This window comes from Gossypium arboreum, chromosome 10, assembly GCF_025698485.1.
Source record: "Gossypium arboreum isolate Shixiya-1 chromosome 10, ASM2569848v2, whole genome shotgun sequence".
NCBI classification, from domain to species: domain Eukaryota; kingdom Viridiplantae; phylum Streptophyta; class Magnoliopsida; order Malvales; family Malvaceae; genus Gossypium; species Gossypium arboreum.
In genome coordinates this window covers 94,587,981-94,660,069 of record NC_069079.1, presented here as the reverse complement: position 1 = coordinate 94,660,069, position 72,089 = coordinate 94,587,981, and positions in this window count along the sequence as shown.

The following is a 72,089-nucleotide window of genomic DNA, read 5'->3' as shown; positions in this document are numbered from 1 at the left end:
ATTCAAGGAAGAGAATGACTTAGATGCTCTCACTCGCCACATACATTTCTCTCCCTCGAAGTGCTGGCACACTTTGGCCCCTGGCATAGCCTCCTACAATCCTAGCCGCTCAAAGCCATCAGTTCTCCCACCATCCCTGAGGTACCTATATGCCATTTTGGCTCACACGATTACAGGGAGGCGAGAGAGCATTGGCGTTGTCAACACTCACGACGCCTACTTTTTATGGTGCATTTCACACGGGCACGTCATCGACCTTGCCTATTTCATTGCCCTCACGATTCAGCACCAGTCGGAGCAGCATAGGAAGGGGGTCATCTCCATTGGCCCGTACGTGACTCGACTGGTGCGACACTTCAGGCTCCTCAACACCGCGACCCAAGAATCATCCCTCACCCTCATCGGCCAGATGTCTCCACAAGGCATCTCGAGCATGCTTAGTATGAGGATGATCGAGAGGCGCCGAGGAACCTACCCTCCCCAATATTGTCTCGCCCAATCTACCGAGGAGGAGGCCTACGAGGACATTCCTGATGATGTCCCCCCACAGCACAAGGACCCATCGACTCAGCCACCACCACCTTCTCGTCCAGTTCATACGGCGGCTTCATATGCTGACATCTCTGAGTGCCTCACTCAATTTGAGCAGCAATGTTTTCAATGATTTGACAACATTGATGCTACTCTACAGTAGATTTGTCAGCACCTCCACATCTCATCGCCAGTCCCATCTCGCGAACCATCTAGCGATGAAGATGTTTAAAAACATTTATTTATTATTTTATGTTTTTAATTTTTATTAAAACTACTTTTTATTTTTATTAGATTTTAGAAATTTTATTTTTAATTATTAATTTCGATTATTTCTTATTGAGTAATTGCTCTTCCTAATATCCCCTAAAAAGTTCCTGATTTTATCACAGTTATATAGAGCTCTTAAGCTCATCATCACATAGGAGCTAAAACTCCACCGGGAAAGGTTCTCCATGACTGCCATGTCTTGCTCGCCCACGATCATAGCTACCACTAGAGATAATATCCTTTTGGTGCAGGACTTATGGCCTAATGAACCTCTACAACCGCCGGAGTATCCTCCTCCACTCTAGAACATATTACTCTTTAGAACTCCAGTTCAAGGAATTCATCATACAGGAAGTTTCACTTCTCTCCCTATCTTATTTTTATACTCTAATATCTATCTTTGTACATTGAGGGCAATATACATCTTAAGTGTGGGGGGTTATTTATTCCATTATCAGAAAAATCCCTGAATGATTGCCTTGTTCTCTTGAAAATCTTTCACATCATATTTAGGATAAATTTTTATTGATTTATGATTTTGATTGATATATCTTGAATTAAAACATAGGCAATTATACATTGATTGTTTAAACTTTAAGAAATTAGAGAATCAAGCATGATAAGTTAATTTTTAAGAATTTAAATCTTAGGTTGTTTCCCAAAAATTTAGGTATTACTTTGAGTTGGGATTCAAAAGTTTTAAACATCAAAAAGCCATAATTTTTGTGATATTTTTGAGCCTTTTGAGCATCTATTAATTCTTTCATGCTCACTTTTATTATTGTTTTGAGTGCGTCAGTAGTGAATTGTTATTCTAGAACTTGCTTGATTATTCATGTTGAGACCGTACCATTTGATTTGATATGTCAAAATAATTATGGCATTTAGGATTATTCCACTCATGCCATGAAAAGGCTACCTCCACAATTAACCCCTAGTGAACCCCCATGAGCCTAACAAGTCATTTCTTGTATTACCCTTAATATTAACCTTTAACCTATTATTGTTGAAATCCCCTAAATTAATTTAAGCCCCATTTTTGTCAAGATTTGAATTGAAATAGTACTTAGCTATGTTTTATTCTACTCTGTAATTTGACTTGTTCTTAAAAAAAAAAACATGTATACATATTAGTAGTGATCTTCTGTTTGTAAGCTTCAGAAGTTAAATTCCTTAGTCTGAGAAGAAGCTCTGTTGTATGCAGGTGATGATGAACTCTTTTTCTAGTTAGGTAATTTTTCAATTCGATCTCGATTCTAACCCTTTCTTTCAGCTTGTGACCACACCCCCTAACCAAACCTCATTACAACCCTCTAAAGACCTTTTGATTGATGTATCATCTTAAATTATAGTGGTGGAGATTTGATTTTCACGCAAGCCTATGGTAATGACTTTTCATTATTGACTATTGAGTGCTTCATTTATTGTCATTAAACACCTAGAGTGATTTGAGTGAATCTGTAGTGAGGATGTGAAACTCTATGGTATTCTGAATCAAAGGTAATTACTTAAATGAGGAGAGACACCTATGTTTGCATGATTAAATACTCAACTTGGAATGTTTGAAACTTTTATGTTCTTTTAGTTGAATTCTCAATGTATGATTACCTATGGATTATTCTGAGATATTATCGATAGAGCTTATAAGTTGAGAAGAATTTATTTTGATTATGAGTTGAGAATTTTGCTTGAGGACAAGCAAATGCTTAAGTGTGGGGATAAACCGTAATTTATACATATTTTTCCCCCATGTTTAACGCATTTTATGAATGATTTTTCATTAGAATTGGTGAATTCGATGCTCTTAATGCTTTAATTTCATGTTTTACACTTAGGAGAGCATAAGAGAGCGAAATGAATGAGAAACGGGCCAAAAATGGAAAAAAATGGGCCAAAGTACGAAATCAACATGGCCTGGACCTCTTCACACGGGCAGACCACACGGTCGTGTCAATTTGGCAGGCTTGAGCACGGCCTGAAGTAATCGCACACGAGCGTGTCACACTGGCGTGTCCCTACCGAGCCCAAGTTGAGTCCAATTCGAAAAAGGCTAATTTTGAGGGCTTTTAGGCATTCCTAAGCCTATAAATACACCCTAGAGAAGGAATAAAAGGAGGAGAGGAGGGGAGTAAGGAATTACTCCAAGGAAGCCGATTGATCCATCTTAGAAGCAGAATTCATCATCAAGACTGAAGATCTCTCCTCAATTTCCTTTCAGGAGTTTTGGGTTTTCTTTATGTTTTGTATTTTATATCATTCTGAGATGTTTTAGTGCCACAATTGGTACTACTTGGTGTGTAGGGATGGGTGGGTCGATTTTATCCCCACATGGTGTGTAGGGTTGGTACGGATATAGTGTGTAGAGGATGGATTGGGTAGGACTCTTTGTTTGCATACTGTACTGATATGTTAATGGGCTTCGGCCCAGACTACTACTGTTACTGAAACGGGCTCAGGCCCAGACTGCTACTATTACTAAAATGGGCTAAGGCCCTAACTGTTACTGAAAGGGCTTAGTTCCAATTGTGCTTACCCTGATTAATTGCTTTTATAGGATTTCACAAACTGAGTTTTTGAAACTCACCCATCTGTTAACTATGCAGGAAATCTCCAGGCGTAGATGGATCAAGGCGGCAGAGGACTCAATGGCGGCCATTCGACTTAGTTAATATTTAATTTTATAAATAAGGATTACTTTTAGGTTTTCATTGTGTAATAAGGCCTCTTTAAGTTTCATTTTAATATTGGGGATTTATTTACCTTGATATTTGACTACTAGTAGTAGGATAGGGATTTTCAAGAAAATATAAACAAGTGTTTTTCTAAAACATCACGATTATGCAACATATTTTGAGAGCTTCTGCAGCAAACACTGTTTTAAAGGGTAATAACAATTAATATGATCAATATTTTGCTAGAATAACTTGAGTTTTCATAATGAACATACACCTTAAATTTTTGTTAAGAACTCAAAGAAGTTTTTAGGTGGAACGAATTTTCCTAGAAATTATATTATGAAAAATACTTCAAAGTGACATCACAGATTTGGCCATAATGTCTAGGCCAGATTTGGGGTGTTACATTTAGTAGTATCAGAGCTAGGTTGAAAAATTTGCTTGTGGATTTGGGTTTTTCAAAAATGTGGAAATTTTAATAGAATTGTTTTAAATAGTTTAAAGTGATTAGTTGGAAATGTTTTATTGAATGAGTGGTACACCGAGTTTTCGCGCCGATCCTATAAGTCTTCTGATTGTTATACTGAAAGTATAATACTGAAATAGTATTACTGAGACTACTTTAGGTAGTAAAACTGTACTGAAACTCCCTAGTTAGAGTAAAGCTACGAACCGTAGTAAGACTGCAAACTGCGAAAACAAACTCTGGGATAATATTGTTCATAAGATATGTGTAATAAACACTAAAACAATGAAATGACTGGCATAAAACTTTTAATACAGATAAAAGCGCAATTGGAAAATGAGAACTAGAGGTACTCGTGGTAGAGGCCGCGACAGAGGCCTTGGACGTGCTCGGGCTAGGTCTTCGTTAGTTGGACACCAGCCTAATGAGGAAGCTAGAGAGGCACCAGATTCACCTATGACTGAGACAGGGTCTCAAAATCAAGTAGTGGGGACGACACACTGTCCCAAGCAATGTTGAGGATTTTGGAAAAGGTAGCTGGGCCTAGTACTAGCATTGTTGGCCGTGAGTCGGTTATGGAACGGCTCAGGTCTAATGGGGCAGATATATTTAGGGGTATTGCTGGAGTTGCCCCTAATGTGGCTGAATATTGGATTGAGGCCACAAAAAGGATCATGGATGACCTTGATTGCACCTCTAATCAGAAGCAAAATATGCAATATCTCTACTGAGAGACGAGGCTTACCAGTGGTGGCTTATCGTCAAAGAGGGCACTCAAGCCGATCGATTGACCTGGGAGTTCTTCAAGACTACTTTCCAGGCTAAGTATGTGGGTGCCAGCTATGTGGATGCCCGTAGGAGGGAATTTCTGAATTTAACTCAAGGAGACAGGTCAGTGGCTGAATATGAGGCTGAATTTTTACGATTGAGCCACTATGCATATGGAATGGTGGCAACAAAATACGAGCGGTGTGTCTGGTTTGAGGATGGCCTTGGAGATGGTCTAAAGGTTTTGATAGCTTTTCAGAAAAAGTGGGATTTTGCAGCACTGATGGACAAGGCAAAAATTGTCGAGGATGTGAGAGAGGTAGGGGTAAGAGGGATGCTGAGCCCTCAAATTATTTTCAGAGGTTTAAGAAAAAGCCTAGAGCTGATGGGCCAATCAGAGTTAGGGCCCCTACTGCTGTCACTACTGGATCGCAGTTTTGTACTAATTGTAGAAAACGCCACTAGGGCGAATGTTGGATAAAGATGGGTGCATTTCGGAGATGCGGATCATTAGAGCACCGTATCAAGGACTGTCCACAGAGGCCTGACCAGATGCAAGCTACTAGTTTGGGTAATGTACAGCGGGGTAGTTAGCAGCCACCGAAAGGCTGAGGTCAGGCCAGGGTTAGAAATGGTTTGGACTGGTCGTGGAGCACCAGACAAAGGTGTTGGTCATACTGAGACGAGGCAACCGATACTAGTTTATGCTGCATGTTATCGAGAAGACGGAGATGCCCAGATGTCATTACAAGTATGTTCTTTATCCATAATTTACCTTATACTACATTAATTGATGTTGGGTCTACACATTCGTACATAGCATCTAAGATATTGGGTTTTACGGCTAAAAACACTATGAGTGAGATTACTGTTCTAAGTCCTCTAGGGTAGTCCGTTCGAATAAATAAGATGTTTACAGATGTTCCCTTAGAGATACAAGGAGTTATCTTTCTGGCCAATCTTATAGAGCTGCCTTTCGAAGAATTCGACCTAATACTAGGCATGGATTGGTTAGTTAAACATTGGGTAAGCTTGGATTGTGCCACTAAAGGGGTTGTACTGAGAACTGAGGTAGATGAGGAGGTAGTGGTAATTGGGGAACGACAAAACTATTCGAGTAATGTAATTTTTGCGCTAAGGGCCGAGAAGTTGGATCGCAAGGGTTGTGAGGCATTCTTGGCTTATGTCTGTGTTTCAAATGTTAGGGACTCTTCGATAAAGGATATCAGGATTGTTAAGGATTTTTCAAACGTCTTTCCTGAAGAGCTACCGGGGTTACCTCCAGAACGTGAAGTGGAGCTTGGGATTGAGCTCCATCTTAGGATAGCTCCGGTGTCCATCGCCTTTTACAGAATGGCATCGAAGGAACTGGTGGAGCTTAAGGCCCAGATTCAAGAATTACTAGACCATGGGTTTATCTGACCTAGTGTGTCTTTGTAGAGAGCACCAGTCTTGTTTGTGAAAAAGAATGATGGATCCATGCGTATGTGCATCAACTACAGACAACTGAATAAGTTGACCATTAAGAACAAATACCCTCTGCCAAGGATTGATGATATGTTCGACCAACTGCAGGGAGTGTCAATTTTCTCTAAAATAGACCTCCGGTTAGGGTATCACTAATTGAGAGTTAAAGAGGCCGATGTGCACAAGACAACATTTAGGACTCGTTATGGTCATTATGAGTTCCTGGTAATGCCTTTTGGACTGACAAATGCACCGGCAGCTTTTATGGATATAATGAACAGAGTGTTTCAACCCCATCTAGATCGGTTTGCTGTAGTATTAATCAACAACATACTGGTGTATTCGAGGACTGAAGATGAACATGATGAACATCTACGAGTAGTTCTACAAAATTTGAGGGAGAAACAATTGTATGCCAAATTTAGCAAGTGTGAATTCTGGTTATGTGAGATAACGTTTCTTGGTCATGTGGTATCTACTGAGGGGATTAGGGTTGATCTTTGGAAGGTTGAGGCTGTTTTGGATTGGAAGCATCCTAAGGCTATATCTAAAACTCGTAGTTTTCTGGGACTAGCTAGGTACTATTGAAGATTTGTAGAGGGGTTCTCACTGATTGTCGCACCCTTAACTAAGCTGTTACGCAAGGGCGTACCATTTTGCTGGACTGATGTGCAATAAAAGAGCTTTGAGAAGCTCAAGAAAGTTCTGACTGAGGCCCCTGTCTTAATTCAGCCGGAGTCTGGGAAAGAATTTACTGTCTACAACAATACATTAGACGTTGGTTTGGGTTATGTGTTGATGCAAGGGGGTAAGGTGGAAGCTTATGCATCTCGCTAGCTTAAAATGCATGAGATGAATTATCCAAAGCATGACTTGGAGTTGGTCACAGCGGTATTTGCATTGAAAATTTGGAGGCATTACCCATATGGTGAGAAGGGTATCATTTACACGGATCACAAGAGCCTCAAGTATCCCCTCACTCAGAAGGAGTTCAATCCTACGAGCGTAGATGGATTGAGCTGCTTAAGGATTATGACTGTTTGATTGAATACCATCTTGGTAAGGCCAATGTGGTGGCAGACGCGCTGAGCTGTAGGGCTATGGTTGATCTGAGAGTAATGTTTGCTTGTCTTAGCTTATTTGATGATGGTAGCTTGTTGGAAAAACTCTAAGTTAAACCAGTGTGGATTGAGAAGATTAAGATTAAACAGATGGAAGATGAGTCATTGGGTCTTCGATTCCGTCAGATCAAAAATGGTAATACAATGGATTTTGGGCTGAACAGTGAAGGGTATCAGTAACACCCGTGCACTTTAGACCGTCAGCCGGGTCGGACACGAGGGGTTAACAGACTTCGTTCACTTAATTTCACCATTCATAAAAAAAAATTTTCCAGACAGCTGGCTAACTGTGTCACTATCACCTTAAAAATCATATCTTGAGTTCTACAACTAGAAAATCAGTTTCGTGATTTTTCACTTAAACTAGACTCATATATCCATCTACAAATTTTTTTTCTAGAATTTTTGGTTGGGCAAATTAGTACAGTTTATTAGTTAAAGTCTCCCCTGTTCCAGGGTGCAACTACACTGACCTTCATGCATTACGACCTCAATATCTCCCTGTACAAGGCTTCAATACTGATGCCGTTTGTTTCTATAGAAACTAGACTAAAAAAGGAATCTATGTATATATGGCATGACTTCTAAATGTCTCGGGTTAATTTATAATGAATTTCCAAAGTTGGAACATGGAATCCATAAACTGTTCTGGCCCTGTTTCACGAAAACCTAAATATATCTTAACATACAACTCATATGACCGTTTCGTTTCTTCCATATGAAAGTAGATTCATCAAGGTTCATTTAAATAATTTATTCACTATTTAATTAAATTCCTACTGTTTTTAGTGATTTTTCACATCCACATCGCTGCTGTCAGCATCTGCCTTTAAGGTAGACTTTACCTATTTCATAGTTTCCATGATTCAATTAGCCCTTTTTGCATACATAGCACAAAGTATAATCATGATTAACCATTCCAATGGCTAATCGTTTCCAAACATTTCCATACCTCTTAGTGATCAACTTACAAACGATTATAGTACTATGCTAAAAACGTATATAAGCCATTTTCGCATGGCTATCCAAAGTTTTACATACCAAAGTTCAAACAAACATAATAGCCTATACATGCCGAGATGTTCTCTTAGACCAACTAAGAAGAAGATACCAAAAAGTTGCAAGCTGGTGTGATGACTTCAATGACGGTCTCGAATACGCAAAAAGTCGAGTCCATGAAACCTAAAATGGGTGACAAGCAAACACCGAATGAGTATATAACTCAGTAAGTCATAAGCATTACACTACCATCCATTAATAAAATTTTCACAAGAGGAAACAACGAAATGAGGCTAAGTACTCCATCCATACCGAACTATGCCATAGTTTCTTAGACCTTACGATTCAATCTCATTCCAAGTCCTACATTGACATTTCATACGCTATTCAATAGGATAATTGAGGCATTTCCATACATCATTTTATTTTCGTTACAATCATACAACTAAACGAACTTTCACCTATTCCACGATGAACCTTATGTACGTGACTTCAATTATAATCATCACATAGGTTCAAAACTTACCATGCTCAACTCCATATATAAACATAGCACCTATTAGCCATGAACTCAAGGTACTTACCCTTTCCGCTGTTCGAAATTGATTCGGTAAGGTCGCACCCTTAATATAAATAATTGATAGAAAAAATATATATATATATATATTTATATAGTGGGTTCGCACACATAGTGCTTAATAATCAACCACGCACAGTTAGTGCCATGTATTTTAAACTCGCACACTTAGTGCCATGCATTTCAAGCCCGCACACTTAGTGCCATTCTCTCAACCGTGAACACTTATTGTCCGCACACTTAGTGCCGAAAACCAGCCACTATATACGCTTCACTTCCTTTTTACATTCGACAATTTCATCTCTACATACATATACATTTGTATACATTTCATCTCATTAAACACAATTGCATAGGTATTACGATCATTTAAATCAATACCAACTATATGCTTAATGACTTACCTTGTGTTGGGTAAAATAATTCCAAGTCAGCTACTCGATGACCTTCGATTTCCCCTTGTTGGACGCCTCTCCATTAGGATCTTGAGCTTAAACAAATAAATTAACTCATTCAACCGCTTTGCTACATATATTGGTATTCACATTTTAATGATTTTATGACATACTGAACGGCATGGTAAAATTTTTATCTTGCTACCTTATGCTCTTAGCTATTCTATTAATAACCATATGCTATCGCCTACTATCAATAATCCAATCACACATGCATATATATATATATGGCCAATGTACAAAGCTTAGACTCATCATCACCTATGCTCTTAATTTGATGGCGAATATGCATACATATATATATATAATATCAACTATACTATCATCTTTAATTCACCTAAACACAAAATTTCATCTCATGAACACTTGACTGAATTTTTCCTAATCTAGCATGGCTTCACATATATTTGTAACATCCTATAAATCCACATATATCACATTTCTACATAAATTTTCTTTTACTTTTCCTCTACTTCCATTCACAACATCAAAAGCACCATACACATGTATCATTACAAAGCTTCACACTTAGCATGCAAATGACATCAACACAAATCCACCTTAGCCAAACTTAACTCATCTTCATGCCTCATCACCACAACATCAAACATCAAACATCAACCAAGAAGACAACACCCATGGCGAATATCATCCCCATCTCATAGCAAAGATTTAAACTATGGGCTAGGTAGAACTCAAACTAACAACTAAAAACATGCATGGATCTCATGGACAACATCAAACATACCTTAGTCTAGCAACCTCCCATGGCTGATTTTCTCAAGCTCTTCCCCCCCTTCTTCTTAGAACATTCAGCCAAGCCAACAAAATGTGAAAGGATGGACACTTTTTTTTCCTTTTCTTTGTTTTCATCATATTCCTTTTTCATTATTTATTCTTTCTAACATAACCACTAACTAAACATGTTTGCAACATGTTTCCATTCATAGCATGGCCGGCCACTATGCTTAAATTTTGGGTAAATTGACATGCAAACCCAAAGATTTTCACAACATGCATTTATAGGCCACCTTACATTTGCCTAGCACATTTGTAAATTTTCTCACATAAGTCCTATTTGATAAAATTCACTTACAATTAACAAAATCCAAACATGAAATTTTCACACATGCATATGTACATATAATGAGCATCAACTATGACAGTTAATTATTTTTATGACTCGGTTTAGTGGTCCCAAACCACTTTCCGACTAGGGTCAATTTAGGGTGTCACAACTCTCCCCACTTAAGAAATTTTCGTCCCCGAAAATCTTACCGGTAAATAGGTTTGCGTATCGTTCTTTCATAGAGTTCTCAGGTTCCCAAGTAGCTTCTTCGATTCCGTGTTTGAGCCATAACATTTTCACTAACGGAACCCTTTTGTTTCGCAACTCTTTCACTTCACGAGCTAGGATACGGATCAGTTCTTCTTCATAACTCATATCGGCTTGAATTTCAATCTCGGAGGGGTTTATTACATGCGAAGGATCGGATCGGTAACGTTGAAGCATCGAAACATGAAAAACGTTGTGGATCCTTTCGAGGTCAAGGGGTAAAAGCAACCTATATGCAACTGGGCCAACTCGTTCGAAGATCTCATACGGCCCAATGAATCTCAGACTCAATTTGCCCTTACGGCCAAATCTGAATATCTTTTTCCAAGGTGATACCTTGAGAAACACTTTGTCTCCCACCTGATACTCAATATCTCTTCGTTTTAAATTCGCGTACGACTTCTGACGATCTGATGCTGCCTTCAGACTCTCACGAATTATACTTACTTTCTGTTCAGCATATTTAATCAAATCCACTCCGAAAATTTTACTTTCACCGAGCTCGGTCCAAAACAATGGCGTACGGCATTTTCAACCGTACAAAGCCTCGTAAGGTGCCATCTTAATACTTGACTGAAAACTATTATTGTAAGTGAATTCAATCAAAGGTAAATACCGTTCCCATGAACCACTAAACTCGAGGATGCAACATCTCAACATATCCTCAAGTATTTGAATTATCCGCTCGGATTGACCATCGGTTTGGGGGTGAAAAGCGGTGCTAAAATGCAACTTGGTACCCAAGGCTTCTTGAAATTTCTTCCAAAATCGTGAGGTGAATCTCGAATCTCTATCCGACACAATAGGAATCAGTACCCCGTGTAATCTCACAATCTAAGAAACATACAATTCAGCTAGTTTATCCAATGAAAAATCCGTACGTACGGGGATAAAATGAGCCGACTTAGTCTGTCTATCAACAACAACCCAAATCACATCTTTCTTACTTGTCGACAATGGCAACCCAGACACAAAATCCATCGTGACTCGATCCCATTTCCATTCAGGTATCATGATCGGCTAAAGTAAACCCGTAGGCACTTGATGTTCCGCCTTTACTTGCTGACATATTAAACACTTCGAAACAAAATCGGAAATGTCTCGTTTCATACCATGCCACCAAAACTAACGTCTCAGATCGTTGTACATTTTCGTACTCCCCGGGTGAATCGACATTTGGCTACAATGAGCCTCGTTCAGAATCATCGAAATGAGTTCTGAATTTCTTGGAACACACAAACGACTTCTGAACCTCAAACAATCGTCATTATCAATTTGAAACTCTGATTCCATATTCGGAACACATTCAGCCCGTCTTGCAACCAACTCATCGTCGACTTTCTGAGCTTCACGAATTTGATGAATCAATAATGGTTTGGCCTTTAATTCGGCTACTAACACATTGTCGGGTAGAACAGACAAGTGTACATTCATTGCTCGTAAAGCAAATAGTGATTTCCAGCTTAAGGCGTCCGCAACCACATTAGCCTTTCCTGGGTGATAATCAATGACCAGCTCATAATCTTTCAACAACTCAAGCCAACATCTTTGTCGCAGATTTAAGTCTCTTTGAGTCATCAAATATTTGAGACTTTTGTGATCCGAAAATACATGGTACTTCTCACCAAATAAGTAATGTCGCCATATTTTCAAGGCGAATACGATGGCAGCTAATTCGAGATCATGGGTCGGATAATTTTTCTCATGTGGCTTTAATTGTCTCGACGCATAGGCCACAACTCGACCTTCTTGCATCAACACGCAACCTAACCCAAGTAGGGAGGCGTCACTATAGATGACAAACTGTTTGCCTGATTCGGGCTGCACTAAAATTGGGGCTTCAGTCAAATAAGTTTTCAATTGATCAAAACTTTTCTGACATTTTTCCGTCCATTCGAACTTAATATCTTTTTGAAGTAGCTTTGTCATGGGTGTGGCTATCATCGAGAAACCTTTTACAAACCGTCGGTAGTAACCGGCTGAAATTTGCTTGGGTCAACTCGAATACCCGATGTAGATACCACATGGCCCAAGAAGCTAACCTCTCTTAACCAAAACTCACACTTACTGAACTTAGCATATAACTGCTTATCCCGTAAAATTTGCAACACTAATCTCAGGTGCTCAGCATGTTCGGTCTCATCTCTTGAATAGATCAAGATGTCGTCAATGAACACAACTACGAACCGGTCCAAATACTGTCTGAAGATCCGATTCATCAAATCCATAAATACCGCAGGGGCATTAGTGAGCCCAAACGGCATCACTAAGAATTCATAGTGGCCTTATCTCGTTCTGAAAGCAGTTTTGGGTATATCCGAATCTCGAATCTGCAACTGATAATAACCCGATCTCAAATCTATCTTTGAAAACACTGAGGCTCCCTTTAGTTGATCAAACAAATCATCAATACGCTGATAACAGATATTTATTCTTTATTGTCACTTTGTTCACCGACGATAGTCGATGCACAACCTCATGGTTCCGTCCTTCTTTTCACAAACAATCTTGGTGCACCCCAAGGTGAGAAACTTGGTCGGCGAAACCTCTATTCGTCAATTCTTGCAACTGAGCTTTCAACTCTTTTAACTCGGTTGGTGCCATACGATACGGAGGTATCGAAATCGGAGTAGTCCCAGGTACAAGCTCAATACCAAACTCTACCTCCCGAACAGGTGGTAAACCCGGTAATTCTTCTGGAAAAATGTCCGGGTATTCACAAACCACCGGTACAGATTCGGGTTTCTTTTCTAACTCTTTGTCATCAAGTACATACGCAAGGTATGCTTCGCACCCCTTTCTTACATATTTCTGAGCCAACATTGATGATATTACAGCTGGCAACCCCTTTAAGTCCGTAGACTCAACTCGGATTATCTCGTTATTTGCGCACCTTAAATCAATGGTTTTTCTTTTGCAACTCACCATCGCGTCATATACGGTCAACCATCCATACCAAGAATAACATCAAATTCATCAAATGGTAAAAGCATCAAATCGGTAGGAAAAGGATTCTCGGATCATTAGAAGGCATCTCTTACACTTTGTCAACAAGCGCATATTGACCCAAAGGATTTGACACTCAAATTACGAACTCGAGAGACTCAATAGGTTTGAGTCTTCTTGGATGCTAAAGTCTTACATACATAAGAATGAGTAGAGCCGTGGTCGATTAATGCAATTACATTAGTGTCAAAAGAGTGAAAGTACCGGTGATAACATCGGGGAGGATGCTTCCTCTCGTGCACGGATGGCATATGCCCTAGCAGGAGTACGGGTCTCAGATCGAACAGCCGTATCCGAGGCCCCTCTCTGACTACCACCCTTACCTCTTGAAATTCTCGGTGGTCTACCTCTAGCTGTCATTCCACTAGGTCTTGCACCTTGCATCCTATTCTTCTCATCAAGCTCCGTGCAATCTCTAATGAAGTGGTCCTTCGAACCGCATCCGTAGCAGGCCCTGTTAGTAGACTTACCCCAACATTCACCTATGTGTCGTCTTCCACATTGGGGGCATTCAGGTTTCTCTTGGCGATTATTGCCCACACTAGCTACCGAAGTAGCTCGGGAGTCCGTTGATGGTCGTGCTCTAATGGAAATTCCTGCAGTCATCCTCGATTTAATAGTGTCCTCCCTGAACTTCTTTACAGCCGAGAATGGAGCTTTACCCATCGATCTTTTACGATAGTCTCTAACTTCAAATTCAGCCTTCTTCTTCTCCTTTCCAAGTTCTTCCGCCTTGCAGGCTCGTTCAACTAGTGTTACGAATTCTTTTATCTCCAAAATACCCACTAGTAGCTTTAAATCTTCATTCAATCCTTCTTCAAATCTCTTGCACATAGCAACCTCATCAGCCACACACTCCCGGGCATACTGACTGAGTCTTACGAACTCATGTTCGTATTCAGATACTGTCATACGGCCTTGCTTGAGTTCCAAGAATTCCTTACGCTTTTGATCGATGAACCGTTGACTAATATATTTCTTTCGAAATTCCGCTTGGAAGAAATCCCAAGTAACTCGTTCGTTTGGGACTATGGAAATCAAGGTCCTCCACCAATAGTAGGCTGAGTCTCGCAACAAGGATATAGCACACTTTAGACATTCATCGGGTGTGCATGATAGTTCATCGAACACCCGAATGGTGTTATCAAGCCAGAACTCGGCCCTTTCGGCATCATCAGTAACTATGGCCTTGAACTCCTCGGCTCCGCGCTTCCTAATCAAGTCTACAGGTGGTTTACTCAGCCTCACAGGATCAGTAACTGATGGCATTACGGGCTCTTGGGGTGGATTATTCAAATTCGAGAATGGTTGGACAGTAGGAATGGTTCGGGCATATTATGCGACCCACTCATTCATCATGGTGAAGAAGGCTTGTTTTGCCCCTCATCCTGATTATTTGCGGATGACCGAGGTTCAACAGCGGTGTCCCTTGCGCAGAGCAGCCGCTACACTTTCAACGTCATCCGCTAAGGGTCTCTCTACCGGGTTCCATTTGCTAATCAAAACAAAAATTTTAACCGTCGAAGTCATCACATTATTAAGCACTAACATTAAGGCATGTATAGCTAAACTCATACGCTATGGTAGTCCTAGAACCGACTAAACCTGGCTCGATACCAATAAAATTGTAACACCCGTGCAGAGACCGTCATTGGGTCGGACACGAGGATTAACGACTTCGTTCACTTAATTTCATCGTTCATAAAAAAATTTTCCAGACAATGGCTAAGCGTATCATTTGTCACCTTAAAATCATATCTTGAGTTCTACAACTCGAAAATCAGTTTCGTGATTTTCCTGAAACTAGACTCAAATATACATCTACAAATTATTTTTCTAGAATTTTGGTTGGGCCAATTAGTACAGTTTATTAGTTAAATTCTCCCTGTTCAGGTGAGACTACACCGACCTTCATGCATTACGACTGGATATCTCCTGTGCAGGGCTTCAATCTTGATATCGTTTGTTTCTATAGAAACTAGACGCAAAAGGAATCTAACATATATGGAATGACTTCTAAATGTCTCGGGTTAATTTATAATGAATTTCCAAAGTTGGAACAGGGAATCCAGAAACCGTTCTGGCCCTGTTTCACGAAAACCTAAATATATCTTAACATACAACTCATATGACCGTTTCGTTTCTTCCATATGAAAGTAGATTCATCAAGGTTCATTTACATAATTTATTCACTATTTAATTCCATTCCTACTATGTTTAGTGATTTTCACATCCACATCGCTCTTCTTGTCAACATCGCCTTTAAGGTAGACTTTACCTATTTCATAGTTTCCATGATTCAATTAGCCCTTTTTGCATACATAGCACAAAGTATAATCATGATTAACCATTCCAATGGCTAATCGTTTCCAAACATTTCCATACCTCTTAGTGATCAACATACAAATGATTATAGTACTATGCTAAAAACGTATATAAGCCATTTTCGCATGGCTATCTAAAGTTTTACATACCAAAGTTCAAACAAACATAATAGCCTATACATGTCGAAATGTTCTCTTAGACCAACTAAGAAGAAGATACCAAAAGTTGCAAGCTGGTGTGATGACTTGATGACGGTCCCGAATACATAAAAAGTCGAGTCCAAGAAACCTAAAATGGGTGACAAGCAAACACCGAATGAGTATATAACTCAGTAAGTCATAAGCATTACACTACCATCCATTAATAAAATTTTCACAAGAGGAAACAACGAAATGAGGCTAAGTACTCCATCCATACTGAACTATGCCATAGTTTCTTAGACCTTACGATTCAATATTATTCCAAGTCCTACATTGACATTTCATACGCTATTCAATAGGATAATTGAGGCATTTCCATACATCATTTTATTTTCGTTACAATCATACAACTAAACAAACTTTCACCTATTCCACGATGAACCTTATGTACGTAACTTCAATTATAATCATCACATAGGTTCAAAACTTACCACGCTCAACTCCATATATAAACATAGCACCTATTAGCCATGAACTCAAGGTACTTACCCTTTCCGCTGTTCGAAATCGATTCGGTAAGGTCGCACCCTTAATATAAATAATTGATAGAAAAATATATATATATATATTTATATAGTGGGTTCGCACACATAGTGCTTAATAATCAACCACGCACGTTAGTGCCATGTACTTTAAACTCGCACACTTAGTGCCATGCATTTCAAGCCCGCACACTTAGTGCCATTCTCTCAACCGTGAACACTTATTGTCCGCACACTTAGTGCCGAAAACCAGCCACTATATACGCTTCACTTCCTTTTTACATTCGACAATTTCATCTCTACATACATATACATTTGTATACATTTCATCTCATTAAACACAATTGCATAGGTATTACTGTGACATCCCTAAATTGACCCTAGTCGGAAAGTGGTTTCGGGACCACTAAACCGAGTCGGAATAATAATTAACCATCTTAATTGATGCTCATTATATGCATATATGCATGTGTGAAAATTTCATGTTTGGATTTTGTTAATTGTAAGTGAATTTTATCAATTAGGACTTGTGTGAGAAAACTTAGAAATGTGATAGGCAAATGTTGAAGTGGCCTATTGATGCATGCTAGAAAATGTTGTCCTTGCATGTCAAATTACCCAATTTATTCTCTAGTGGCCGCCAAGATGGAGGTGGATGGGAAAATATATATGTTTAATAGATATTAAATTAAGAAGTGGCATTAATTTAGATAAAAATAATATGAGTTTCATAAAGTAAAGAAAAAAAAAGGGTGAAGAAAGACTTACCTACCAACTTCTCCATCTTGCCGTGAATGAGCAAAGAAAACAAAAAAAAATAATAGTAATACAAGAGAAATTAGAAGAGGAGTGTTCATCTTCTTCTCCATCTTGCCAAAGCCGAAAACCAAAGGAAGGAATTAGAGAGCTCTTCATTAAGCAAATTCGGCAACCTTCTTCTAGTTGGAGGTAAGTCTTGAGATGTTGGCTTTAACTTCTTTGCATGGTGAGCTAATTGTCAAAGTGCATTTCGGCAATGTCATGAAAAATCAAACTTTCATGGTGTTTGGAACATCAAGCCGTGTATCAAGAGGTTAGGAGAAGAGGTTGTTTCATGTTGTATTGAATAAGTAGGGTCGATATAAGGTTAAAATTTGTGAAGTCTTAGTTAGGTAATGCTTGGTGCATTCGGCCATGGTTGATAGTGAAGTGGGTGATTTATTTCCTTTATGTTAAATGAATAAGTGTGAATGGGTGAAGTTTGGATTGGTTAAATGTTCATATAGGTTGTTTGATAAAAAGGGAAAAGAGAAGAATTAGATATCATCTTTGATGCTAGTGTCGTATAGGAGGATGTTGAACTTGAATAAGTAATATTCGGCTAGCATGATAGGTACGAAATATTAAGTAGATGAGATAATTGATGGGGGAAGTGGCTAATAGGGACTTTTAAATGAAATTATGCTAAGGCCGAATGTATCAAATGCTAAGTGTGCTTATATGTGTATTCGGCCAAGGAAGCATGATAGGAAGCTTGATAGGTTTGAGAGATGAATGACCAAATGAACTATGGGTCATGTATGAATAAATTTTTATGTATGTGTGTGATTGATTGGGAAGTAAATTTGTTTGATGTAGCTCAAGAGCTCAAAGGATCGAAGTTGGACAAGGGGAAAGAAAAAGTAATTGAATAGCCGTTGAAGGCGTGCGACAACATCCGAGGTAAGTCGTTAAGCATATATGTTTGATATTGCTTGAATGATTGGAAAATCTATGCAATTGTGTTTAATGGAATGCTATATATGTATAAATGATATTGTATGCGTATGGAGTGATGACAATTGTTGAAGGTAAAAGAGATAGTGAAAGGGTAGAAAGTTTACTATGGCAATTGTGTATGCGATTTATTATGGCACCGTGTGTGCGATTTACTATGGCACCGTGTGTGCGATTTACTATGGCACTGTGTATGCGATTTACTATGGCACTTGTGTGTGCGATTTACTATGGCACTATGTGTGCGATCATAATAAGCACTATGTGTGCCACATTCGGTTGTGGAAATAACTTGTGCATGAACGAGGTAAGTGATTGAGCTACTATCTAAATATCGAAATTGGGACTATGCGGTGTATGCATAAAATTATCTAGTACGTTGTTGTTCCAACTAGAGAAACGGATCCAAATCGATTGGGCTAACTTGGCGTTTGATTCGGTTGAAGGTCTTGACATGAGATCGAACTTAAAAATTTAAGAAATTGTAGTATAGATTGTTATGGTTGGAAACATCGATTTTGTATTATTTGTTTATTCACTTATGATTGTTATTGTTGGATGGTAGAGTAGTGCTTACGACTTACTGAGTTATGTACTCATTTGGTGTGCTTATTCGTTGTTTATTTAGGTTCTTGATCCATTTTGCGTGCTCGGGACTGTCATCGAAGTCATCACACCGTCTAGCAACTTTTGGTATCTTCTTCTTAGATGGTTTAAGAAAACATTTCGGCATGTATAGGCTATTATGTTTTGTTTGAACTTGGTATGTAAAATATTGCATAGCCATGCGAAAATGGCTTATAAATGTTTTGGGCATAATGTTATAATCATTTGGTATGTATATGCTCATTAAGAGGCATGGAAGTGTTTGGCAATGACCAGCCATTAGAATGGGTCATCATGCTTATATTTTGGACCATATATGAAAAAAGGGTGGTTGAATCATAGAGACTATGTGTTAGAGAAAGTCTATCCTAGAATATGATGCTGGCAGCAACAGTGACGTGGATGTGAAAATCACTAAAAATAGTAGGAATAGAATTAAATAGTGAATAAATTATGTAAATGAACCTTGATGAATCTATTTTCACATGGAGGAAACGAAACGGTTATATGAGTTGTATGTTGAGAGATATTTGGGTTTTAGTGAAACGGGGCCAGAACGGTTTCTGGATTCCCTGTTCGGACTTTGAAAATTCATTATAAATTAACCAGAAATAATTAGGAGTCATACCATATATGTATGAATTCCTCTTTGAGTCTAGTTTCTATAGAACCAAACGGCACCAGTATTGAAGCCCTGCACAGGGAGTTATTTGGGTTGTAACGCGTGAAGGTCAGTGTAGTCGGCCCCTGTAATATGGGAGACTTTAACTAATAAACTGTACTAATTGGCTCGACCAAAAATTCTAGAAAAAAATCTGTAGACGGAAATGTGAGTCTAGTTTCAGAAAAAAATTACGAAACCGATTTTCGAGTTCTGAAACTCAAGTTATGATTTTTGAAGCGACTAGTACACAGATTGGCAGCTTGTCTGGAACTTTTCAATAAGTGGTTTGAAGTCTGTTAACACCTCGTGTTCGACTCCGGCGACGGTCTCGGTTCGGGGTGTTACAATTACGATCATTTAAATCAATACCAACTATATGCTTAATGACTTACCTTGTGTTGGGTAAAATAATTCCAAGTCGGCTACTCGATGACCTTCGATTTCCCCTTGTTGGACGCCTCCTTTAGGATCTTGAGCTTAAACAAATAAATTAACTCATTCAACTGCTTTGCTACATATATTGGTATTCACATTTTAATGATTTTATGACATACGAACGGCATGGTAAAATTTTATCTTGCTACCTTATGCTCTTAGCTATTCGGCTAATAACCATATGCTATCGCCTCTGCTATCAATAATCCAATCACACATGCATATATATATATATGGCGAATGTACAAAGCTTAGACTCATCATCATCTATGCTCTTAATTTGATGGCGAATATGCATACATATATATATATAATATCAACTATACTATCATCTTTAATTCACCTAAACACAAAATTTCATCTCATGAACACTTGACTAAATTTTTCCTAATCTAGCATGGCTTCACATATATTTGTAACATCTTATAAATCCATATATATCACATTTCTACATAAATTTTCTTTTACTTTTCCTCTACTTCCATTCACAACATCAAAAGCACCATACACATGTATCATTACAAAGCTTCACACTTAGCATGCAAATGACATCAACACAAATCCACCTTAGCGAAACTTAACTCATCTTCATGCCTCATCACCACAACATCAAATATCAAACATCAACCAAGAAGACAACACCCATGGCGAATATCATCCCCATCTCATAGCAAAGATTTAAACCATGGGCTAGGTAGAACTCAAACTAACAACTAAAACATGCATGAATCTCATGGACAACATCAAACATACCTTAGTCTAGCAACCTCCCATGGCTGATTTTCTCAAGCTCTTCCCCCTTCTTCTTAGAACATTCGGCCAAACCAACAAAATGTGAAAGGATGGACACTTTTTTTCTTTTCTTTGTTTTCATCATATTCCTTTTCATTATTTATTCTTTCTAACATAACCACTAACTAAACATGTTTGCAACATGTTTCCATTCATAACATGGCTGCCACTATGCTTAAATTTTGGGTAAATTGACATGCAAACCCAACATTTTCACAACATGCATTTATAGGCCACCTTACATTTGCCTAGCACATTTCTAAATTTTCTCACATAAGTCCTATTTGATAAAATTCACTTACAATTAACAAAATCCAAACATGAAATTTTCACACATGCATATGTACATATAATGAGCATCAACTATGACGGTTAATTGTTTTTATGACTCGGTTTAGTGGTCCCGAAACCACTTTTCGACTAGGGTCAATTTAGGGCTGTCACAGGTACTCTGTTTTCGACGTAGAATTTGTGTACCTAAGGATACTGATTTGAGGCAGGCTATACTGCGAGAGGCGCATAGTGGCCCCTATCCTATGCACCCAGGTGGAAATAAAATGTACAGATATTTTCGTGAGATATATTGGTGGCCAGGTCTTAAGCGTGAGATTACCGACTTTGTGGGGAAATGTCTGACTTGCCAACAGGTTAAAGCATAACATCAGTTGCCTTCTGGGTTGCTTCAGTTGGTTAAGATTCCGCTGTGGAAGTGTGAAAGAGTAACTATGGACTTTGTGAGTGGGCTACCCCTCACGCCTTCTAAGAAAGATTCAGTATGGGTCATCGTGGATCGGTTGACCAAAACTGCTCATTTCATACCAGTTCGCACAAATTATTCATTACAGAAACTGGTTAAGCTGTATGTATCCAAGATAGTGAGACTGCATGGGTTACCAGTTTCCATAATATCTGACAGACATCCTCGCTTCACATCTCAGTTCTGGAAGAAGTTACATAAAGCTCTGGGTACACGGTTGGACTTCAGTACTGCGTTCCATCCTTAGACAAATGGCTAGTCAGAGAGGGTAATTTAGATACTAGAGGACATGTTAAGGAGTTGTGCGATTGACTTCCGAGGCTATTGGGAGGATTACTTGCCGCTAGCAGAGTTTACTTACAACAAGAGCTATCAGTTCAGCATACAGATGGCGCTTGACGAAGCACTATATGGTCGTAGGTGTCGCACTCTGTCATGTTGGACTGAGTTGGGTGAGCGGCGTGTTCTGGGTCTTGAGCTAGTATTTGATACCGAGGATAAGGTTAGACTAATTTGGGATTGACTGAAGGCAGCATCAAACAGACAAAAGTCATATGCAAATCTAAAGCGTAAGGAAATTGAGTATTCTGTGAGAGATTTTGCCTTTCTGAAGGTCTCGCTATGGAAGAAGGTACTGAGATTTGGGTGTAAGGGCAAGTTGAGCCTGAGGTTTATTGGGCCTTACCGCATTTTGAGACGAGTATGAACTGTTGCCTACCAGTTAGAGCTACCTCCAGAATTAGAGCGGATTCATGATGTTTTCCACGTCTTTATGCCGGGACGCTACTGCTCTGATCCTACGCATGTGGTACCAGTTGAGGAGATTGAAGTTAGACCAGATCTAACTTTCAAGGAGGAACCAGTCCAGATTTTGGATCGAGAAGTGAAAGTCTTGAGAAGGAAAGCAATCCCATTAGTAAAAGTTTTTTTACAGAACCACAGTTCCGAGGAGGCTACGTGGAAACCCGAGGAGGCGATGCGACAACAATTCCCTCACCTATTTTGACCAGGTAAATTTCAAGGCTGAAATTTTCTTTAAGGAGGGTAGAATTGTAACGCCCCAAATCTCGAAAACCCTTGTTAAAATTATTTTAGTGTGTTTGTGATGTGGAGGTGTAACATCCCGAAATAGGGCCTAGTCAAAATAGTGGTTTCGAGACCACAAATCTGACATTTAATTTATGATTACTACGAGGCCTAGAATATGAGAATATGCATGTTGTAAAGTTTCATGAAGAAATTCTTTGAGTAAGGTGTCCAATTAGGAAATAAGGACTAAATTGAATAAATTGCAAAACTTGAATTCTAGAAGCAATTTGTATGAAATTGCTTTAAATTACAAATTAGAAGGTCTTAGAGAGCAATTTTCTCAATTTCTAATTTTTTGGACAAAAATGGGCTTACATGGATGAAATTTTAAAGAAAGGGCATAAGGGCATTTTGGTCATTTGTCATTTTAATGAAATAAAATGGGAAAAATGAACCAAAATCAGCTCATTTTTCTCCTTCATCCAGTCGAAACTTCAAGGGTCACCATAGCTAGGGTTTTCAAGCTTTCCAAGCTCAATAGTAAGTGCTCCCAAGCCCCGTTTTTAATGCTCTTTATATTTTTAAAATCCCGGTAGCTTGCTCTCTCCATTTCTACCCATATTTCATGCTAGGGTTCATGTTTAAAAATTTACCCATTCATGAGTTACTTGTATTTTGATGGATTATGGAGGAATATAAAAGATGAATGTGTGTTAAACATCTTCTCCTAGGTGATTTTCATGAAAAACTATTATAGGGACTATTTTGCAAAAGTTGTAAAATGTGTGGTAGAAATGAGAAAATAATGGGAAATGTGGGCTGCCAAAAGAGGGAAAAGTGTTTGGCTAGGCTTGGGTAAGATAGAAATTCCATGTGCTTCGTTATACGAGCCTAGGGGCTAAATCGTAAAAATTTAAAAGGTTAGAGGCAAAACGGTCATTTGAATCGGGGGTGGAATTTAGACTTGAAAATTATAATGTAGAGTATTAATGGGCTAATTTTATTGTTATAGACGCTGAAGAACAAACGTCGGAGGTCGATTGAGGAAAATGAAAGGTTTCGGAATAACCGAAACACAGAATCGAAACGATTACCAGGTAAGTTCGGGTAACACAAAGTAAACTTATAATATGCATAATTATATGATTTATGAATGTATAATAATTGCATTTATTATTGGCATGAAATTTCATAAAAATGCATCTTTAATGATGACATGTAGAAAGATGTTCCAGTTGAGGTTGGAAAGGAAATCGATGGATAAATCATGTTTACATGTGAATTTGAGATCCTGCATGTGTTGCAGCAAGAATTTAGCCCGGACGGGTAATCTATGATCTCAAGTATAGAAAGGATCTAGCACAGATGGGTGTTCCTTGAATGATCGAGCCTCCCGAAGAATATATGTGCATTGAGGATTTAGCCCAAGTGTAATCCGATTAGGTCTCAATTTAGCTTTGGTAGTAATTCGGATATGAGCTCGATCGGTGTATGTCTGTAAGGGATTTAGCTTGGACTGGTAATCCTGCCATGAGATGTGAGGTTTGCGGGACTGAATATATGTGAAATGATCATTCGTATGAATTGACGGTTAATGGGTATTCCATCGAGATTTCCTAGAAACTCAACGAGTTTAATATTGAGACATGTGTACCAAATAAGATGATGAATGATGAGCTCATCTAGATAAATTACATGATGGTTTGTTATGTGACTAACTCATTGATTGAGTGCATGTGATAGGGAATCATTTCATAATTGATGATTTCATGATTTAAATATGGATGTATGCTAATTATTCGGTAAGTTTACTTTCTAGCTATTCGAGCTTACTAAGCATGTAAGTGCTTTTCCCTCTCTTTTCCCTATTTTTCAGAACTCAAGGACTCGTAAGGATTGGTAGACGGGAGGAGAGTCAGCACACTATCAACTACCCCAGCTTTGGTATAAAGACAGTTCTATTTTGTTTAATGGCATGTATAAGGTATTGAGTATTTTGTTATACTTGTCATTTGTTTTGCCAAAGGAAGGCATGTAAAGATTTATCTATCTTTTTGTATATGGCAAATGGAATTGGATTAATCAAAGTAGGCTATGACCTACAAAGCTATGCATATTTATACTCTTATATGATGGGTTGCTATCATTGGCAATGAGTTACCAAAACGAGCCAAATTTTGAATAAGTTACAATAACATGGAAACCCATAAGTATGAAATGGGAAATAACCTTTCACGTATGAAACTAGTGATATGAGGTTTCCATACAACAAGCTTTGTCAAGATCATCTACAAGTGTATAGTTATGTTTTACTTTGAATCTGGTAACCATTAAGCATAAGTAGTAAAAAGGGGTGACTAAAGGCTTGGAAAATAGCCTATTAGGGTTTACATGGTTAGACACACTGGCGTGTTTCTAGGCTGTGTGTGACACACGGCTCCCTCCCATGGGTGTGTACTATGACCATGTGTCCCCTGCACTTAAAATTTTAAATTAGTATAGGACACGGGTAGGCCACATGTGCCATAACCGTGTCTTAAAGTCAGTATTGTACACGGGCAGGCCACACGGGTGTGTGTCATGGCCGTGTTTAAAAGTCAATGTCACCCACGGACTAAGGGCATGGGCGTGCCTCAAGCCACACGGGTGTGTGAGACTACATGGCTCATCTACACGGGCATGTGACTCTTTAAAATAAGAAAAATTTCCTTAGGAGTCCAAGGTTCATCGAACGTTCTTGGTTATGTCTCGCACTACCTATAGGTATTGTTTTAAGCCTTGAAAGCTTACTATAGGGACAAGATGTATATGATTGAAAAGTTTTAAATTTGAGTGAAACTTTGTGACCTGAGTTGGTATAAGGAAAATGTAAAGTCCTGGTAATGCCTTAAACTCTATCCCAGTGCCGGATACAGGTGAGGGGTGTTACAGGAGGTATCTCTGCCTTAGTGGTTTAGTGCTTTTGAAGTGTCTAGGAAGTCATGGGTTCAAGCCTTGGCTTGAGCAAAAAAATTTGCTTCTACTTGAATAAACCCTTGCCTCCAACTAGTAGACTTTTAAATTAATATAAGTAAAGCATGACACAAAAAGCCTACTAGACTAGTGGCAAATGGTGTGTTGCTAATGCTAAGGGACTTGAGTTCGAGTCCTACTGCGCGCAAGGGATGTCTTTTTGCTGCTGTGCCATGTAGGTGGTTGTATATCACTGGAACTCTGAAGCTTGGACAGTTGAGGTGTTTGAGTAGAGAAAGGGATCATGAAGCCGAAATTCTAGGAAGAAATTTGGGGATGTGGATAGTGGAGTAATCAGTTGAGTGATTTGGAGAGGTGATTGTGGGGAATTGAGGAGTGAGGGGAGGTTGTTCCGAATGGGGACTCTAGACACCCTTTGAGTTTCGATTTTAGGGTATTGGCACACTTCTCTTTGGGTGCTTTTCTCACTTTCTTTTGGTGCTTTCGGGTTTGAAAACAATTCTGAAGCTTCTCACTCTTTCTTTCTAAAACTGAATATTGCTATTGTTCTTGGGGCTTCTTTTGTCCCCTTGCCACCTAGTTGTCAAGGCCGACTCCTTATTTCTTTTGTCCGGTTTTGGGAAATTGCTCCCTGTTTCCTTTAGTCTTTCCCTTTTCCCCAAATCTTTTCTCTTTGGCCGAATATACCATCATCTCTCTCTCTTTCAATTCTCGAGATTATCTGAGTTCATCTACTATTGTGACCGTATACCCCTTGTTTCCCTTCATCCTCTTCTTCCTTCAAACTGTTCTACCTACAGTCATTCCTATTTGGTAGTCAAGCCGATTACTCCTTCTCGTTGCGGTTTCTTGGTGTTCTTTGTCAAAGCGGTACGTAGTATTGCACTGTTTAAGGCTGAATACCTTTTTCTATTCTGGTCGATTCTCATCTTCCTTTTTCTTAGGTGTGGTGATTCTTTCAGGTTCTAGAACTACTCAGAAAGTTAAAGAGTTGTAGTAGATACTGAAGCAATCGAAAATTTTCCCTCATCACTTGATCAAGGTAATTCTATTTGCAACTATTGTAGTTAGCTAGTACATGTCTTGTTTTGAGGGATGTTGGCCGATTGCTCTCTTTTCCCCTAACCCGTGTTTTGTGTGCTTGATAAGCCATTATGTAGTTTCAAGTCATGTATTTATGTGTTCATTGTTTGGCTGTCAATCCAACTATTCGATTAGGAGGACAAATCATCCTTTGTAAACGGTTCAATGGGTTAATCGCACTATTTCAACCAAGGCAAGTTTTGGATGTTATCTTAAGTTGGGGTTAGAAAAGCATGATTAACCCTAATGTCGAGCATCTAACAGAATATTCTGATTGAATGTAGGTTGGGGAACTCTTTAGAGAGATACACACTTCGCAAACAGGTGTGTGCATCACTGCCATTAGATGGGAAATGACAAAAGCCGAAAATTTGAAAGGTGAACAGTCGACACCACTCGGGCGTATGACAGCTAGGCTGTGTGGTCGATGAGATGGCCATGAACGTTTTCATGGACCAAAACGACATTGGGCCATTTTGAGCTGAACTGGGCCGGCCCAAAGTGCCTGTGGGCCCCATATGGGAAAATTGCACAAAAGTGTGGTAATTAGTGGACCAGGCTGTGTAAACTGCACAGCTAAGGCCATTTCTAGGCTATTTGGGCCATACGAGCGTGTGGGCTCACATGGGCTTACAATATGGGCTGTAGGCCCATTATCACTTATTATCTGTTAAGGTTGCATGGGTCGCCAGAGACGACGTGGACCTACTGTTGGGTCGGTAAGTGTACTTGGACCCTTATTTTGGTAAGATGACTATTTTACACATATGTGATGTATGACTGGTTGAGCATGCCATCTGTACTGCATATACATTTATATTATGTTGTATTGCATGGGGTGGAATATATGATTTTAGAGGAAGTGTACTAAAAGGCTATAAGCCTATTACTGATTTAGTGCCGTAACAGGTACTACTTGGTGTGTAGGGATGGGTGGGTTGATTTTATCCCCACATGGTGTGTAGGGTTGGAACGGGGATGGTGTGTAGAGGATGGATTGGGTAGGACTCTTTGTTTGCATACTGTACTGATATGTTAATGGGCTTAGGCCTCGATCGCATCTTATTCATCAAACGGGTTCAGCCTGCATCGCTATTATTACTGAAATGGGCTAAGGCCCTAACTGTTATTGAAAGGGCTTAGGCCCAAATTGTGCTTACTCTGATTAATTGCTTTTATGGGATTTGACACACTGAGTTTTTGAAAACTCACCCATCTGTTAAATGTGCAGGAAATCCCTAGGCGTAGATAGATCGAGGCGACAGAGGACTCAGTGGCGGCCACTTGACTTAGTTAATATTTAATTTTATAAATAAGGTTTACTTTTGGGTTTTCATTGTGTAATAAGGCCTCTTTAAGTTTCATTTTAATTTGAGGATTTATTTACCTTGATTTTTTATTAGTAGTAAGACATGGATTTTCAAGAAAATATAAACAAGTGTTTTTCTAAAACATCACGATTACGCAACATATTTTGAAAGCTTCCACAACAAACACTATTTTAAAGGTAATAACAATCTAATATGATCAATATTTTGTTAGAACAACTTGAGTTTTCACAATGAACAGACACCCTAAATTTTTGTTAAGAACTCAAAGAAGTTTTTAGGTGGAATGGATTCTCCAAGAAATTATATTATGATAAACACTCCAATGTGACATTGTGGATTCGGCCATAACGTGTAGGCCGGGTTTGGGGTGTTACAGATTACCTATGGTTATATTTCAAGCGTTTCCAAGAAAGCATTTGCAAAGTTTCCCTCTCAAGGAAAAGAAATGTAAGGAGCCATGAAAATAACTAATGAATAGAGAATCCACAAGATTTATCCATCTGGTGACTCATAATTTCTGTAATTGAGTGTGTAGAATGATTAATTTTATGCTCAATTGACGTAGGAGCATTTGATAAGTGATGCACAACCTTCTCGAGTCGCTAAAGCACGACATGAATCAAAGAAGCCTACAATTTCTTGTCGTGTTGCGCCATGCAATGCCTATGGTGCAACATAGGTCGACGTGATGCCCAAGTACTTCAAGGCTATTTTTTTTCTGCACAATCAACTTTATATGAAGACCTAGAAATGCCGAAGACCTAATTCGGGCTGCCAACACTCCTATAAATAAGACCTTATGGTTTTGATGTAACTAAGTCACCTCAGATGCATTAAAAAACTCTAGTAATTTAGGAGTAGGATTAGATTTAGTTTTCTTTTGATTTTCATAAACATTTTGTTTTTCTCTTTTGGAATCGAGACACGGGTGTGTGCCTCAGTCATGTGTGACACATGACTAGGTGACACGGCCGTATGTCCCCTATAGTTTTCAAAGGGTTGCAAGTCAGGCTGTTGCACAGCCTAGCACACGGCCTGGCACACGGACGTGTGAGGTTACTTTGAAAGGTACACGGCCTGGCACACGAGTGTGTGGCTTGGCCATGTGACCCAAGTCAGTGAGTTACACGGGCACAGACATGGGCTGGGACACGGCCATGTGACCCCTATAGTGTTGAAAATTTTTAATGTTTTTTGAAAAATTCTCTGAGTTTTTGATTTAGTCCTAAGTTGGTTCTAACGCGTATTTAGGGCCTCGAGGGCTTATATAACGGAAATATGCATGTTTTGAATTTTTTTTAAAGTGTTTATTGATGTGATTTGAAAATTTTGAAATTTATGCTCGTTTTATTTGAAAACTCCAGTAATGCTCCGTAACACTGTTCCAGCGACGGATACGGGTTAGGGGTGTTACAGCCTTGCTCGAGCCGATTGTTTAATTTTGAAATCTAATTTTCTAATAATCTGTAAAGTATGCAAGACCATGTAATCCATAAATTTGAACGTACGTATGCCAACCTAAGTATGTTTTGACCAGGAAAACATTGAGTAAGTTAAAGTACTGTGCCTACAACTTGTTATCAGTTATGTATGAGTATATGTGGCATGAACATGTAGTATGATTTTGCATATGCATTTGGGTGGGATATGTTTATGTGATAGAGGAAGTCTGATTCTAGAAGTTTATCTGCATTATAATTCTAGCTATATACCCACAAAATATTTCTTGCAGCACTACTGCATATTATCGGAGTGGCATATGACCACGCTATGATGATGGATGGATGGATGGATGGGTTCTTGTAACCCTATTTGGTGTGATTGGTTGGACAGAGTTGGTATGTAGCGGCTGGGGTTAGGACTCTCTGTATGACATTGCTATGCTAAACATGTTATGAAATCTGATCTGTCTATTTTGATTTTTACATATATGTTTGGTTTTGTTATATGATTCTGTTATTTGATTCCGATTGTGGGCTAAGGCAAACACTGAGCTCTATAGCTCACTCCATTTGCTTAACATTTTAGGTAACCCTCAGACTTAGGATTTGGCAGCACTCAGGAGCATGGAATGAACATTCTCTTTTGATTTGGTTAAACTTTATTTTAAATAAGTTTTTAGACTTTTATTTTGGATTATTTTTCGATTTCGGACACTTCTAAAAGTTTTGGGTTTTGCTCTATTTATTTGGTTTTATTAAGTGAAACAGTATACCAAAAAATTTTCGTAAAGCAAAATTTAAATATTCGAATTTTTTAAAATTAAACAAGGGATTTTTTCTGCTTCAAAAAAAAAATTAAACATGAAAGTGAGTTTTTTGGAAGTTATAAATAAAATCAATAGCATGTCTCTTTTAGTAAACTTGATAATTTCTCCAAACGTTTTGGAAAATAGACTTAACAAATGTCATGTTTTTTAAATAAAAAAATAAAGTCATGTTTTTGCAAAACTACTAAAACAAGACTAGGTTGTGTTTTAGAAAGCAAATGATCAAAATTTTGGAATGTTAATATGACCTCCAAGATCTAGTCATAATGTCTAGGCTAGGTTTGGGTTGTTACAGAATTAATTAATAAGCTTGTTGTAGGAAGTTTACCTTTATTTTACTAAGGTACTTAATTTTTTATTCAGATGATAAATATACTCAAATTTGCATGTTTTGATTATGTTTTGACATGTGAATCATGTTGGTGGTGGTTTGTTTATATGTTATGTATACTTTGGTATGTTTTGAAGCATGGTTGGTTGACTGATTTTGTCCTATTAAATTTATGCATTTTTGGTTTGAAGTAACAATACCTTAAACCCATTTATTGAAACCTCTTAGCTTGAGTATTGGTATTGAGATTTCAAGTTCCTCTAATTATTGTAATAGTAACCAAACTGTTGAAATAGAGGACGCTTGTATGGGCACTTTGAAACATTGAAGCTAAAATATTTGAAAAGTTGACCTAAGTATCTATACCATCATCCTATATATCAACACTTGGTTTGCAATATTCATTATTGGATCTCCAAATCGATGTTTTAAGGTTGTTTGAACTTGGTTTTTGTTTGTATTGGTTCATGAGTGCTTCAAATGTTGTTGAATGCTTATAATTCATGTGTGAAAATGAAGTATTTGAATGATAGATCAATCGTTGTCTCTTTGGCGACTAATGCAGTGCTCTTTGTCCAATCCAGTCTCTAGATTAGGCAAAGAATGTTATATGATTACAATTTTTAATCTTATACTATATTTAGAATGTAGTCTTCATAGCTTAGTAAGCTCATATGTGAATAACTTAATTCATCGAATCAATGCAAATCAACCAATTACACATGATAAAACCATATACACATTAATTACTAAACTTTCTCATGTTTCAAAACATGATCAAATACCATCTCATCGAGCTTTCACTATTTAATACTCAAATAGGTTTGTACATACCTGTATCTCTTCGTATTAACCTTTTCCTCAACCACATCATTCGTTTACTCGTTGAACCATTTGGAATAGAGTCGGATACTTAGGAGTCTAGTATGATAAGTACCTATACCATGGCCCATAGCCAAATCAAGGTAACTTATCCGAAGAACTATTATCATGGCCCGAAGCAAAATTATCCAATATGCATGGCCCGAAGCCAAATCATCCAATATGCATGGCCCAAAGCCAAATTGGTATAACTTGCACCCAAAGTGCTAATATCATGGCCCGAAGCCAACTCAACTTATCATCTAATCACATGACACTAGTATCCAAATGTATTCCTAAAGTTCAACCGAGATTTCTGACTTGTCATTTCTATCGTCGAATGTATCTGTAGATCGTATTTACAATTCATACATTAATGAAAACCTCATAATCACATTTTAGGAAATATCGAAGTATTTAACTTACATTTATAATGAAATCATTACATACAAACTTACCTCGTATTCGGAATTGACGGATCGGGTTAACTACTCGATAACCTTGCTTTTCCCCCAATCTAAATCCGAATTCTTTCTTTCTTGCTCTATATGAATTCAAAATTAACTTATTTAATCAACCATTCATTCAATTTAGTCCAAAACATACATCTAGGCCTATTCGCACATTAGCCCCTACATTTTCACACGTTTAGTAATTTAATCCTTATTTCACAAAACACAAAATTCACATAATTTCAATAAACCCAAGCTTGGCCGGATTATATATATTGGTCCCTAGCAGCCCAAAACTTTCATTTATTTCACATTTCAACCACACAATTTGCACATTTCACAAATTAATCCCTTTTTGACATTTTTGTCAAAAATCACTTTACAAAACTAGTTTAACTATCAACAACTATTCAAAATCCATCATCAACCATCAAATTACTCAAGTATTCAACAATGGAAATATGTTAAATCTTTAACATTTTCAAAATCTAAGGTATGCGTTAGCTAGAATACGAAGCAACGGTCTCAAAAACATAAAAATCGTAAAAAAATCGAGCTCAAAACACTTACAATTAAGCTGGGAGTTGGTCGAACCCTAAAAGCTCTCCCATGGCTTCTTTCTCTTTTAATTTCGGTGAAGATGGACTAAAAATGATGATATGTATGTTTTTGTTTCATTTAATTTATCATTAATTAACTATTTTACTATTTTAACCTTTAATATACATCATTTAAAACACCTAAAATGTGTCCATATATGTCCACTAAGGTTTCAAATGGTTTAGTTACCATTTAAGGCCGTCATATTTAAAAACTAAAGCTATTTGACACCTTTAACAAGTAGAATGCAACTTTTGCATTTTACGTGATTTAATCATTTTTATCAAATTAACCAACCACTCGATAAAATTAGCTCATGAAAATTTCACACATATCAAATAACATGCTGTAAATACCGAAAATAATATTAAAATAATTTTCCAACATCATATTTGTGGTTCTAAAACACTTTTTCGATTTAACTAAAATTGGGCTGTTACAATCTCCCCTCTTAAGGGATTTTCGTCCCCAAAAATCTTACTAGTGAATAGGTTCGGGTATTGTTTTCTCATAGCATCCTCGGGTTCCCATGTAGCTTCTTCAACCCCGTGTCGATGCCATAATACTTTCACTAATGTGATTCTCTTATTTCTCATCTCTTTGATCTCACGAGCTAAAATTCGAATCGGTTCTTTAGCATATGACATATCAGACTGAATTTCAACCTCAGTCGAGGAAATGACATGTGAAGGGTCAGATCGGTATCGTCGAAGCATCGACACATGAAACACATTATGTATTTTCTCTAACTCAGATGGTAAAGATAGTCGATATGTCATTGGCCCAACTCGCTCAGTAATCTCATACGGTCCGATGAATCGTGGGCTCAATTTCCCTTTCCGACCAAACTGTAATATCTTTTTCCACGATGACACTTTCAAAAACACTTTATCCCCGATCTGGAACTCAATATCTTTCCATTTCAAGTCTGCGTACGATTTCTATTGAACCAAAGCTTCTTTCAAACTATCGTGAAATACTTTCACTTTCTCTTCAGTCTCTCTGATCAGATCAACCTCATGAATCTTATTTTCACTGAGCTCACTCCAGTGCAATGGTGTTCAACATTTAGAACCGTATAGAGCTTCATACGGTACAATCTTTATACTCGATTGGAAACTATTATTGTAAGAAAATTCAATCAGTGGTAGATATTTCTCCCAGCTACCTTCAAATTCAAGAATGCAACAACGCAACATATCCTCAAGTATCTGAATAACTCGTTCGGATTGACCATCCATTTGCGGGTGAAATGCAACCCTAAAATGCAGCTTTGAACCCAAAGCTTCTTACAATTTCTTCCAAAATCGTGAAGTAAATCTTGGATTTCTACCCGAAGCAATAGATAAGGGAACACCATGTAATCTCAAAATTTCAAAAATATTCAACTCAACTAATTTATTAAGCGAGAAATTTGTACGTACCGGAATGGAATGAGCTAATTTCGTCAATCTGACAACAACAACCCAGATCCTATCTTTCTTTTTTAGAGATAAGGGCAAACCCAATACGAAATCCATTGTTACTTTATCCCACTTCCACTCAGGAATCATAATAGGATGTAATAAACCTGACGACACTTGATGCTCAGCTTTGACTTGCTGACAAATCAAACATTTTGAAACAAATTCTGAGACATCTCATTTCATGTTGTGCCACCAATAAAGCCGTTTCAAATCATTATACATTTTCATGCTTCCCAGATGTACTGATAAACAACTACTATGTGTTTTGTTTAAAAATTTTCAAATGAGCTCAAAATTTCTTGGTACACCTATTCTATCATGAAACATCAAACAGTCATCAGGCCCTATTCGAAACTCTAAATCAGAAGTCGATTCACATTGACCTCGTTTTTCTTGCAATCCATTATCAAATTATTGAGCCTCACAAATCTACTGTAAAAATAATGATCTTGCTTTCAACTCAGCTATTATCGAATCATTGTCAGACAAAACTAATTGTGTGTTCAAAGCACGTAAAGCAAATAAGGACTTTTGACTCAAAGCATCAGCAACTACGTTCACTTTCCTCAGATGATAGTTGTAATGGGCCAAAATTGCCCAGACCCATCAGAAACCAAAATCAAAACAAAAGAAATAAAATACAGGCCCAAACTAAAAAAGCTAGTCTAGAAAAATAGCCCCCAAAAAATAAAACAACTAAGAAACCCTAGGCACTGTTTCCCTTTTTGCTTGCCTTGGATGTGCCGTACCTCCTCCATGTGCGCCCTTAGCATGCACGACGCCCGAGATTCAGCCCCGTTGCACCAAAACAGCCACCTACGGCCCCGTTGACTCATGGCACGCCTGCAAAAGAAAGCAAAAACAGAAGCAAAAAATGACCACAGAGCATAAAGTAGAGACGAAGCAAAGAATAGGCAATAGTAATAACATTAAATCAAGTGTATTTTCACCTATATAAACCGGGAAACAAAAACGTTGTAAAGTTACAAAATATTAATCAAAAAAATTTCAAAGCAAAGAGGTGACTGTTCCTTTTTTTTTTCTTTCTCTTTCGATTCGACTCAATATTTCACTTTTTTTTTTGCGTGGTTCTTCTTTCTTTTTTCATTTTTTGGACTGTTTATAAAAAGAAAAGAAAAGGATAAAAGCGAGTAACTCACCTGAATCTTAGACCGTTGGTATATATCGGAGTTTCTTCTCCGTTGAAACCAGATCTAATAAAGAGGGTGATACAATCTTTTTGATTCTTTGCTATCATAGAGGTTAGATTATTGATTGCGAGTCTGAACGGGGTTAGAATCCGAATGGACCACCCTTCGTCGGACACCGTTTGCGGTGGCTACATGGCAGCTTGGGCTTGTCCTCTTTGGGGTTTGAATGGATGAAAACGGCTAGGGTTAATATCAAAAAGGGAAGGGTTGATTGATCTGTTAAAGAGGGCTTTATATGCGTGAGGATTGGGGATATTTTCCTAATTAACCCTCCATTTCCTTTGCATATTTCATTTCAACCCTGTTGTTCCTTTTTTTATTTTGTTCTATCTTTCCTTTCAATTCGATTTAAATTTCAATTAGCCTTTTATTTTATTTTATTTTAATTCATTGGTTCATTCATTTATTTATTTGTTTGTATATGTTATTCATTTATGTATTTATGTTAATTCTTGTACTCAATTGTTAGTTGTTCTTCCATTCTTTTTATTTTATTATTATCACCTTATTACTTGTCATCATTTTTTAATCATTCATTTATTCATCACCTTTTCCATATATTTTATACCTATTGTCTCTATTACAATTAGTACTATGTTATTATTAGGTATTTTAAGTTTATTTTACATATTTTAAACTATTATTCCTTTTCAATTTTTTTTTTTTTTTTCCTTTTTAGGATTATTTATTTTAATCTATCATACATACTATTATGAAGTCTTATATGTCCCTTTTGTTTTAAATTAGTTTATACATATAATACGTATTTTAAAATTTCTTATATACTATTTAGTTATCTTTGGTTTATATGTTAATCATTTCACATGCTTTTTATTGTTATTTATTTTAAACTTCCTATAAACTACTTATTTTATTTTATTTATTATTATTATTATTATTATTATTACTATTGCTATCATCATATTATTAAGTTAATTAATTTTATATTGATTCCGTCATATTATTTTTTTTCTTTTTGTATTTATCTACATTATTATTACTATTATTATTGTATTTATTTTTGAACATATCATGCATTTTAAAATATAATCAATTTTAAATATTTTATATATATCATTTCTTTTAAATCATCATACGTAGTATTTATTTTGAGATTCTTATACGTATCTTTGTATTTTAAATTATTACATGTATACATATATTTTTTATTTAAACGTTTTTTTACATCATTTTACCTCAAATTTCTTTTTCATATTATTCATTCTAAATATTTTACATGTCATTTGAGTTAAATCATCTTATATATTATCTATTTTAAATTTTTATATGTTATTTGGTTACACTATTTTATATGAAAACTATTTTAAATTCTTTTTATTATTTATCGTGAACCTTTTATTATTATTAATTTTAAAACTTTATATATTACCTATTTTAAACTTTTATATATATTATTTTGGATTTTATATATATATTTTTATTTAAATTATTCTTGTACAATATTTATTTTAAATTTCTCTTTTACATATTATTTATTTTAAGCTCTTTTGTAAGTTATTTTAGAGGTCTTTTTTATTTTGTGTATTATTCATCTTGATTTGTTTAACATATTGTTTATTTGAAATTTGTTTTATATATTATTTTATTTCAAATTGTTTTACATTTTATTCATGTTAGATCTTTTTCATACCTCGTTTATTTTGAACCATTCTTTAGTATTATGATTTTTAAATCTTAATTATTTCATTTGTATCAATGTTTAAACTCTTACCCTATTTACTTTGAATCGTTTTTCGCATGTTATTTTATGTCGTTTGTCTTCAATTATCGATTGGTGTTAAAAAGTAATATACATTGTGAATATTGTCATTACATGTATTAGAAATTATTCACTAACATCTCCATATTGCGACGTTCATTAATATTGTATCCAATTCGTGTTTCATTATTCCATGCTCTATTTTGCACTTTTGGTTTTCCTTAGCTCGAATCATGTTGTGTATCAAACTCCAACGTATTTGTACAATATAGACCTATGTGTTTTATTCAAAACAAAATGAACGCGCATCATCAAATGTTATACTTATTATTATTCAAAAATAAAAATTTCAAAATAAGGCAATGTTTCACGTTTTGGAACATCGAAGAATCGTGCCCTAACTTACGGGGTTTCGGTTCTCGTTGATTCTAAATAGCTAAATATCCTTTTGAGTTCTAAAATACACGGGATTCCAATTAAAGTTAAAGATGACCTTGTGCTCTGGGATTCATGGTATTGTGTCTTAACTTACGGGATGTGATACTCCGATATCTCGAGATAAGGAAATCTTTAACAATCGTTTTGAGCTAATTCAAGTGTTTTTTAAATCGACGTTAGTAAAGAAGGATCGTATTTTAAATCCATTCTTGATTTTCAACTTTCGACATTAAGACACTAACTAATCAATTCGGTATCAATTTTTGGGCGTGTCGAGGGTGCTAATCCTTCCTCACACGTAACTGACTCCTGAACCCATTCTCTCGAGTTTTGTAGACCAAAAACATCGTTTTAATAAACTAAAACATTTTATTAAAGCAAGGGTGATCTGATCACACCTAATAAAGATCGGTGGCGACTCCCGTTTTAATTTTAATTCTCAAACAAAGTCGATTCCCGTTTTCGAAAAAAATGGTTTCAACAATAGTCAATTACTAATTCATAGTCTTTTAGCAATTCTAACCATCTCCACTGTTGCAAATTCAAATCTTTCTGAGTCATCAGATATTTCAAGCTTTTATGGTCGGTATAAATATGACATTTTTCACCAAACAAGTAATGACGCCAAATTTTCAATGCGAACACTATCGCAGCTAACTCTAGATCGTTTGTCGGTTAATTCTTTTCATGTGGCTTCAACTGTCTCGAGGCATAAGCTACAACTTTGCCTTCCTGCATCAAAATGCAACCCATGCTATTTAATGATGCGTCACTAAAAATTACGAATTCTTTACTCGACTCAGGCTGAACTAACACTGGTGCCTCTGTCAATAATGCTTTCAACTGCTCGAAACTTTGTTGAAACTTTTCTGACCACTTAAATTTAACATCTTTTTGAAGTAATCGTGTCATCAGAGTTGCAATCATAGAGAAACCTTTCACAAATCGTCTATAATAGCTAGCTAGTCCCAAAAAACTACAGACTTCAGATACATTTCTCAGAGGCTTCCAATCTATAATCGTAGAAATTTTGCTCGGGTCAACTCGGATACCCGTGACTGAAACTATATGTCCCAGAAAACAAACCTCTCGTAGCTAAAACTCACATTTGCTGAACTTTGCAAACAACTGTTTATCTTTCAAAGTTTGTAACACGATTCTCAAATGCTCAGCATGCTCAAATTCATCATGAGAGTAAATCAAAATATCATCAATAAACACAACTACGGATCGGTCTAAGTACGACCTGAAAATCTGGTTCATCAAGTCCATAAAAACAACAGGTGCATTTGTTAGTCCGAAAGGCATAATAAGAAATTCGTAGTGTCCATACCTTGTTCTAAATGCAGTCTTTGGCACATCTGAGTCTTTAACTCGCAACTGGTAATAACCCGATCTCAAATCCTTTTTTGAAAACACCGTTGCCTCTTTTAACTAATGAAACAAAACATCTATTCATGGCAAAGGGTATTTATTCTTGATCGTCACTTTGTTGAGCTGTCTATAGTCTATACACATTCTCATCGTGCCATCTTTCTTTTTCACAAATAATACCGGTGCATCCCAGGGAGAGAAGCAAAACCTCTATTTGTCAACTCTTGCAACTAAGCTTTCAATTCTTTTAACTTTGTCAGAGCCATTCTGTATAGAGCTATCGATATCGGTGTTGTTCCCAGTACTAATTCAATACCAAACTCAACCTCTCTGATAGGTGGTAAACCCGATAAATCTTTGGGAAATACATCTAGATACTCGCACATAACTGGTACTAATTCAATCTTTGTTTCTGTCATTTTCATATCAAGTACATAATCAAGATAAGCTTCACACCCCTTTCTCACAAATCTCTGAGCTAACATAGACGAGATCACAACTGGAAAACTATTCAGATCATTAGATTAATTCTAATAGTCTCATTATTTTGACATTTCAGTTCAATTGTCTTTTGTCTACAATTCACTATAGCATCATGCATCGTTAGCCAATCTATACCCAAAATCATATCAAATTCATCGAATGGCAACAACATCAGATTAGCCAGAATACAGAAATCCTGATTCATTAACGGGCAATTCTTGTAGACTTTGTCAACCAAAACACATTTGCCTAAGGGGTTCGATACTCTAATCACAAACTTAGTAGACTCTACAGGTAAAGTCTTACTAGATACTAAATTCATACATATATAAGAATGAGTTGATCCTAGATCTATCAATGCAATCACATTAGTATCATAGAGAGTGAAAGTACCGGTGATAACATCTAGAGATGACGCTTTTTCACGAGCACGAATAGCGTAGGCTCTAGCAGGTGCTCTGGCCTCGGATCTTACAGCTGAATCTTTTGTCGCCTTTCTACTACCACTTACATTTCCAGCAATTCTAGGTGGTCTACCTCTATTCGATGTGTTACTTGGTCTCACATTCTGAACTTTATCTTTCTCATCCAGCTCAAGGCAATCTTGGATGAAGTGATCTAGCGAACCACATTTGTAACAAGCTTTATTACTTTTATTCCAGCATTCTCCAAAATGTCATCTCCCACACTGTTGACACTCGGGTTTGTTGTATCTCACACTGCCAACACTTGATACTGATGTAGTTTGAACTTTAGAACCTGAGTATTGTTTTCTACGATCTCTGTTCGAACACATTTGTAACAAGCTTTATTACTTTTATTCCAGCATTCTCCAAAATGTCGTCTTCCACACTGTTGACACTCGGGTTTTTTGTCTCTCACATTGCCAACACTTGATACTGATGTAATTTGAACTTTAGAACCTGAGTATTGTTTTCTACGATCTCTATTCGAATATTTGTTTGAAGCATTTTGGCGAGCATATGAATCTCTGGATTTCTTTTATTAGATTACTCCTCGATCTTTTTCTCCAGTCTCTAGCTTCTGAATCTACTTTTCTCTTTTCTTTGCTAAGATCCTCGACTTTACAAGCCCTTTCAACTAGAACGACAAATTCTTTCAACTCTAGAATTTCGACTTGTAGTTTTATATCTTCGTTCAACCAGTCAATGAACTGCTTACACATAATCTCTTCGGTAGAAACATATTACCTGGCATACTTACTCAACTGTACAAATTCTCTTTCATATTCTGTCACGGTCATTCGGTCTTGTTTTAATTCTAAAAACTTTTTGTGCTTTTGATCGAGAAATATTTGAATAATGTCTTTCTTTCAGAATTCATATTTAAAGAACTTCCAAGTAACTCGTTCTTTCGGAACCACATATATCAAAGTGTTCCACCATTGGTACATGGTGTCTCTTAGCAAAGATACAACACATTTAATACATTCATCAGGAGTATAAGATAATTCATTGAATACTCGAATCATATTTTCGAGCTAGAACTCAGTTCTTTCAGCATCATCATCAGCATTAGCTCTAAACTCTTTAGCTCTGTGTTTGCGGATCTTGTCAACTAGGAGCTTATTCAACCGTATCAGATCTATAACTTGAGGAATAACAGGGATTTGTTGAGGAATAGGTGGGGCTGGAGGTTGCTGAGCAGCCGGGTTCGTACGAATGTATTGAGTAAACCATTTGTTCATCATTTGGAAGAAGGTTTCTTTAGCCTCTCCTCCCTAGCTACTCATCACGGGTTTAGAATCAGATGGCACTGTCCCTTGCATAAGAGTAAGTGCATTACTCTCAATCTCATCGGCTATAGCTCGATTGGGATCCATTACTATATGGAAACAGAGTTTAAAACATCAGGAGTCATCACATTATCTCAGTTTATATATATGACATGAATAGCTAGACTCACATACGCTATGTTAGTCCTAGAATCAACTAAACCGTAGCTCTGATGCTAATAAAATGTAACACCCCTAACTCGTATCCGTCTTCAGAGTAGGGTTATGAGGTATTACCTATCAATTCACAACATATAGCATATATTTATCAAACATAAAGCATTCATTCTCATAAATCATTCAACAAAATCACATTGTCCCTTATAATGGCCTACGAGGCCTTAAACATGCTTTAGAAGTGGTTCGGGACTAAACAGATAACATACCAAATTTTTTGGAAAATTAGAAAAATTTCAACCATATAGGGGCCACACGCCTGTGTGAATAGGCCGTGTGCCTCACACGGCTCCAGACACGCCCGTGTCTCAGGCCGTTGGAAATAGGGCATACATACTGACTTGTATCACACAGTTGAGGACACGCCTGTGTGCTAGGCCTTGTGAAAACTAGAGGGTGTATTGACTTATGCAACACGGCCAAGTCACACACCCGTGTGCTAGGGCGTGTGCCAATTAGGGGGTATACTGACTTGTACTGCACGGCCAGCCACACGCTCGTGTGTGAGACCGTGTGGAGCATACTGACTTTAATTCATTTTCAATACCAGGGGACACACAGCCGTGTAACATGACCATGTGTCACACACAACTGAGGCACACACGCGGTGTAGACCAAAATAGGCCATTTGCAGGACCAATTTGCCACCCCAACATCAATGTACCTACTCAAGGAAAAATGGTACCATTTCATAATACAATTAGGCAGCCAAAGTGATTAACCAAATACACAATTCATACCTTTAAAATTTCATCTATTCCAATTCTTAAATCACTACCATTTTGTGACAGCCCTAAAGTGACCTTAGTCGGAAAGTGGTTTCGGGACCGCTAAACTGAGTCACCAAATTATTTGAATGTGATATTTATTGTCTAAAATATGTGAATATGAATGTGCGAAAATTTTTAAGCTTCGATTTAGTTAATTGCATGTGAATGGAGTACATAGGACTTGTGTGACACTTTTGAAATGTGATAGGCAAATTTATAAGGATCTAATAGTGCATGTAATCAAAAGGGAGGACTTGCATGTCAATTTCCCCCCCTAATATGTAGTGGCCGGCCATGAGCATGGGTGGACAAAATGTTATGGCTAAAAACATGTCATAAACATGTTGGGGTAGTGCATTATGTAAGGAGTAATAAAATAAAAAGCATGGGCAATAAAATATTAGTGTTAGTAGGATGAGAAACAAAAAAAAAAAAGAAAGAAAGGATGTGTGTGATTGTTTACCCCATTGCCGTGAGTTGAGGGAAAGAAGAAAAAAAAAGTGTCCATCATTTTTCACTTCTTTTGGCCGAAAGTTCTAAGGAAGAAGGAAAACAAGTTGTGTTCTTTGGTTCTTCTTGGCCGAATTGAGAGGAGGAAGAAAGGAGTGAAGCAATCGGACATCTTAGGTCGATATTATGGTAAGGAAGTTGATACCAGTTCTTGAAATCCTAGTTGATTTTGAGTGAGATATCAAATTATTGTTGGTAAACCATGTTGAAATTGTGATTTTGGAATAAGTAAGGTTTTCGGCTATGGAGATTAATAAGGGTGATGGTTGTGTTTCATGCTAAATCTAGATGAACAATGGTGATTTGTTTACATCTTGATGATTATGAGTTCCTTTCTTGGGTCTACCTTAGATCCATGAAGTATATTTTTATTTGGTGTTGTTGGAAGTATCGGCCATGGTATATCCATAAGTATGATTTATGCTTATTGCATGATAGGTAAGATTTGTGTTTTGGATATATGTTTATATTTGGTTATAACCAACTAGTGATTCGGCTCTTGCACATATATATATATATGTTTGCACATGATGTATTGGTATGACATATATACTATCTCAAGGTATATATATTTACATATGATGATGTTTAGGTTATGGAGTAAATGATAGATGCGTATTGAGTTACAATATGTAATACATTAGTTAGTAAAATGTATGCCATTTATGTGTGGTATTAAGTATATAATTGGCCTCAACATAGACATGCATATTCGGCCACATGAGATGGATTGGTGTGCATGTATTCGGTTAGAGGCAAGCATATTGATGCCTTATCTTAGCTTAGATAATCGGCTAAAAGAGAGTGTGGACTATTGTGTTGAGTTAGATTCATGATTTCGTACATATGTGACTTTAATGTCTAATGAATATATATGGGCTAAGTACCTTGAGTTCCTCTTTTTGATACTCAAATGATTAAATCGATTTATTTGTTAAATTAAGCTCAAGAGCAAAGGGGAACTAAATCCGATAAAGGGAAGGAAAAAGTGGTCGAATAGCCATCGAAATCTTTCGACAACATCCGAGGTAAGTTTTCGAGTAATGGAACTTAGGTTATGATTCGATTAGATTATGTCTTAAGTAAATCAAAATCATGCTCTTTGTATGTGGCTATTGAGCCGAAATTTGTAAATTTGATAAGTGTCTTGTGTTTGAGCTTTGGTAATGAAAATGAAATACGGATGTGTCATGATTTATTGATATATGTGCTTGGTTATTCGAATGATATCCGGCTAAGTCCCAAGGCTTTTGTGCTAAGTGACTATATCCGGACTAAGATCCAAGGCATTTGTGCGAGTTACTAATTCGGGCTAAGCCCAAGGCATTGGTGCGAGTTACTAAATCCAGGTTAAGTCCCGAAGGCATTTGTGCGAGATACTATAACCGGGCTATGTCCCGAAGGCATTTGAGTGAGTAGCTATATCCGGTTAAATTCTGAAGGTACGTGATTCGGAAATAAGCGATCTTGCTGTATAAATTTCAGTTAATACGCTTGTAAAATCCCAACGATGAGGTACGTTTCGTATATGCATTTGAGTAGGGATTCCGTTAAAGTATCATTCGCTCAGTCGATAAATGAGCTACCGGCTTTTGGCTAAGTTGATCCTTTGTGTAGGAATATAAGGATTGGTAATGTGAAGTAAGTATGATATGGAGAATTTGTGCATATGAAATTATCTGTTAGCCATATGAATGCTATACTTTAGTTGTGTCTAATTTCATGGCTCGAAACTTACTAAGTATTAAATGCTTACTCCGTTTCTTTGAATTTCTGTTTTATAGATTTTGGCTCGTCAGCTATCGGACTCGGGAATTTTGAAGTCGAAGTCGCCCACACTATCAAAGCTCTTTTTGGTATACTTTTGGTTGAACTTTGAAATGGCATGTATAGGACCACCCTTTTGTTGTTGGTCATGAACCCTTCGGTTTTGTGTAAATTTGGATAGCCATGCGAAAATGGCTTAAATATACTTTGATCATAGCATTATAATCGTTTTGTATGTTGTCCGTCGAGAGGTATGGAAATGTTGGTAACGGTTAGCCATGGGAATGGTTATTCATGATCACTTTTGGTATATGTATGACAAACTCTAGTTGATCCATGGAGGATCATGAAATAGATAAAGTTTACCTTAAAAATAGATGCTGGCAGCAGCAGTGATGTGGATGTGAAAATCACTAAAAATAGTAGGAATGGAATTAAATAGTGAATAAAAATTGTAATCGAACCTTGATGAATCTATTTTCATAGGAAAGTAACGAAATGATCATATGAACAGTATATTATGAGATATTTAAGTTTTCGCGAAACAGGGCGATAACGGTTTCTGGATTCCCTGTTCCGACTTTGGAAATTCGTTATAAATTAACCAGAGATAATTAGAAGTCATACCATATATGTATAGATTCCTTTTTGAGTCTAGTTTCATTAGAAACAAACGGCATAAGTATTGAAGCCCTGTACAAGGAGTTATCCAAGTCGCATTGCAGGAAGGTCAGAGTAGTCGAACCCTGTAACAGGGGAGACTTTAACTAATAAACTGTACTAATTGGCCAGACCAAAAATTCTAGAAACAAATATGTAGATGGACGTATGAGTCTAGTTTCAGGGAAAAATTACGAAACTGATTTTTGAGTTTTGGAACTCAAGATATGATTTTTTAAGGTGACAGTGACGCAGTTAGCCAACTGCCTGGAAATTTTTAAAATGAACTGTGAAAATGAGTGGGTTAAGCCCGTTAACCCCTCGTGTCCGACTCCGGAAACGGTCTCGGGTACGGGGTGTTACAATTTTATTGGTATCAGAGCTACGGTTTAGTCGATTCTAGGACTACCGTAATACGTTTGGGTCTAGCTATACATGCCATTATGTGATTATTTGATAGTGTGGTGATTTCTGACAATTGAAAATGTGTTTATTATAGTAATGGATTCCGATCCCGACCGAGCGGTAGCTGATGATCTTGAGAGTGTAGCGCCTGCTCCCGCACAAGGGACAGCTCCGGCGGACTCTCAACCTATTGCTAGTAATCCGAATGATGAAGCTAGACAAGCTTTCTATAGCGTGATGAATGATTAGTTCAACCAATACATTCGAACTAATACGGCTGTCCCACAACCTCCATTCCCGAAAAATACCACCCCGCACCTACAATACCTCCGGTAACTGACCAAATAAGGTCAAATAAGCCCCAGATTGATGAATCCGAAAACACGGCTATCGAATTTAAAGCTACGAACAGCGATGATGCCGAGCAAGCGGAATTTTGGTTGGACAACACTATCCGGGTACTCGATGAGCTATCTTGCACACCCGATGTGTAACACCCCAAACCCGTGACTGTCACCGGATTTGAACACGTGGTGTTATCGGGCTTACTTCCCTTATTACTCTTTTGAAACATTTGTTTTCTGTTCCAGCAAAGCTAGCTAACTGCGTCACTGTCGCCTTTAAAAATCATATCTCGAGTTTCAAAACTCGAAACTGATTCCGTAAATTTTCCCTGAATTTAGACTCAAATATCCATCCATGGATTTATTTCTAGAATTTTTGGTTGGGCCAATTAGTACATTTTATTAGTTAAAGTCACCCATGTTACAGGGGTCGACTACACTGACCTTCGCGCGTTACAACTTGAATATCTCTCTGTACAGGGCTCTAATACTGGTGCCGTTTGTTTCTAATGAAACAAAACTCAAAATGGAATCTTCACATATAAGGCATGACTTCTAATTCTTTCTGGATAATTTATAGTAAATTTTCAAAGTCGAGACAGGGGATCCAGAAAGCGTTCTGGCCCTGTCTCACGAGAACTTTAATATCTCTCAGTATACTGCTCATATGGTCGTTTCGTTTTGTCCATATGAAAATACATTCATCAAGGTTAAATTTCATAATTTATTCACTATTTAATTCTACTTCTACTATTTTTAGTGATTTTTCAATCTCATATCACTGCTGCTGTCCGCAACAGTTACTGCAGTAGACTATGCCAATTTCATGAATCTTTCCTTGACCTTACTAATCATCCATCATACATGACACAAATTATGGCCACCTTATCAAAATTAAAGTTTCTAAGACTCGTGGCTATAGGTTCTAGCATCCCACTCAACAACCACATAGGCCATTTTCGCATGGCTTAAAGTTTACAACCCACAATTCAACAAAACATAATAGCCTATACATGCCAAATGTTCTCCTAGTTCAACTACGAAGACAATACCAAAAGATTTCCAGCCGGTGTGATGACTTCAACGACGGTTCCGAGCACGCAAACAATACGAGTCCAAGAGACCTAAAAGGGGTGAGAAGAAAACACCGAGTGAGTTTATAACTCAGTAAGTCATAAGCATTCAACCACCATCCATTAATAAAGTTATCACAACATGAAACAATAAACGAGGCTAGGTACTCATCCATACCGAAACTATACCATAATTCCTCGGACCTTTCGTTTCAATCTCATACCAAGTCATACATCCACATTTCATATTCTACACAATAAGATATTTGAGGCATTTTCACACACTAACTCATTTTCACCACAATCACACAATTGCAATCATCACATAGATTTAAAGCTTACCAAGCTCAACCCCGAGCATGAACATATTGCCTATTCGTCATGAGCTCAAGGTACTTACCCGATCCGCTGTCCGGATTAACTCGATAATGTCGCACACTCGAGTGCAAATTGTAATGCAAGAGCATATAGTGAATCCGCACACTTAGTGCTATATACATTCAGCTCGCACACTTAGTGCTATATAATCAAACTCGCACACTTAGTGCTGTACAATTTAAACCCGCACACTTAGTGCCAATCTTGTCACCGTGTCCATTTATACCCGCACACTTAGTGCCGAGACCAATACCTTATGCATTTTGCTGCCTTTATACATTCAACAATGGCATCATTCCATACACATACATTTCCATTTACACATCAACTCATTTAAACACATTTGCATATATATTATGATCATTTAAATCAACACCAAATATATGCTTAATGACTTACCTCGTGTTGGGTAAAATAGTTCCAAGTAGGCTACTCGATGACCTTCGTCTTTCCCTTGCTTGATTCTCCTTCTTTGACTCCTTGAGCTTGATCAATAAATCAACTAGTTTAACCATCTTGCTAAACATTCATAATTCAACTACACATGCATATGTATGCTTGTATATTTGGCAACCATTCTTACTAATCACCCATTTGGTCGATTATACACATAACCGAATATGCACCAAAAACTTGATTCAACATCACCTACATACTCACCCTAATGGCCGAATATACTTGCAATTTTACAAACATTCTCCAACAATTTTTCTTTAAACAAACACATTTATCATTTACTTCATAACCAAAACATCATGTGCAACATTTATACACACATAGGTGCAAGGCAATTTCAAGGTGTCCATAACCATCCAAAACACAAATTTTAACTATCATGCAAGAAGCATAAACCATGCTCATGAGCATACCATGGCCGAATACCTTACACACCATACCCTTTTAAATTTTTGGTCATGGTTAAACAAAGGACTCAATGCCATACTCAAGAATACTAAAAGAAATTTCAAGAGTAGTCAATCCATCATTACATGCATCATTAGCAAGCTTCACATTTAGCATGCAATGGCCTCAACACAATATCAACCTTGGCCAAAGACCATTTCCATGGCATAACAAGGATTTGAACCATGGCTAACATGAACATCAAGTTAGCAACTAAAACATGCATGAATCTCATGACACAACCTCATACATACCTTAATCTTGATGCAAGTATAGCCAAATCTCCTTCTAGATCTCTTCTAAACCAAGAAATAGAGCAAAATCCTTCCTTTTCCCTTAGTATTTTCGGCCAAAGAATTTAGAATGGATGAACAAAATTTTTTTTCTCCTTTCTTTTCCTCTACTCACGGCAACAAGGGGGCATCCATGCTCATTTTTTTGTTCATTTCTTTAATGCTAGTCTTTATTTTATGACTTCCTACATACACCACTAGCAAAACATGTTGGAAACATGTTCCCTTGCCCATAACCTTGTCATGGCCACCACTCCTCCTTAGGAAGTGGATTATTTGACATGCAACTCCACCTTTTGTTAACATGCACTAATAAGCCATTTAAAATTAGCCTATCATATTTCCCCATGTTTCACATTGATCCCTATTTAATAATTTCTCATACAATTGGTAAAATTAGAGAATGAAACTTCCACATATGCATGCACACACATAGTAAGCATAGAATATAACAATTAATTATTTTTATGACTCGGTTTAGTGGTCCCGAAACCACTTTTCGACTAGGGTCAATTTAGGGCTGTCACACGATGAATGCCTAAAGTGTACTATCTCCTTGCTACGTGATTCTGCCTACTATTGGTGGAATACGTTGACTTCTGTTGTGCCCAGAGAGCAAGTAACTTGAGAGTTCTTCCAAACTGAGTTTCGAAAGAAGTATATCAGTCAGAGATTCATTGACCAAAAACGAAAGGAATTGCTTGAACTCAAACAAGGTTCCATGTCGGTTACCGACTATGAACGAAAATTTGTGAGGCTTAGTCGATACGCACGAGAATGCATTTCCTCAGAAGCCGTGATGTGTAAACATTTCGAGGATGGACTGATTGATGATATAAAGCTGTATGTTGGCATCTTGGAAATCCGAGAATTTGTGGTACTTGTCGAGCGAGCTTGCAAAGCCGAGGAGCTCAGTATGGAGAAAAGAAAAGCTGATATGGGAGCAAAAGAGTTTCGTAAGAGGCCTTCGGGGAGGCCCTTTCAACAATCATCGAAAAAGTTTAGAGATGATTCGGGCCGGTCTAGAGACACCGGGTTTTTCTAGACGAGACCGTGATTGACCCCCTGTGAGTGCACGAGTCACTTCGGTCGCTAGTGTTGGAAATGACCGTCGAGACGAGCGGAGTGTCGACATTGTGGTAAATGGCACTCGGGAGTTGTAGATTCCATGACCGCTCTGTTACAAGTGCGGGCCACCGACCACTTTATCAAAGATTGCCCGAGGTGGTGCGAGCAGAATGCAAATCGAGTGGGAAACCGGTGCTACCACCGCTCGGGGTAGACCATCTAGAAATACGGGCAATGCTAGTGGTGGTCGAGAGGATCTAGAGATCTTGTGACCAGATCTGAGGCTCGTGCTCTGCTAGGGCTTATGCTATCTGCCATGCACGCGAGGATGCTTCCTCGCCGGATGTTATTACCGGTACTTTTACTCTCTTTGATACTAATGTGATTGCTTTGATTGACCTGGTTCTACCCATTCTTATATATGTGAAACCTTAGCATCCAAAGAAGACTTTACCTATTGAGTCTCTCGAGTTCGTAATTCGGTGTCAAATCCTTGGGTCGTTACGTGCTTGTCGACAAAGTGTGTAAGAAATGCCCCTAGTAATTCGAGGTTCCTATTTTTCGGCGGACTTGATGCTTTTGCCGTTTGGTGAATTTGATGTTATTCTTGGTTTGGATTGGTTGACCGTGCATGATGCGGCTGTGAATTGCAAAAGTAAGACTATTGATTTGAGGTGCGCAAATAAAGAGATAATCCGAGTTGAGTCTACGGACTTAAAGGGGTTGCCAGCTGTAATAACAGCAATGTTGGCCCAGAAATATGTAAGAAAGGGGTGCGAAGCATACCTTGCGTATGTACTTGATGACAAAGAGTTAGACAAGAAACCCGAATCTGTGCCGGTGGTTTGTGAATACCCGGATGTTTTTCCTGAAGAATTACCGGGTTTACCACCTATTCGGGAGGTAGAGTTTGGTATTGAGCTTGTACCTGGGACTACGCCAATTTCAATAGCTCTGTATCGTATGGCACCAACCGAGTTAAAAGAATTGAAAGCTTCGGTTGCAAGAGTTGACGGATAGAGGTTTCGCTCGACCAAGTTTCTCACCTTGGGGTGCACCAATATTGTTTGTGAAAAAGAAGGACGGAACCATAAGGTTGTGCATTGACTATCGTCACCGAATAAAGTGACGATAAAGAATAAATATCCGTTATCACGTATTGATGATTTGTTTGATCAACTAAAGGAGCCTCGGTGTTTTCAAAGATAGATTTGAGATCGGGTATTACCATTCTGAATTCGAGATTCGGATGTACCCAAAACTGCTTTCAGAACGAGGTACGGTCACTACGAGTTCTTAGTGATGCCGTTTGGGCTCACTAATGCCCCTGCGGTATTTATGGATTTGATGAATCGGATCTTTAGACAGTATTTGGACCGGTTCGTAGTTGTGTTTATTGATGACATCTTGGTCTATTTAAGAGATGAGACCGAACATGCTGAGCACCTGAGGTTAGTGTTGCAAATTTTACGGGATAAGCAGCTATATGCTAAGTTCAGTAAGTGTGAGTTCTAGTTAAGAGAGGTTAGCTTCTTGGGTCATGTGGTATCTGCATCGGGTATTCGAGTTGACCCGAGCAAAATTTCGGCCATACTTAACTGGAAGCCTTGAGAAATATTACGAGGTTCGAGTTTTTGGGACTCATGGGTTACTACCGACGGTTTGTAAAAGGTTTCTCGATGATAGCCACATCCATGACGGCTACTTCAAAAGATATTAAGTTGAATGGACGGAAAAATGTCGAAAAGTTTTGATCAATCGAAAACTTATTTGATGAAGCCCCAATTTTAGTGCAGCCGAATCGAGCAAACAGTTTGTCATCTATAGTGACGCCTCCCTACTTGGGTTAGGTTGCGTATTGATGCAAGAAGGTCAAGTTGTGGCCTATGCGTCGAGACAATTAAAGCCACATGAGAAAAATTATCCGACCCATGATCTCGAATTAGCTGCCATCGTATTCGCCTTGAAAATATGGCGACATTACTTATTTGGTGAGAAGTGCCATGTATTTTCGGATCACAAAAGTCTCAAATATTTGATGACTCAAAGAGACTTAAATCTGCGACAAAGACGTTGGCTTGAGTTGTTGAAAGAGGCTAATGTGGTTGTGGATGCCTTAAGCCAGAAATCACTGTTTGCTTTACGAGCGATGAATGTACACTTGTCTGTTCTATCCGATAATGTGTTAGTAGCTGAATTAAAGGCCAAACCATTATTGATTCATCAAATTCATGAAGCTCAGAAAGTCGACGATGAATTGGTTGCAAAACGGGCTGAATATGTTCCGAATATGGAATCCGAATTTCAAATTGATGATAACGATTGTTTGAGGTTCAGAAGTCGGTTGTGTGTTCCAAGAAATTGAACTCATTTCGATAATTCGAGCGAAGCTCATTGTAGCGAATGTCAATTCACCCGGAGTACGAAAATGTACAACGATCCGAGACGCCAGCTTTTGGTGGCATGGTATGAAACGAGACATTTCGATTTTGTTTCAAGTGTTTAATATGTCGCAAGTAAAGGTGGAACATCAAGTGCCTCGGGTTTACTCCACCAATCATGATACCTAAATGGAAATGGGATCGAGTCACGATGGATTTCAGATCTGGGTTGCCGATGTCGGCAAGTAAGAAAGATGCGATTTGGGTTGTTGTGGATAGATCGACTAAGTCGGCTCACTTTATCCCGTCGTCACGGATTTTCATTGGATAAACTAGCTGAATTGTATATTTCTCAGATTGTGAGATTACACGGGGTACCTATTTCTATCGTGTCGGATAGAGATCCGAGATTCACCTCGCGATTTTGGAAGAAATTGCAAGAAGCTTTGGGTACCAAGTTGCATTTTAGCACCGCTTTTCATCCACAAACCGATGGTCAATCCGAGCGGATAATTCAGATACTTGAGGATATGTTGAGATGTTGCATCCTCGAGTTTAGTGGTTCATGGGAACGGTATTTACCTTTGATTGAATTCGCTTACAACAATAGTTTTCAATCAAGTATTAAGATGGCACCTTACGAGGCCTTGTACGGGCGTAAATGGCGTACACCATTATTTTGGACCGAGCTCAGTGAAAGTAAAATTTTCGGAGTGGATTTGATTAAAGATCTTTGAGCAGTAAGTAAGAATAATTTGTGAAAGTCTGAAGGCAGCATCAGATCGTCAGAAGTCGTATGCGGATTTAAAACGAAGAGATATTGAGTATCAGGTGGGAGACAAAGTGTTTCTTAAGGTATCGCCTTGGAAAAAGATACTCAGATTTGGCCGTAAGGGCAAATTGAGTCCGAGATTCATTGGGCCGTATGAGATCTCCGAACGAGTTGGCCCAGTTGCATATAGGTTGCTTTTACCCCCTGAACTCGAAAGAATCCACAACGTTTTTCATGTTTCGATGCTCCGACGTTACAAATCCGATCCTTCGCACGTAATAAACCCCTCCGAGGTCGAAATTCAAGCCGATATGAGTTATGAAGAAGAACCGATTCGTATCCTAGCTCGTGAAGTGAAAGAGTTGCGAAACAAAAGGGTTCCGTTAGTGAAAGTGTTATGGCTCAAACACGGGATCGAAGAAGCTACTTGGGAACCCAAGAACTCTATGAAAGAGCGATACCCAAACCTATTTACCGGTAAGATTTTCGGGGACGAAAATTTCTTAAGTGGGGGAGAGTTGTGATAGCCTTAAAGTGACCCTAGTCGGAAAGCGGTTTCGAGACCGCTAAACCGAGTCACCAAATTATTTGAATGTGATATTTATTGTCTAAAATATGTGAATATGAATGTGCGAAAATTTTTAAGCTTCGATTTAGTTAATTGCATGTGAATGGAGTACATAGGACTTGTGTGACACTTTTGAAATGTGATAGGCAAATTTATAAGGATCTAATAGTGCATGTAATCAAAAGGGAGGACTTGCATGTCAATTTTCCCCCCCTAATATGTAGTGGCCGGCCATGAGCGTGGGTGGACAAAATGTTATGGCTAAAAACATGTCATAAACATGTTGGGGTAGTGCATTATGTAAGGAGTAATAAAATAAAAAGCATGGGCAATAAAATATTAGTGTTAGTAGGATGAGAAACAAAAAAAAAAAAAGAAAGGATGTGTGTGATTGTTTCCCCCATTGCCGTGAGTTGAGGGAAAGAAGAAAAAAAAAGTGTCCATCATTTTTCACTTCTTTTAGCTGAAAGTTCTAAGGAAGAAGGAAAACAAGTTGTGTTCTTTGGTTCTTCTTGGCCGAATTGAGAGGAGGAAGAAAGGAGTGAAGCAATCGGTCATCTTAGGTCGATATTAAGGTAAGGAAGTTGATACTAGTTCTTGAAATCCTAGTTGATTTTGAGTGAGATATCAAATTATTGTTGGTAAACCATGTTGAAATTGTGATTTTGGAATAAGTAAGGTTTTCGGCTATGGAGATTAATAAGGGTGATGGTTGTGTTTCATGCTAAATCTAGATGAACAATGGTGGTTTGCTTACATCTTGATGATTATGAGTTCCTTTCTTGGGTCTACCTTAGATCCATGAAGTATATTTTTATTTGGTGTTGTTGGAAGTATCGGCCATGGTATATCCATAAGTATGATTTATGCTTATTGCATGATAGGTAAGATTTGTCTTTTGGATATATGTTTATATTTGGTTATAACCAACTTGTGATTCGGCTCTTGCACATATATATATATGTTTGCACATGATGTATTGGTATGACATATATACTATCTCAAGGTGTATATATTTACATATGATGATGTTTCGGTTATGGAGTAAATGATAGATGCGTATTGAGTTACAATATGTAATGCATTAGTTAGTAAAATGTATGCCATTTATGTGTGGTATTAAGTATATAATTGGCCTCAACATAGACATGCATATTCGGCCACATGAGATGGATTGGTGTGCATGTATTCGGTTAGAGGCAAGCATATTGATGCCTTATCTTGGCTTAGATAATCGGCTAAAAGAGAGTGTGGACTATTGTGTTGAGTTAGATTCATGATTTCGTACATATGTGACTTTAATGTCTAATGAATATATATGGGCTAAGTACCTTGAGTTCCTCTTTTTGATACTCAAATGATTAAATCGATTTATTTGTTAAATTAAGCTCAAGAGCAAAGGGGAACTAAATCCGATAAAGGGAAGGAAAAAGTGGTCGAATAGCCATCGAAATCGTTCGACAACATCCGAGGAAAGTTTTCGAGTAATGGAACTTAGGTTATGATTCGATTAGATTATGTCTTAAGTAAATCAAAATCATGCTTTTGTATGTGGCTATTGAGCGAAATTTGTAAATGTGATAAGTGTCTTGTGTTTGAGCTTTGGTAATGAAAATGAAATCTGAATGTCTCATGATTTATTGATATATGTGCTTGGTTATTCGAATGATATCCGGCTAAGTCCCGAAGGCTTTTGTGCTAAGTGACTATAACCGGACTAAGATCCAAGGCATTTGTGCGAGTTACTAATTCGGGCTAAGCCCAAGGCATTGGTGCGAGTTACTAAATCCGGGTTAAGTCCGAAGGCATTTGTGCGAGATACTATAACCGGGCTATGTCCCGAAGGCATTTGAGCGAGTAGCTATATCCGGTTAAATTCTGAAGGTACGTGATTCGGGAATGAGCGATCTTGCTGTATAAATTTCAGTTAATACGCTTGTAAAATCCCAACGATGAGGTACGTTTCGTATATGCATTTGAGTAGAGATTCCGTTAAAGTATCATTCGCTCAGTCGATAAATGAGCTACCGGCTTTTGGCTAAGTTGATCCTTTGTGTAGGAATATAAGGATTGGTAATGTGAAGTAAGTATGATATGGAGAATTTGTGCATATGAAATTATCTGTTAGCCATATGAATGTTATACTTTAGTTGTGTCTAATTTCATGGCTCGAAACTTACTAAGCATTAAATGCTTACTCCGTTTCTTTGAATTTCTGTTTTATAGATTTTGGCTCGTCAGCTATCGGACTCGGGAATTTTGAAGTCGAAGTCGCCCACACTATCAAAGCTCCTTTTGGTATACTTTTGGTTGAACTTTGAAATGGCATGTATAGGACCACCCTTTTGTTGTTGGTCATGAACCCTTCGGTTTTGTGTAAATTTGGATAGCCATGCGAAAATGGCTTAAATATACATTGATCATAGCATTATAATCGTTTTGTATGTTGTCTGTTGAGAGGTATGGAAATGTTGGTAACGGTTAGCCATGGGAATGGTTATTCATGATCACTTTTGGTATATGTATGACAAACTCTAGTTGATCCATGGAGGATCATGAAATAGGTAAAGTTTACCTTAAAAATAGATGTTGGCAGCAGCAGTGATGTGGATGTGAAAAATCACTAAAAATAGTAGGAATGGAATTAAATAGTGAATAAAAATTGTAATCGAACCTTGATGAATCTATTTTTATAGGAAAGTAACGAAATGATCATATGAACAGTATATTATGAGATATTTAAGTTTTCGCGAAGCAGGGCGAGAATAGTTTATGGATTCCCTGTTCCAACTTTGGAAATTCGTTATAAATTAACCAGAGATAATTATAAGTCATACCATATATGTATAGATTCCTTTTTGAGTCTAGTTTCATTAGAAACAAACGGCATAAGTATTGAAGCCCTGTACAAGGAGTTATCCAAGTCGCATTACAGGAAGGTAAGAGTAGTCAAACCCTGTAACAGGGGAGACTTTAACTAATAAACTGTACTAATTGGCCTGACCAAAAATTCTAGAAAAAAATATGTAGATGGAAATATGAGTCTAGTTTCAGGGAAAAATTAAGAAACTGATTTTCGAGTTTTGGAACTCAAGATATGATTTTTAAGGTGACAGTGACGCAGTTAGCTAACTGCCTGGAAATTTTTAAAATGGACTGTGAAAATGAGTGGGTTAAGCCCGTTAACCCCTCGTGTCCGACTCCGGCAACGGTCTCGGGTACGGGGTGTTACACATTTACTTAGCCAAATACATGCCAAAATAATATCAAACAATATGGTTCATTTATCATAATTCACATAAACATTTTAACTTCCATAATGTCTTGTTTACAACCATGCCAAAACAAACCAAAATAAGCCATCACTCATGGCTATATATGTACAAACCAAACACACATCAATATTAACATAACTTACAAGCAAAATCTCATGGCTATAATCACCACCAAAATACCACATCTAGCCTATACATGCCATATACCATAAATGTTTAATTCAAAAGTACCAACTTAGATGTTTAGTAGTGCGATGATGTTCCTAACGACTCTCAGATCCAAGCTAGCCTTGATTCACTATAAAACATTAGAAAAATAACACGAAGTAAGCTTCATAGCTTAGTAAGCTCATATGTGAATAGCTTAATTCATATACAAATTAACTACTAACCTTTCTCATGTTTCAAAACATGATCAAATACCATCTCATCGAACTTTCACTATTTAATACTCGAATAGGTTCTGTACATACCTATACCGCATTGTATTAACCTCTTCCTCAACCACATCATTCGTTTACTCGTTGAACCATCCAGAATAGAATCAGATACTTAAGAGTCTTGTAATGCCCCCATGCCTGAGACCATCGCCGGAGTCGAGCTTGAGGGGTTACCGAACATAATTTATCAAATTAAGAACTTCAAATCATTTGTTTCTACAGTCATAGCTTTCTAGCTACCCGCATCACAGTTACAAGAAAAATCATATCTCGAGTTACGAAACTTGAAATCAAGATACGTAAATTTTCCCTGAATCTAGACTCATATATCTATTTACTAATTTTTTTCTAGAATTTTTGGTTGGGCCAATTAGTACATTTTATTAATTAAAGTCTCCCCTGTTTCAGGGTTCGACTGCTCTGTCCTCTGTGTATTACGAATCAGATATATCTCTATACAGAATTTCAATGACTATGAAGTTTGTTTCTCTTAAAACTAGACTCAACAAGGAATCTGTAAATATAAATAAAAACTTCTAATTATTTTTTTAAAATTTATTATGAATTTTTAAAGTCAGAACAGGGGATCCAGGAATCACTCTGGCCCTGTTTCATAAAAGTTTAAATATCTCATAAAATATAATTTATATGCCTATTTTGTTCAATCCAAATGAAAATAAACTCATTAAGCTTCAATTTCATAACTTACTCATCATTTATTTGCATTTATACTATTTTTAGTGATTTTTCAAATTCATGTCATTGCTGCAGCAATATTCTGTTTTAAGGCAAGTTTCATCTTTCCATGAATTTTTATGAACTAGATAACCTATTAAACTTCCATGATATCAAACATGATCTAAATTAGCCATCACCATGACTTATAAATATCAAACATTTTCTCAACCAAACATGGCCATATCATAAAATTATTTACAAAAAATAGGTATATTGCTATACATGCCATACTTAAGTAGTTGTACAAGCCATTTACCAAGATAAAAGTCCTTTGGATAGTGTGATCGAACTTTCGACCTGTCCCGATTCCTGAGCCAGCTTGTTCAAGACTACAGTGAATGAAAAGGAAAGAGTAAGCATAAATGCTTAGTAAGTTCATATGCAAATAACAAGTAACATAACAATACAATCATACCAAACAACCTTAACCTGGTATCACCAAAACATTTATCACATTTCTAAATATCATTCATCATCTTGCGATCTTATCGTTGATGTATCTATTTCCACCCCGAGGGTTAAGAACATACCTGTCCAAAGTGTCCATTTCACAACACTTACCCAAAACGTCACTTATATCTTAAGTGCTCTTCCGTTAAACTAGAAATTTCACCCGTTGAACACATCGGAATATAACTCGGATACATGGATAATTTGCACATAAGTGCCACATATGTAATCAAGAAATCATGTAACCCGCCCCTAAGTGAACTCGGACTCAACTCAACGAGCTCGGGCGTTCCCATCCATAAATGAACTCGGACTCAACTCAATGAGTTCGGATGCCTAGTTACATCTCACGAACTCGGACTCAACTCAACGAGTTCGGACATTTGCATCCATAAGTGAACTCGGACTCAACTCAACGAGCTCGGATGCTCAACCATCCTAGTGACATATCACTTGTATCCTAATCTATTCCTAAGGTTCAAGCGGGCTTTTCCCTCGATCTCACATTTGCCGTCTTCCATGGAATATCGAATCGATACTCGGTAGCAATTCATATTTATCAAGTAGTAAACATAATTTGCATATTACTCAACATTAACCACAAAGCATAATATTTCACGATTAAAAATCAACATATCATATAATTAACATCAATAACTTAAAAATAACAATTATGCTACATTATTTACACATGAACTTACCTTGGTACCAAAATATAAAGATTTTGCAATTTAGTCCACAATCTTTTCTTTTCCTCGATCGCGACTTGAATCTCGTTTCTCTTGATTATGGAGCTTGAACGTTGAAGAAACCCTAACTATGGAGAGAGGGAGAATTCGGCAGCAACTAAGGAGGATGATAACCAATTTTATGTTATTTTTCCCATTTTATTTCATTTAATATCCAAATGACCAAAATGCCCCTCCTTACTAAACTTTCAAAATTCCTTCCATGTCCTAATTTTGTCCATGAACTTAAAATTGGTCAAATTGCTACTTAAGACCTCCTAATTAATATTTCAATGCAATTTCATACTAAAAACTTCTAGAATGCAAATTTTGCAACTTATTCGATTTAGTCCCTACTTTCAATTTAAGTACTTTAGGCATAGAATTTCATCACGAAATTTTCACACAATCATGCAATCATATCATAATCATCAAAATAATTATAAAATAATTATTTCCATCTCGGATTTGTGGTCACAAAACCACTATTCCGATTAAGCCCTAATTCAGGATATTACAACTCTCCCCCCTTTTAAGGATTTTCGTCCTCGAAAATCTTACCGGTAAACAGGTGTGGGTATTGGTTTCTCATAGTTTCTTCAGATTCCCATGTAGTTTCTTCTACCCCATGCTTTTGCCACAACACTTTCACAAGTGCAACACTTTTATTTCTTAGTTGTTTGACTTCTCGAGCTAAAATCTTAATCGGTTCTTCTTCATAAGTCATATTCGGTCGTAGTTCAATTTCTGTCGGTGAAATTATATGTGAAGGATCCGAACGATACCAACGTAACATAGATACGTGAAACACATCATGAATCTTCTCTAATTCAGGTGGTAACACTAGCTGATATGCTACCAGTCCAACTTTTTCAATTATTTCATACGGTCCAATAAAACGCGGACTTAACTTGCCCTTTCGTCCAAATCTAAGGACTTTCTTCCATGGTGACACTTTTAAAAATACCTTATCACCAACTTGAAACTCTATTTCTTTTCGTTTCAAATCCGCATAAGATTTTTGTCTATCTGAAGCAGCTTTCAAACAATCTCGAATCACTTTCACCTTTTCTTCGGTTTCTTTTATTAAATCAACTCCATAAATCTGATTTTCCTTGAGTTCAGTCCAATACAATGGCGTCCGACATTTACGACCATATAATGCTTCATAAGGTGCCATCTTCAAACTTGTCTAATAACTATTATTATAAGCAAATTCTACCAACGGTAAATACTTTTCCCAACTACCTTGAAATTCCAATACACAACATCTGAGCATGTCTTCAAGAATCTGAATTACTCTCTCTGATTGTCCATCGGTTTGTGGATGAAAGCGGTCTTGAAATTTAACTTTGTACCTAATGCTTCTTGCAACTTTTGCCAAAACCGTGAGGTAAACCTCGGATCTCTATCTGAAATGATTGACAAAGGTATCCCATGAATTCTAACAATCTCTGGATATACAATTCAGCCAACTTATTAAGAGAATAATCATGCGTCTTAGGAATAAAATGAGCCGATTTAGTCGATCATCAACTATTGCCCGGATGGCATTTTTCTTCCCAGGAGTTAACGGCAACCCCGATATAAAATCCATAGTAATCCGATCCCATTTCCATTCAGGGAACCATAATAGGTGGAGTAATCCCAAAGGTACTTGGTGTTCAGCTTTCACTTGTTGACAAACTAAGCACTTTGATACAAACTCGTAAATATCTCTTTTCATTCCACTCCACCAGTACATTTTCTTCAAGTCATTATACATCTTCGCACTGCCCAGATGAACCGCTAAAGAACCATTATGTGCTTCATGAAAAATCTTTTGAATCAACTCATCATTTTTTGGTACACAAATCTGATTTTTAAACATCAAACAACCATTAGAACTGATTCTGAAATCTAATCCCGTATCAGCTTCACACTGTTTTCTTTTGGCTAGCAAATCTTGATCATTTTTCTGAGCTTCAGAAATCTCTTGTAAAAACATCGGTCTTGCTCTTAACTCTACTAGAATCGAACCGTCATCTGAAATTTTCAACTGAGTGTTCATAACTCTCAAAGCAAACAACAACTTTCTACTTAAAGCGTCGGCAACCACATTCGCTTTTCCCGGATGATAATCAATAACAAGCTTATAATCTTTCAATAACTCCAACCATCTTCGCTGTCTCAAATTCAAGTCTTTTTGTGACATCAAGTATTTAAGACTTTTGTGATCGGTATATACTCAGCACTTTTCACCATACAAATAATGTCGCAAAATCTTCAAAGTAAATACCACCGCAGCCAATTCCAAATCGTGAGTAGGATAATTCCTCTCATGAGGTTTTAACTGTCTCGAAGCATAAGCCACCACTTTTCCTTCTTGCATGAGGACACACCCAAACCATTTAGAGAAGCATCACTATACACCACAAATTCTTTACGATTCGGGTTGTATCAACACCGGTGCTTGATTAATAACTTTTCAATTCTTGAAACTCTGTTGACATTCTTCCGTCCATTCAAATTTAACATCCTTTTGGAGTAGTCTAGTCATAGGAGCAGCAATTATAGAAAATCCATTTACAAACCGCCGATAATACCCAGCTAGCCCCAAGAAACTTCTAACTTTAGTTACATTTTTTGGTGGTTTCCAATCAACAATGGCTGAAATTTTACTAGGATCAACCCATATACCATCACCTGAAACAACATGACCCAAAAATCCAACTTCCCGGAGTCAAAATTCACTTTTAATAAACTTAGCATACAGTTGCTTATCTCTCAAAGTTTGCAAAACTATCCTCAAATGCTCAAAGATGCTCTGTCTCATCTTTTGAATAAATTAAAATATCATCTATAAACACCACAACAAATCATCCAAGTATGGCGAAATATGCGGTTCATTAAATCCATAAACACAGAGGAGCATTTGTCAACCTGAATGGCATAACTAAAAATTCATAATGACCGTACCTTGTGCTAAAAGCAGTTTTGGGCACATCTGACTCTTTTACTCGCAGCTGATAATACCCAGATCTCAAGTCAATCTTTGAAAACCATGTCGCTCCTTTTAGCTGATCAAACAAATCATCAATTCTCGGCAATGGATACTTGTTTTTGATTGTCACCTTGTTTAACTGGCGATAATTAACATATAATCTCATAGAACCATCCTTCTTTTTCACAAATAACACGGGAGCACCCCAAGGTGAAAAACTCGGTCTCACAAAGCCTTTATCAGTCAACTCTTGCAACTGCGACTTTAATTCTTTCAACTCTGTTGGTACTATTCTATATGGAGCAATCGAGATCGGAGCTGTTCTCGGTATCAAATCAATACCAAATTCTACTTCCCTGACTGGAGGCAAACCCGGCAATTCTTCTGGAAATACATCCGCAAATTCACACACAACCGGCACTGATTCAACTTTCTTTTCAACTTCTTTTGTATTAATTACATACGCCAAATAAGCTTCATAACCTTTTCTCAAATATCTCTGAGCCGACATCGAAGAAATCACACTAGATAATGCCTCTGATTTATCTGATTCAACCCGCAGAGTTTCACAGTTTTCACACTTTAATTCTATAACCTTTTCTTTGCAATTTACTATAGCATCATGCAATGTCAACCAATCCATACCCAAAATAACATCAAATTCATCAAACGGCAACAACATCAAGTCGGCCGGAAAGTAATGACCCCAAATCATTAAAGGGCATTTCTTGCTTACTTTATCAACTATCACGCATTTGCCTAGCGGGTTCGACACTCTAATCATAAATTATGTGTTCTCAATAGGTATATTCATACTAGACACCAGTTTCATGCATACATATGAATGAGTAGAACCAAGATCAATCAAAGTAATAACATTAATATCATAAAGAGAAAATGTACCGGTAATCACATCGGGTGAGGAAGCATCTTCACGCGCTTTAATGGCATAAGTTCTAGCCGGAGCTTTTCCTTCAGATCTAACTGCTGCATCTCTGGCTACATTCTTACTACTTGTTTCACTTCTAACTTTTCTCGGATACTTTCCCCTCGAGTTTGCACCACTAGCTTTTACACTCTGAAATTTTTCTTTCTCAGCTCTCTTTGGGCAGTCTCTAATAAAATGATCCGGAGAACCACATCGAAAACATTCATTTGCTCTGCACGGACCAAAATGATTTCTACCACACCGCTGGCACTCAAGTTTAACAAATCTCGAGTTCCCTACACTGGCTGCAGAAGTATTCTGAGATTTAGAACCCACATTCTGCTTCTTAAAATTTCCATATGATTGCCCAGCGGAAACTTGGGAACAAGGATTCATATTTCTTGACTTTCCGGGTTGCTGTGAAGGTGCCTTACACATTGGCCTTTTCTTCCAATTTCGTGTCTCAGCCTCTACCTTTCTCTTCTCTTTAAGTAGTTCTTCAGCCTTGCAAGCTCGATCAACCAGTACTACCATTTCTTTTAGTTCAAGGATCCCGACAAATACCTTAATGTCTTCGTTGAGCCCGTCTTCAAATCGTCGGCACATCTTGGCTTCTGAGGAACATATTCCACGCATACTTACTCAATCGAACAAACTCTCTTTCATATTCGAGATTGTCATATTACCTTGCTTCAGCTCAAGAAACTCTTTACATTTCTGATCAATAAATCTTTCACTAATATATTTCTTCCGAAACTCTTCTTGAAAGAACTCCTAGGTTACCCTCTCTTTCGGTACCACCGAAATCAAAGTCTTCCACCAATTATAGGCTGAATCTCTCAACAAAGATGTAGCACATTTCAAACATTCTTCAAGTGTACAAGATAATTCATCAAATACCTGGATAGAATTTTCAAGCCAGAACTCTGCTTTCTCTGCATCATCATCAATATTTGCTCTAAATTCTTCAGCCCCTTGTTTACGAATTCTATTAACGGGGGTTCTGTGAAATTTTATCATATCCACTCCTTGAGACATCGGAGGCATAGGATGAGGAATTGGGGGAGGTGGGGGAGGTCGTACATTTGGGTTCGTACGAACGAACTCAGTGTACCATGCACTCATCATTTGGAGAAAGGCTTCCCGATCCCTTTCTCCTCCTCCCTGACTAACAGTAGGAGGTGGGTTTTCAGTCGGCGCTGCCCCTTCAGCTGGAGCTGGTGCATTACTCTCTACTTCATCTGCCACAGCTGGATCGGAATCCATTTACTATATAAAAATCATTTAAAAAGGTTAGAAATCGTCACAATTCATACATATGGCATGTATAGCAAAAATCCGTACATACAACACGTAGTCCGAGAATCGACTAAACCTACTCTGATACCACTAAATATAACGCCCCCACGCCAGAGACCATCGCCGGAGTCGAGCTTGAGGGGTTACCGAACATAATTTATCAAATTAAGAACTTCAAATCATTTGTTTCTACACTCATAGCTTTCTAGCTACCTGCATCACAGTTACAAGAAAAATCATATCTCGAGTTAAGAAACTCAAAATCAAGATCCGTAAATTTTCCCTGAATCTAGACTCATATATCTATTTACTAATTTTTTTATAGAATTTTTGGTTGGGCCAATTAGTACAGTTTATTAATTAAATTCTCCCCTATTTCAAGGTTCGACTGCTCTGACCTCTGTGTATTAAGAATCAGATGTCTCTCTATACAGAATTTCAATGACTATGAGGTTTGTTTCTATTAAAATAAGACTTAATAAGGAATGTTTACATATAAATAAAAACTTATAATTATTTTTGTAAAATTTATTATGAATTTTTAAAGTCAGAATAGGGGATCCAAAAATTACTCTGGCCCTGTTTCAAAAAAGTTTAAATATCTCATAAAATATAATTTATATGCCTGTTTTGTTCAATCCACATGAAAATAGACTCGTTAAGATTCAATTTCATAACTTACTCATCATTTATTTCCATTTATACTATTTTTAGTGATTTTTCAAATTCATGTCATTGCTGCAGCAATATTCTGTTTTAAGGCAAGTTTCATCTTTCCATGAATTTTTATGAACTAGATAACCTATTAAACTTCCATGATATCAAACATGATCTAAATTAGCCATCACCATGACTTATCAATATCAAATATTTTCTCAACCAAACATGGTCATATCATAAAATTATTTACACAAAATAGGTATATTGCTATACATGCCATACTTAAGTAGTTGTACAAGCCCTTTACCAAGATAAAAGTCCTTTGGATAGTGTGATCGAACTTTCGACCTGTCCCGATTCCTGAGCCGACTTGTTCAAGACTATAGTGAATGAAAAGGAAAGAGTAAGCATAAATGCTTAGTAAGTTCATATGCAAATAACAAGTAACATAACAATACAATCATACCAAACAACCTTAACCTGGTATCACCAAAACATTTATCACATTTCTAAATATCATTCATCATCTTGCGATCTTATCGTTGATGTATCTATTTCCAACCCGAGGGTTAAGAACATACCCGTTCAAAGTGTCCATTTCACAACACTTACCCAAAACATCACTTATATCTTAAGTGCTCTTCCATTAAACTAGAAATTTCACCCGTTGAACACATCGGAATATAACTCGGATACATGGATAATTTGCACATAAGTGCCACATATGTAATCAAGAAATCATGTAACCCGCCCCTAAGTGAACTCGGACTCAACTCAACGAGCTCGGGCGTTCGCATCCATAAATGAACTCAGACTCAACTCAACGAGTTCGGATGCCTAGTTACATCTCACGAACTCGGACTCAACTCAACAAGTTCGGACATTTGCATCCATAAGTGAACTCGGACTCAAGTCAACGAGCTCAGATGCTCAACCATCCTAGTGACATGTCACTTGTATCCTAATCTATTCTTAAGGTTCAAACGGGCTTTTTCCCTCGATCTCACATTTGCCGTCTTCCATGGAATATCAGAACCGATACTCGGTAGCAATTCATATTTATCAAGTAGTAAACATAATTTGCATATTACTCAACATTATCCACAAAGCATAATATTTCACGATTAAAAATCAGCATATCATATAATTAACATCAATAACTTAAAAATAACAATTATGCTACATTATTTACACATGAACTTACCTTGGTACCAAAATATAAAGATTTTGCAATTTAGTCCACAATCTTTTCTTTTCCTCGATCGCGACTTGAATCTCGTTTCTCTTGATTATGGAGCTTGAAAGTTGAAGAAACCCTAGCTATGGAGAGAGGGAGAATTCGGCAGCAACCAAGGAGGATGATGACCAATTTTTTTGTTATTTTTCCCATTTTATTTCATTTAATATCCAAATGACCAAAATGCCCCTCCTTACTAAACTTTCAAAATTCCTTCCATGTCCTAATTTTGTCCATGAACTTAAAATTGGTCAAATTGCTATTTAAGACCTCCTAATTAATATTTCAATGCAATTTCATACTAAAAACTTCTAGAATGCAAATTTTGCAACTTATTCGATTTAGTCCCTACTTTCAATTTAAGCACTTTAGGCATAGAATTTCATCACGAAATTTTCACACAATCATGCAATCATATCATAATCATCAAAATAATTATAAAATAATTATTTCTATCTCAGATTTGTGGTCACGAAACCACTATTCCGATTAAGCCCTAATTTAGGATATTACAAGTCTCGTATGATAAGTACCTATACCATGGCCCATAGCCAAATCAAGGCAACGTATCTGAAGAACTATTATCATGGCCTGAAGCAAAATTATCCAATATGCATGGCCCGAAGCCAAATCAATCGATATGCATGGCCCGAAGTCAAATCGGTATAACTCACACCCGAAGTGTTAATATCATGGCCTGAAGCCAACTCAACTTATCATCTAATCACATGACACTAGTATCCAAATCTATTCCTAAAGTTCAACCGGGATTTCTGACTTGTCATTTCTATCGTCGAATGTATTTGTAGATCGTATTTACAATTCATACATTAATGAAAACCTCATAATCATATTTAAGCAATATCAAAGCATTTAACTTACATTTATAATGAAATCATTACATATGAACTTACCTCGTATTTAGAATTGACGGATCGGGTCAACTAGTCGATAACCTTGCTTTTCCCCCGATCTAAATCTAAATTCTTTCTTTCTTGATCTATATGAATTCAAAATTAACTTATTTAATCAACCATTCATTCAATTTAGTCCAAAACATACTTTTAGGCCTATTCATACATTAGCCCCTAAACTTTCATACTTTTAGCAATTTAATCCTTATTTCACAAAACACAAAATTCACATAATTTTAATAAACCAAAGTTTAGCCAAATTAAATATATAGGTCCCTAGCATCCTAAAAATTTCATTTATTTCACATTTCAGCCATACAATTTGCACATTTCACAAATTAATCCCTTTTTGAAATCATAAAAATCCATCATCAACTATTCAAAATCCATTATCAACCATCAAATTACTCAAGTATTCAACAATGGCAACATGTTAACTATTTAACAATTTCAAAATCTAAGGTACGGGCTAACTAGAATACGAAGCAACGATCTCAAAAGCATAAAAATCATAAAAAACTAAGCTCAAAACACTTACCAATTAAGCTAGGAGTTGGCTGAACCCTAAAGCTCTCCCATGGCTTCTTTCTCTTTTAATTTCGGTGAAGATGGACTAAAAATGATGATATGTATGTTTTTGTTTCATTTAATTTATCATTAATTAACTATTTTACTATTTTAACCTTTAATATACATCATTTAAAACACCTACAGTGTGTCCATATATGTCCACTAAGGTTTCATATGGTTTAGTTACCATTTAAGGCCATCATATTTAAAAGCCAAAGCTATTTGACACATTTAACAAGTAGAATACAACTTTTTCATTTTACGCGATTTAATCGTTTTTATCAAATTAACCAACCAATCGATAAAATTAGCTCACGAAATTTTCACACATATCAAATAACATGCTGTAAATATAAAAAATAATATTAAAATGATTTTTTGACATCGGATTTATGGTTCTGAAATCACTGTTACATATATAACATAGAAAATGACACAAAAACTCAAAATGGATTTTTAACTAAGAATACTAACCCCAAAACATATATACATATGTAAAAAGCAAAACTCACTTTAAGCAAAGCACGAAATGCCAACTTTACTATTTCCTCTCAAAACTTTCTTTATATTTTTTTCTCTAGAAACTTCCTCATTGAGTTTGAGTTTCTCCTTGTTGCATTAGCCTTCTAAGTCGAAAATGTCCTGGATCGACCAATTTAGTATAGAGAAGGAATATAAATGTATGGATCAAAATCAATGATTAAGGTGGAAAGACCAAAATGTCTCACACCACCAATTTTCTTATACTCGTGCTACAGACTAGTAATGTACTATATTATGCATTAAAAATAATAGGATTCTCAACTGTGAGCATGACTTTGGCATTCAATTAAATCCCTATTTATAGAGAAGTGAGCATCTGTTGTTAAACACACGCAAGCTAGAACAATATGATCATCCAAAGACAATCTTTGTAGCACCCCTTGCTCGACCTGATTGTCGGGTCCGAGTTACAGGATGCTACAATCGTTGTCAGAGCAAGTAACAAAAAAAACACAATAAATAAATCAATCAAACAATCATTTATAACTTAAACAGATTCATAATATGATTCACAATTAAATTCGAGCTTTAATTGAGCTTCTGAAAGCTTTTTTAATAAACTGGGCATTAATTAGGACCAAATTTGAAAGTTTTGAAAATCTAGACCCAACGTCGTGACGTCACTTCTTCACATCGTGATGTCACAAATTGTTGGCTGTCTTCGTGATCAGGGAAGTTGAGGTCGGGACGAGAATTCTATTTGGTGCAAAAATAGGTCATTTTGGTACCTACTCCATGCCAAGTCACACAATTAGCATATTTGGTGCTTAATAACACATCTATACTTGCCCAAAACATTCCATAATACTTACCAAAGACCTCACAACATCATTTCAATTCATTCTATCCAACATGTATCCATTTGAGCATCAAAATATACCAAATTGGCTTAATCAAGGCAACATAATCAACTGAGCATATAAACATTTAACACTATTACATTTAGCACCTCATTTTATGCATATCATGCCATTTTAGCTATCAAACACAAAGTCACATAGGTTACCAAACATGCATTCATATACATGAACATTATCACAACATAAACATAAGTTTACCATTTGGCCAAAATCATATATAGACATATGCATATACATTAGTTTCAAAATGTAACATCAACCAAGGCTTAACTAACCATTCATTCACAACAAACACATATACAACCTATTAGATACATGTTACATATCATTCTCATGCAAGTAAAAGTCTACCAATGATAGAGGGATAGTGTGATCTTTGAGTTGATTCGATAGACGAATTCTGCAAAAGATGGTCTACAGAAATGAAAAACAACTATGTAAGCATTTCGAATGCTTAGGAAGTTCATAGGTTTTAAAAAGATAAACTTACTTCAAATCACAAATAGTATATCACATTAGCTAACTAGACAACTTTCCTGTATACACGTGTCACAACAATAGAACGAGATCATCAAATACGAGTTGTATAACATTTCAATATGAATAATATGAATTCATTTCAGTGTTATTAATCAGAAATCATCGAATATATATTTATATACATCATTTACCTCAATCTATCCATATATAGTCATTTAAACACAACCTTAAAACATTTATCCATATTTCCATTTCAAAATTTTAATCCAGTAGCCTGATGAACTACAATAAATAGATTCGAATACATGGGTAACTACACCACACCAGAGGACACCGAAGTGCAAACAGAGGAACTGAAGTGCAAATAAAGGCACTGAAGTGAAAAATCGTACAAGAATGCAAATAAACCTATTGAAATGTCAATTGTATCCTATCCTTTAATACGTTCACTCGGGCATAATTAACACATTTAAGCATTCCTTTACAATTCAGTCCACGACCCACCTTGTTATACCAATTTGTAAATAACTCAAATTACATACACATATTATAATTCAAGTATGTAAAACAATTGAATATATATCTATACAATATGAACTTACCTGATAAAACTTAGCAACAAGTTGAATCGTATGGACTAGTTAACAATTTTCCTTTTTCCTTAATTATCCTCGACTTGATTCAAATATTGACCTATACGATAATTTAATTTCAATTTATCAATCCCAAATACCTTATAACACTTAAATATATGCATATGAAATTTTAATTTTGATTAATGAATATTCCCTAAAGTTTTACCTTTTATTCAATTTAGTCCCTAAAATCGAAAATGCCATAAATTTCAAATTTGAGCTTTGATTTCAAAATCGATCTCAATTTCATCCTTTTGCAGACCATCAAAACTTATCATTATAGAAAATTTATGCCAAATTTGAAATTATTACACTTCAGTCCCAATGTTCAAAATTAACACTGATTGAGTATTTTTTTCATTTCTAAGCTTAAAATATAACAATTTAATAACAAAAGCTTCAAGATTCAACAATGTTAACTTTTAGAAACTTTCTCAATTTCACAATTTGTAACACCCCAAACCCAGCCTAGACGTTATGGTCAAATCCGTGATGTCACATTGGAGTGGGTTTTGAAAAGCGTAGATTTATCACAAAAGTTCATTTGTTTAACCTTGCTTGGGATCCTTTGAAAAACTATTCTGTTTCAGCCATTTTCCAAATTTTAGGTTCATTTAATAAAACATGTCTCTTACTAGGTTGTTATTACGTTTTAAAACATTTTTCGTTGCGAAAGCTTTTAAATCAAGTTACGTAGTATGATGGTTGAAAATCATTTGCCTTTTTGAAACTCGAATCCTACGACTAACAGTTATAAGTCAGTTTTAATAAAATCCCCAAAGAGAAATAAAAACTTAAAACGACCTTATTACATATAATACCCCAAATAAAGCTACTCTTACTAAAATCAAAACGAGGTTATAAACAGTGGTGTGGCCGTCTCCGAGTCCCTCGTAACACCCACTTGCCTAAGGATTACCTGCACAGATAAGCAAAAAAGGTGAGTTATAAAACTCAACGTGTAATTCCGATTTAACACAGTTAACCATACAGTGTTGGACAGTCTGGGCTTAAGCACATATTAGTAGCAATACTAGTGTGGGCCTTAGCCCATTACATTAGCAGTAATAGTGTGAGCCTTAGCCTAGTTCAGTATAATACCAGAAATGCATAAAGAGATCCTACCCAGCCATCCTCTGCACTCCACTCCATCCAGCCCTACACTCCATGTGGAGAATAAATCCATCCACCCATCCCTACACTCCAGGATAAAGTATTAGCTTCGGCACTAACAGTATTTGCAGTAGAGCTGTCAATATTAGGGTTATAGCCTTTCAGTACACTTCCTCCAATAGTATATATATCCCAACCCATGCAATGCAACATAATATAAATGTACATACGATAAAAATGGCATGCTCAGTTAGTCATACAACATATAGGGGTATTTACGTCATTTACCTCATAGGGGTAAAAGACTCATTTCATTAACTAGGGTTTAGGTAAACTTACCAACCCAATGGTAGGTCCACAGTCATCTCGTGCGACCCGTGCAACCTTAATAGTTAAATAGCAATAATGGGCCCAAGCCCTTGTTACGGCCCATGTGGGCCAACATGCTCGTGTAGCCCAATAAGCCCAAGTAATGGCCTTGGACGTGCAAACAACACAGCCGACCCAACAGTTCTCACATCTCTGTGCGGTCTGTCGTGCGGGGCCCATGAGCCTGTAGGGCCCACACGGCCCATTTCGACCCAACGTTGCCCTAAACGACCAACGCCCACGAGATCATTCGTGGTGGTTTCTACAGTCTCATGCTCGCGCCTATGCATTTAAATGACCACACGGGCGAATGTACGCCTGCGTGGAATCGACGATAACGGTTTTTCGGCTTTTGCCGTTTAACGATGGAAGTAGTGTGATTACACACCTGATTACGAAAACGCCACGAAACCACGAGCACTGATAAACCGTAATTTATACAATTTTTACCCCATGTTTAACGTATTTTATGGATGATTTCCCATTAGAATTGGTGAATTCGATGCTCCTAATGCTTTAATTTCATATTTTATACCTGGGAGAGCATAAGAGAGCAAAAGGAACGAGAAAAGGGCCAATAACAGAGAAAATGGGCCAAAGTACGAAATCAACATGGCCTGGACCTCCTCACACGGGCAGACCACACAACCATGTCAATTTGGAAGACTCAAGCACGGCCTGAAGTAATCGCACAC